This window comes from Semicossyphus pulcher, unplaced genomic scaffold, assembly GCF_022749685.1.
Source record: "Semicossyphus pulcher isolate SPU_LCO1_2020_fin unplaced genomic scaffold, fSemPul1.0.p SCAF_11, whole genome shotgun sequence".
In the NCBI taxonomy this organism is placed as follows: Eukaryota; Metazoa; Chordata; class Actinopteri; order Labriformes; family Labridae; genus Semicossyphus; species Semicossyphus pulcher.
Genome location: NW_027211615.1, coordinates 1,625,271 through 1,697,359, shown reverse-complemented (window position 1 = coordinate 1,697,359; position 72,089 = coordinate 1,625,271). Strand labels below are relative to the sequence as shown.

The 72,089-nt window shown below is 43.4% G+C and overlaps 3 protein-coding genes across 5 annotated transcripts in view; 2 read left to right on the top strand and 1 right to left on the bottom strand.

Annotated features, from left to right (window-relative positions):
* The first annotated feature begins 21,472 nt into the window (after positions 1 to 21,472).
* LOC138611295 (B2 bradykinin receptor) lies at positions 21,473 to 22,567 on the top strand. The gene has a single exon (XM_069684317.1). The coding sequence runs from the start codon at positions 21,473 to 21,475 to the stop codon at positions 22,565 to 22,567; it is 1,095 nt and encodes a 364-aa protein (XP_069540418.1).
* A 12,190-nt stretch (positions 22,568 to 34,757) lies between these two features.
* Positions 34,758 to 51,960, top strand: gopc (golgi-associated PDZ and coiled-coil motif containing). Of its 2 annotated transcripts, XM_069684177.1 has the most exons (9): positions 34,758 to 35,180; positions 39,448 to 39,612; positions 42,660 to 42,683; positions 47,016 to 47,191; positions 47,342 to 47,507; positions 47,593 to 47,688; positions 49,789 to 49,953; positions 50,040 to 50,205; positions 51,715 to 51,960. In XM_069684177.1, the coding sequence occupies exons 1-9, from the start codon at positions 34,920 to 34,922 to the stop codon at positions 51,834 to 51,836; spliced, it is 1,341 nt and encodes a 446-aa protein (XP_069540278.1). In that variant the 5' UTR covers positions 34,758 to 34,919; the 3' UTR covers positions 51,837 to 51,960. The 2 variants fall into 2 exon arrangements, with proteins under 2 accessions (XP_069540278.1, XP_069540286.1); XM_069684185.1 differs by lacking the exon at positions 42,660 to 42,683.
* Positions 51,961 to 61,236: 9,276 nt separating this feature from the next.
* cep85l (centrosomal protein 85, like) overlaps positions 61,237 to 72,089 on the bottom strand; it is a 14,451-nt gene continuing 3,598 nt past the window's right edge. The window contains exons 5-13 of one of the 2 annotated variants that reach the window (XM_069683964.1): positions 71,133 to 71,250; positions 70,863 to 71,021; positions 70,589 to 70,741; positions 69,956 to 70,110; positions 67,104 to 67,221; positions 66,912 to 66,962; positions 65,425 to 65,532; positions 64,702 to 64,882; positions 61,237 to 62,913 (exon numbers count right to left, since the gene is read on the bottom strand). In XM_069683964.1, the coding sequence (XP_069540065.1) occupies positions 62,747 to 62,913; positions 64,702 to 64,882; positions 65,425 to 65,532; positions 66,912 to 66,962; positions 67,104 to 67,221; positions 69,956 to 70,110; positions 70,589 to 70,741; positions 70,863 to 71,021; positions 71,133 to 71,250 (1,210 nt within the window). In that variant the 3' untranslated portion in view covers positions 61,237 to 62,746. The remainder of the gene's footprint in view (positions 62,914 to 64,701; positions 64,883 to 65,424; positions 65,533 to 66,911; positions 66,963 to 67,103; positions 67,222 to 69,955; positions 70,111 to 70,588; positions 70,742 to 70,862; positions 71,022 to 71,132; positions 71,251 to 72,089) is intronic. The other variant, XM_069683973.1, reaches the window with a different exon arrangement.

The window sequence follows — 72,089 nt, the reverse complement described above, 5'->3', positions numbered from 1 at the left end:
GTGAAGTGATGATTTAGTAATGATGAACTCAATTAGCAAACATTCCCTTTTAGTGACGTTCATTAAGTATTCATTTACAAATGAGTATTTGATGTGAGCAATGAAACAGCATCCATTATGTACATTTATCTGATGTTTCTGTAGAGGTCGGCATGGTTTGAACTGCCTTGTCCTTTGTTTTTTGTGCCCACAGATTCCAATGATGACTGGTGCCTTCATGGACTGATCTCACAATGATGACTACAGCACCGACCACTCTCTGTTCAACTCGTCTGCCAGCATCCATGCTGCGTCTATGGCGGCCCACGGCCAACCCGAGGAACCCCAGCCCATGTCCAGGGATGCCATCTGGCTATGGATTGCCATCACGGCCACCATCGGGAACATAGTAGTTGTAGGTGTAGTGTACGCCTTCACTTTCTGAACCTACCTGCTCTGTTTGAAGAAACATGGGAGGTGGTGTGTCTGATGACTCATCAAATGGATCAGTAAAGTCAGCCCGCAGTCATCAGAACACTTGAGTCATAATGAACTTCTGCCAGGGAAGCGTGCAAGAGTGGATGGAGTTCATACTGGATCTATCTCAGAGGAACAGAGGCGCTAACCGCAGACATGACGTGCTCTTTCTTCAGTGTGTTTATGTGCATCACAGTATGTGTCACACATATATACATGTACTATGGGGGACATGTTGCAGTGTATTGCTTCTTGCAGGGACAGGAGTGTGTGTGTGTTTAACTACTAATCAAACAGTGGACCTCTACGTTGCTACACACTCACCAGCACGGGTCCACGAAGCCATCAGGGGACATTTAGGTGGATTGTATAAAAATCTTTGTTAATTCTTTTTTTACTTGAACCAGCTGGGAACTCGTCCCGTTACATCAGTGTACAGTGAGAGTCCACTGTTGGTACTGTGTGTGTGTGTGTGTGTGTGTGTGTGTGTGTGTGTGTGTGTGTGTGTGTGTTTGTGAGTGTGTTTAGCTGGGCCAGTTGAGCATGTTAGAAACGTTTTATTCAGAAACAAATTCAAAGAAAATTGAGCTGTCAAACCTTTGAAATGTTAAAATTTTAATATATATATATATGTATATATATATACATATACATATATATGTGTATATATATATATATATATATGTATATATATTAGTCATGAAGCCCTGTCAATCAGTCTCAGCTGTGCTCTTTTCTTTCTGTGCTACAATAAGACCCAGTATGACGACATCATCCCTCCATGCTGATGTTATCGCGCCCTTTCTCAAAAATACACTTCAGAAAATAGTGCTGACGATTTCCCAGACCGTGTAAACAATTGCTTAATAATGAAATTAAAAAGCAAGACACGAGTTGTCTCAAAGGTTTTTTTTAACATTAACACTAACATTTAACATTAAGCCCTGGGCCCGGTCATTCAAACTGATCAGATTAAAGCTGATTGGATTACATCTTGAGAACAGGTCAAAAGACCTCACAGCTAGAAGGTTCCTGGTTTGGGTTCCCCTCCGGGTACTCCGGCTTCCTCCAACATTCCAAAGACATGCTCATTAGGTTCACTGGTAACTCTACATTACCTGTAGTTGTGAGTGTGAGCGTGAAAGGTCGTCTGTCTCTGTGTGTCAGTCCTGTGATTGACAGGTGACCTGTCCAGGTGTAACCCCGCCACAGGATAAGCGGTTTATATGCCTGAATATCAGGAATATAAAATGATCTCAGCAGAGATGAGGATTCAGGCTGGATGTCAGGAACAAAAAGAAATGCGACTTTTAAAGTGTTCATTTTTACAATCATGGTGATATTAGGACTGTTTTTTGCTGAATTGCTGCAGTGACATAGTAGTTAAAGTAGACATTAGGGATATTACATATTTAATTTAAAGCAGTATAACATAATTTTGAGTTTGTGTGGATTTTTGCGCCCCCTGTGGACAAAGTATGTAGTATGAAGTCCCATTTAGAACTATGGTAATCTGGATTGGGTAATCCTTAAAGGTCAGGGCCGGTTTTTCCAAAGGTTTAATCCAGATCAGAATTTTGGAAATCCACTTTTTTTCTATCCAGGATCAGGTGATCCATCGTACTTTGATCCTGGCTTTCCAAAGACAATTGGATGAGATGAACCTGATCCAGATAATGACTTAGATGACCAAATCTGGATTACCAGTGGGACTTCATACTTTGAACACAGGAGGCACCAAAATCCACACAAAACAAAAGGTCCTTGGCAAAATATTTTATGTGGATGAAATCTTTCTGAAACCTTAAAGTCTGCCTCATCAACTATGTTACGTAGCTAATCAGAAATTCAAGAGCAAAACATTTAAAAGATGTGTAAAGAATCAACATTGTTGTAAAAATGTTGTTTTGTTCCTTGTAATCCAGCCTGAATCCACCGCTCTGCTGGGATCAGGCTCATCCGGAGTTTGAACACAAACTGGAGGTTTATCCAGATGAAGCCAAGATTGGATCACCTGATCTTATCCGATTAAGTAACCCTGTTTGTCTTTTGAGCAACCCGTTTTTAAGATTTCATCCTGCGAGAGCTTTAATGTGATCAGATTACCTTTGAACAACCCGGCCCGATCAGGCAGATCCAATCTGGATGATTCTTATCTGGAATAAACCTTTCACTCATGGTGTTGCATCAGGACTGAAAATTCTAAAATTTAAAGAGAACAATCAGCACCAGCTCTGACAGGTCGTATCTATGCTGTTATGTCCATTAATGCTTCAACAGTCCACCGTTCTGTGGTTCCTCTGACCTCGTGTTTCCTGTCAGTTATCTTTACCCATCATACTAACAAAGGAAACATGGCCTTGGTAAACTTCAGAGAACATTCCTATCTGCAGTATTTGTTTACATTTTGATCATATATAACCAACAAATGCATTATGTCCACATTCTGACACCTATGTTGCAGCTGTTCACTGATTGGTTGAAGCATTAAAATGGCATCAGTCTTGATTGCCCCCTCGTCCTGTCTCTCCTCCATAATCGGTGTCCTTGCGCTGCTCTCTGGCAGCAGCTGAACATCTTTCCGAGCTGAAGAAGCCGTAATGAGCAGTGGGTTTAAATTTGCCTGTTGCCATAGCAATGCATCTCCCAGCTCTCATACTGGTGTTCCCACAGCGGCACACCTGCTTGTGTCTCCTTGCTCATCTGCAACCCACAACACACAAGCACTCGGATAGTGACACCACAATGACATAAACACAGCAGCATTCAGGGGGAAATCCTTGTGGAGGAGCTGACTAAGACATTAAAGGAAGAGTTATAAAGAAAGATCAACATTTAAAGATATGTTCGAAGAATGGTTAGTAGTGTAAAGTCTGCTACCAAGAAAAACAAAGAATGAAGCTAAAGCTAAGTCTAATGCTGCAGATCAGAAGCTGACAGGAAACAATGACAGAGAGCAAAGAGGAGCGACGTGCTCTGTTAGCCTGCTGCAGCCCTCAGGAGCTTCACTGCTGACAGGTTTTAGATAATTTCCTGGAGGCCTTTCCTTCGTCATCACAACATGATAACGAGCTCAAACCTCCGCTCGTTTGGGAGGAAAGTGGCAAAAAAAATATGCTGTCTATTTTATAATATCAACAACATCACAAAAAGGAAAAGATATCAACATCTGCTTGAATGCAAATCAAAAACTCTTTCTCTACTCATATAGTGACACTGCCTCGCTGTGTGTGCCAAACTTTCAAAGTTCAGAAGCTTTGATTTGAACAACATGACTTGAAACTACTTTGACCTTCACTGAGATCAACAACCTTTAGACGGGAGTGAGCAAGTTTCTTGTATCTAACATTATGTTACTATGCTATAGGGCTGCAGGATATATCGTTTAACAATCGCAATTGTCATGTGCGATATTCACAATACAGGACGTGCAATAGTGAAGCATATTAAGTGAAACCCGTCAAGCTGCTACTGTAGTGCTGCTCTGTGGAAGATTAAAACTCACCACTTTCGGATTTTCCATCACGAGTCTACAGGAGAAGTCCGTCTGAAGTCACACTAGTGCAGCTCTTCACCAGAGCACAGAGTGACTGACCGCTGAGCTGCAGAGTCTGTCAGTCACCTGTTCCAGTTCCTGTAAACTGGAGACAAGCACGCAGCGCTGCAGCTGTCACAGATCCTGTCTGCAGGATGATCGAGGCAGACGCTCCGTTTCACGAGGTCGCTTATAAGTGAGTATTCCTGTTATCAGCGGCAGCTCGTCCCGGTGCTCGTTAATGCTGTGGCCACATGAAAGCAGTTGGGTCTTGCCCAAGGACACCGGGTCATGTAGAGTGAAGGAGTTGGGGATCGAATGGCCAACCTTCCAATTTAAAGTCATATAAAGGTGAACAATGAATGATTTTAGATTATTTTTTAATTATTTTTATTCTATGTTTTATCAACTTGTTTATCAGATAGGACAGTGAAGACGGACATGGAATGTGGGGAGGAGAGAGCGGGGTTAGACATGCAGTGAGTCAGAGTCCAACCTGCAGCCGAAGCGTTGCAGACTTTTCCTCTGTACTTTGGGCTCCTGCTCTACTGACTGAGCTAAACCAGCGCCTGGAAAACAGATGTTTTTAAAAGTCTTTGTAGCTCTGTGACTGACTGCTGTCCAGGGTGTATCAGCCCTCACTGAATATCGCCTAATAAATTGTAGGATTGTACTCCACCCATCAGCCTCTCCTTGCTGCGGCCCGACCTGTTACGTTCCCCACGCCCTCATGGCCGTGTCTCTGACAGGCTCCAACTGTCGGCCTGAGCAGATCACGCCTATGTTGCCAACACTTGGCTGTTCTCCACTGATACTCCCACCACCGGCCCTACCTTCTGGTCAACCTCCACATCTCTCTTATCGTCTTTTGCCCCGTCTCCAGAACAGACCCTTCTTCACTTCCACCCTCTTGGCCATCTCCCTGTGCAGCTACCAACATGTTCGGCCTTTTGAGCAGCTCCACGTGTCTGGTGGCTCCTTCTGTCTGACCAGATCATCCAACAGAGGTCTTCTTTATTGCTGTTGATCTCATCTCACTTTCAGAAGGGAAGTGATTAAGCGGAGCTGGCAGACCGAAAGAGCCTTTGTCTACATCATCCAATGCAGAGTTATACAGTGAGTAGTGTTTTATACAGTCAAAGGAAGCAGGCTATGATTTTATTATAGAGAACACTCCACACGTGTACGGGGCAGAGATAGGACATACTGCTTTCTACACAGGCTGCAGAAATCAACACAAAGTTCCCCGTGGCGGTTTCCATGTTTCTCTATCCATCAGTGAAAGTAGCTGTCCCTTTCCCGTGATGGCTATCACACTTTGGGCTCTCATGACTCATCTGAACACAGACGATCCTCCAGACAGTCTGATAGGTTTGATAAATATTCTCCCTGTAGAGGCTGACAGCTCTCAGCACACAGAGCAGACAGCAGCAGACAGGCCATTAGGTGGGATGCTGGAGCAGAGAGGCTAATGAAATGTCTCCCGACGCACTGAGCCACACGGCCAGCAGCAGCCTGCAGGTCACAGACAGAGCTGTAGTACCATCACTGTTTTTGATGAAGTCCTACAGTACAGAGCTCTTTCACAGGAACATTAAGCTGCTCCTCGCTGCACTGTATCTTCAGTCCATGAGTCTGAGCTCATTGTGTATAAACTTACACAGACATGCAGGAAGCTTAGTTTATTTTACAGTCAGGGCGGATGATACATGTAGCATCGACTGGCTAACAGGAAACATGTGCTTGCTGGTGGAGCAGCAGGCAGGGGACGTGGTCTGTTTGACATCTACATGCAGACGACACACAGATCTACATCACAATGTCACCAGGGGACCATAGCCCCTTACAAGCACTAGTTAAATGTATTGAACAAATCAATGAGTGGATGTGCCATAATTTTCTTCAGTTGAACAAAGACAAAACTGAGGTAGTTGTTTTTGGAGCTAAGGAGGAGCGATTAAAAGTCAGCGCACAGCTTCAGTCATTAGTGTTGAACACCACTGACCAAGCCAGAAATCTGGGTGTAGTCATGGACTCAGACCTGAACTTTCAAAGCCACATTAAAACAATTACAAAGTCGGCCTACTACCACCTCAATAATATATCCAGGATTAAAGGACGTATGTCTCGGCAAGGAAACTGTTCCATGCATTTATCTTCAGTCAACTCGATTACTGTAACAGTGTCTTTGCAGGTCTCCCTAAAAAATCAATCAGACAACTGCAGCTGATTCAGTATGCTGCTGCTAGAGTCCTCACTAAGACCAAGAAAGTAGATCACATCACTCCAGTTCTGAGGTCTTTACACTGGCTTCCCTGTCTGTCAGAGAATAGACTTCAAAATACTACTGCTGGTTTACAAAGCACTAAATGGTCAAGGGCCAAAATACATTTGTGATCTCCTGACACAGTACGAACCATCCAGACCACTCAGGTCATCAGGGACAGGTCTGCTTTCTGTCCCCAGAGTCAGAAACAAACATGGAGAAGCAGCGTTCAGTTTTTATGCTCCGTATATCTGGAACAAACTCCCAGAATCATGCATGAAGACTCGCCTGTTCACAGCTGACTTTTATTACATTATTTTGATACTTAATAACAATTTGAATTATTTATATCTGCACTGTAACTTTTATTCTTATATTTTATAACTCTTTTAAAATTTAAGCTTCTGTTTTAACTATATTTCATCTTCACTTTGCTCTTTAATGTCTTGTTTTATGTGTTTCTTGCACTTTGAATTGTCTTGCTGCTGAAATGTGCTGTTTAAATAAACTTGCCTTGCCACTACAGTTAGTCTGTCAGCATGGAGGACATTCATTCAACCTTTATTTAAATCTCGAGGAATCATTGAGGGCATGCCCTCATTTTCACTGATGTCGAGAGTACAACAAAATCAATATGCAAAAACAGAATAAAATCAAAGAATGGCAACAACACGATTAAAACAGTTACACACAAAGGCAGAGCAGTCTGATATCATAGTTTTAAATTGACCCACAGGTACAAATGTGAAGTTTTAAAGGATGTTCTATGTGAATGCAGCAGAGAAGCTATAAGGAGTTTTTCCAAATACAGTGTTTGCCTGTGGGACTTCAAGCTTCAGCCAGTTACTGGAACGTGTCCAATACTGACAGTGAGAGCGGCTTAGTAAGGAGGTGAGATATGGTGGCATTCATTTTGTGCTGTGTTTGATCGTGCTTTACTGCACTGATAACAGTTCACAGCAACGATAACGGTGAGCTTGCAGCTGCAGTCTTATAAACATGGCGGGTGAAATAAAACGCTGCAGGCACTCGACCAATCATAAACGATCAGGACTGCAGGCCCCACCCTGAAGGTTTCTGGACCTTAAGAAAGTACTACCCCCCCCGAGCAGGGACTTTTCAAAGGGTAAATCCCCGGAGCTAAATTTAGACCCTGGTTCCTGCTGTCGAAACGCACAGTTCCTCAAAAGGTTCCTAGTTCGGAAGGTTCCTGGTTCTAATGGTTCCTAGTTCTAATGGTCCTATTTCTAAAGGTTCCTAGTTCCTGGGGAAAGTTCCTGCTGTCGTAAAGCACCTATAGAGACAGAGAGACATCCTCTGATACGTCTCTCCTGTTTAATACAGAGACTACTGATGTCTACTGACTGGAAACCTTCAGGCACCAAAAGTCCTGAGTTCAGTTTTAAATATGCTTCATGGTTTAGGTAAATATACCTGTGAGGGTTCTGATACTTTAATCACACACATGGGTTCCTTTCATACAAGTGTGATGAGACGTACTAATTCATTGTTTACATGTGAGCAGACTTTAGTCTCCTGGGTCAAAGAGAGGTGTTTGTTTGAGCTTACATGTCACTCAACTATTCTTTTTCCTCTAAAACCTCTAAGGCCACTCAAGGACCCTGCCTTCCTATAAACGTGTAGGTGTGTAATTAGCTGTTGAACACACAACCTGTCAGTTGTATATGTTTGCCGTCGGTGCAGACAGTCTCTCAGGCTTGAAAAGGTTCACAGGCTGTAGAACCGACAAAATAAGAGAAACATTCATTTTCTTGCCAGCTTGTGGATGAATATATTTACTTATCGTGAGATAAAAATCTTTTTCTGATTTTCCAGTGTCAGTGAGGTGAACAGTTAGGTTAATGTCTGAAAAAGTTCAGCAGTGAACGGCTGCACGAGTGAAAAGCTGTGTCAGGGTTTGTTTACAGACCGTGAGGACGAGTTTCTCTCATATTCAAGATAGTCACAACACAGATACTTGAGCGAGCATGCAGGTCTCACTTTCACACAGCTGCTGTTTTAAAGTGAAATACAGAATCATGTCTACACTTCTTTGTTGTAGTTATTCAATGACGCCACAAGAGGGAGCTGTAGTAGCAGTGTTAGCAGTCTTCATGAGCTCCTCTTTGTGCCCATCATGACTCAGCCTGTACATGTACACTCTGCTGATGTTTAGTGAAGCTCTGTAGAAACACAGGCAGATACAGTGTCAGTTATGTGGTGAATGTTTGTAGCCTCTGAGAGCTGTGAAATGGGTCAACATTGTGTGCTGTTTAATGGAAAGATGTATGTATTTATGTTTGTATTGGGGGCTGCACGGTGGTGCAGTGGTTAGCGCTGTCACCTCACAACTAGAAGGTTCCTGGTTCAAATCCCAGTTAAGACATAACAGGCCTTTCTGTGTGGAGTCTGCATGTTCTCCCCGTGCATGTGTGGGTTCCCTCCTGGTACTCCAGCTTCCTCCCACAGTCCAAAGACATGCTCGTTGGGTTCATTGGTGACTCTAAATTGCCTGTAGGTGTGAATGTGTGCGTGAAAGGTTGTCTGTCTCTGTGTGTCAGCCCTGTGATTGACAGGAGTCCAGGTGTAACCCCGCCTCTCGCCCACTGACAGCTGGCTCCAGCCCCCCTGCGACCCTGAACAGGATAAGTGGTGTAGATGGATGTTTGTGTTGCAAATGTTAATAGGCATGAATTATACTCTAAATGAAGTGATGAGTTTTGATGACAGTATTAAAGTTATAATCTCAAAGATAACAGGTTCGTTCTCTTTGGCGCCATGGATAAACGATGATTGCGGGAGCACACTTCCCAGATATCCAGACAGTGCTGCATGTGTGGCGTCCACGGTCGGCTCCGGTTGTAACTCTTGATTTTCCTGGCTGACGGTCACTTTTCTTTTCAGACTGTTTGCCTTCATCTGAGCGTCGAGTTTGTTTCTTTTTCTTTGGATTCTCACTTCTTGTTGAAGTTGTATCTGTAGTCATCCATCTTTTCTTAGTTCAGCCATAGTAGATTACTGTTTACTCGCAACACTTGCAGAGACCGGAAAGCAGCCGCTTAGCTCCGCCTACCCTCTCTGGCAGACCAACCACTGCTGGCTGATGGAAAATACTAGATAGTGACTGAACAGACATTTATTTACATCTTCAAGATGATCTAAACAGGGTTAGCTGGATGTTAGTTATAGTTCAATTCATGACATCACATCAGTTTTCTGTGAAGATAAACAACAGATATTATATATTTATATATTCAGTCCCAGACACTGTGAGGTTTTGAGAAAGATGTTTGTTCTTAAAGACAAAGACGACTCATGTCTCTGCTTCGGCTGCTCCGCCTCACTACAGCACAAACAGCTGAAGACATTATAGCAACAGTTTGACACTTTCTAATATAAATTAATATAAATATAATGAAAATATCCAGTCAGGGCATTCCTGTCATTCCTGTCAGGGGTGTGTGTACGGAGGGTCTGTGGTTTCCCGAAACAGTGAATGTGTGGTTATATAAACTGTGATGTATCGGCCTGGCTCTGTGCAGCTGTGGTGAAAGGAGGAGGAGGAGCTGACAGCAGGAAGTCTTCATACGGTCTGAGAGAATGTGTCTGGGTAAACAGAGCTCGTTGCATCATGACGCAAAGGCAAGGAGGAGGAGGAGGAGGAGCAGTGTGTAAGGATGAAGCCCTCACACTGCGTCTGCTGTCAACAGGCCTTCATCATATGATGCGGGACAGTTCAAGAGGAGCGCTTTAAAACCCTGCTGAGCTGCTGACATCTGCACAGCTGCTATTATCTTTCACATCATATATTACGAGCCTGTTGATACTCTGTGTTACATGATCACATGGGGGGGGGGGGTTGATGATGCAGAGACTTGAAGGAAAATCCTACTATATTTACCTATTTTTAGTCTGCTGCTTTATTTTGGGGTCTAAATGACTTATAGGGCTTTATGTAATGCTCGGGGATAAATGTGATCAAAGTGCGTCCACTAAAAGTTCTCGTTGTTTCCACTGACAAGCTCAGATTGTTATTCTAAGTGTGTGACAACATTACAGAAAGGATCCCTACAGAGAGAGACCTTTTTGTTACAGAGGAAGATGATTGTTTGAACCACAAACAGACGTTACATCGCTCTCTGCACACACACCAGACTCCACTGATAAAAACTGGGATTTCACCTCACAGAACACAGGAGCTGCTGATGGTCTAGCACTGCCTTGACTTGTTAGTTAGTTTGTGTGCATCATTGTGTGACTTTGGTGCCGTAACTGGTTCCAATACAATATTCCAGTAATACAATAAAACAAATTAACTGACCAATCGAGGGAGAGGTAGACCTGTCACTCTGTTCTGTGAGGTGAAATGTTTTTGTTAGTGGAGTCCGGTGTCTTTGAAGAGAGCTAACCCAGCTAACGGTTAAGGTTTTATCTGCTCCATTATTTAACTCTTGTAAATTACCACCAGAGGCATGATGGGAAATAAATCCAACAGGAATCGTGTTGTAGTCTGTAAAAGTGACCCTGCAGGACACTCAGTAGTAGTAGAATTCTGTGAGAGGCTGTCTTCTTTCAGTCTTTTTAAAGTCCTCCAGTGTACAGTGGCTCTTTGGGGTTTAAACCAATGACTGTATATATAGATGGACAACGCGTCTCCATCTGCTCCCATTGTACGGAACTGATGCCAAAACAGCCCCCAACAGAGCTGTCAATCATCCTTTTGACAGCATCAACAAATTTAAAGTAAACTTGTCAGAAAAATGAACACTTGGACGTAAATCAGCATGATAAGAACTAACTATAATGACAGAAACCATGTTTGACAAAAATGTATTTGAGGTGTGTTTTGATTTTATAGTTTAACTCATGTCCCATCTGTTAACATGGAGGAGGCGGGCTTTATGACCTATACTGCAGCCAGTCAGCAGGGGGCGATGGAGAGGGTTTGGCTCCATCTTCTTATACATTCAATGGTTTAAACCTTAGGAAACATTCCACACTTGTTCATTGTGTGTGGGATTTCCTCTCAGTGGTGAGAGTGTGTTCCTGTCAAGCTTTATCATACAGCAGGAATGATGCTGATGTCGGCTCAGACCGTCTAATGAGATTCGGTTTCTGTCCGGAGAGCAGCGAGGAACATTCCTCCGGTAATGATCAGAGGAGACGTTAACCAGAGATGTTGTAAGTCTGCTTCTGCTCATCAGCTCCATAAATTCAGTTTTGTAACGAGGTTTGGGAACAAAGATCACGACTCACACACATCCCTTATCCATGCTGTAAGTATTAAACCATCGACAGACTCGAGTGAACAAACGTACCTTCACAAGGGACCAGAGAGTCCTACTCAGTGCCTCAGAGACCAGCTATCCACTTTCATCGTCAGAGGGCACCAACATCGTCAGACCTTCACCATCCAGCAGCCTGAGGGGAAGATCCCATACTGAGGACATGTGTCGCAACCAAAATTCACCGTGCCAAAATGTCCCTGAACATTTCTGAATTGGAACGATCATCAACTCCTTCTCGCTCTACTTTTCTCTTCCCACTCAGAAAATCCACCAGAATCCCTGAGTCATCACAAATCTCCTCCGAGCACACGGATGCAACAACCTCCAACGGCTCTCACTGCCAGGCCATCTGAGTGACATCAGAAACACCCACACACATCTCTCGCTCTGAATTTTCACTTGTGGTTCCCTAACAAAGAGCAATAAAGATACGGCTCCCCCGCTCTGAGGTCTAGCCCCTCTGGTTCCATCACAACCAATCGACACCGGTCCTTCACTTCTCTCCTCCATGCATCCGACATGGACCCCAATTTCCTCCCTCGCCTTTAACCCCCTTATCCCTTCATCCCTCACTCTCTCTACCCATCCCTCATTAAAAGTACATGAAAAACAAGTGAAGTGGAGACAGGTGAGCAGGTGGGCGGAGAAGCTCAGGTTAACTCCATCACTAATTATGACTGAGAGCAGGTGTGTTCAGACTTATTGAACCTTCACACCTGACAGTGAAATGTTTGTCTCAAGTTGGCAGATTTATTGACACGACTCAGCAAGAAGAGGCTAAGGGTCACATGTGGGCCAAATGTCGGTTGATGGCTTTACACTACTGGGGTTATGACGCAGAACCTGGGGATGTGAACGCTGCAAATGGGCCGTATCTCCAGATAAACATGACGGTCCAGGGCAGAGGGACTCATCAAGACCGCTAAATGTAATATCTACTGCAAGTACTCAGAACCAGAGGAAGGGGGAAATGCCCCGCACATCCACCAGAGGCAAGAACAAACACTGAAGCTGATATGACAAGGGGAAGTCGAAGGCTGTCCCATTTTTCCTTCAGACAAGGCCGCCAAATGCATCCTCCTTTCCCTGGGCCACGAAGGATCCATCAGGTGCATCCTTACTGGCCCAATATATCCCAAGATGCTTTGCACGCCAATTCAAACAAGATGGTGGACCCTCGAGTGGCAGAGGAGTACACTTTATCTAAAAGCTTTTAGTTTCAACTCAACCAAATAGCTGTGATGCAAATGTTCAAAAACGAAAGGGGCCTTACAACAAATTATCTTTAAAATAATACTAGGGCTGTCAATCGATTAAAATATTTAATCGTGATTAATTGCATGGTTGTCTAAAGTTAACCCGTGATTAATCGCAAATTAATCGCACACTTTTTACCTGTAGTAAATGTAAGTTTTTAGTCCTCTTATCAACATGGGAATGGACAAATATGCTTCCTTTATGCAAATGTATGTTTATTATTGCAACATTAAAAAAATGGCAAATACTGTCCAGACTGCATGCTCAAAAAAGATGATGAAAGCATAACAGCACATCACATGTAGACTTACTGAGTCTGGATTAACCTCTTTCTAGATGCTTATTTCTTACTTCCACAGTTTAATTGTTCTCTCTGCTTCACCTTAATTCACGTTTTAAGTCACAAACTATTTTCATCTGATCACAACACACCTGCACCTCTGCTCTCTGCACAGCTTCTGGCCCCGCCCCCTCTTTCTGTCTGTCTCTCTGTCTGCTGTGTTGACTGTCTTCATCAGCAGTCTGTTTCATTCAGTCACTAAAGTTAAATATTTTCTCTCACAATTTAGTTCTCACAGCACGTGAGCCGGGGGAGCCGCGTGTGCACGAGGGACGTTATTAATGACGTAGCGATCAAAACGATCGATCGTTACCGAATGACATCTGCACCTTTTATAAGCTTATAAACAGCGACAATCAATGCATTTATAATAGGGACATACGGAGATACACAGTAGGAATGTTCACATTGCGTTACAGAACTGCATATGATTGTGTGCGGACAGAGAGCGTCCTGATGTCCTGTGACTCCTTTCACTGTGTCAGTGCTCTTCCTCAACAAGGAGAGCGGGCGAACGACTGTTCATTTGGAGCGTAGTCGTTTAATTGCACAGAAATCAAAAGCAGCGGCGGTGCTGCGGCAAAATGTATGTAGCGGAAACACTGCCGGTGGTAACTCAGTTCACGACAGTAAATACAAATAACTTTTGTCTTGTCCAGAGAGCCATCTAGCAGGGCTTTGAGGCTGAATTTGCCATTTAAAAGTTTGTGTCTGCATGCTATCCACAACACTGCGGCTGCATCGCTTCCTGATTTCTCAAACTACGGGGCGGGCAGAAGGTCATAATAATAGAAGGCCATTAAATAATTAGTGGCGTTAAAGGGAATGTGTGTTAATGTGTTATTAGTGTTAACGTCGACAGCCCTTAAATAATACATTAAGTTATATGACGTGAGTTAGCCAGCTAGCTACCTGTTGCTAGGTCACACAAGCAGCGTTTGGTGACGCAAGGGTAAGCGTGGGAACAGCTGGTGAATCCTCTGTAGTCGGAGTGTCTACACAGACTACGTTGACTTTCAAAAGTGCTAATCTCGAAGTTCTCAGTTTCGTTCTATTTGGCGCCACCTTCTGGCGATAAAAGGCAATTGCGGGCGCATAGGTTCCACATAACCAGACATCCACTGTTGGCTCCGGTTGTAACTCTTGATTTTCCTGGCTGACGGTCGCTTTCCTTTTCAGACTGTTTGCTTCATCTGAGCGTCGGGTTTGTTTCTTTTTCTTTGGATTTTCACTTCTTTTTGAAGTTGTATCTGTAGTCATCCATCTTTTCTTTGTTTGTTCAGCCATAGTAGATTACTGTTTACTCGCAACACTTGCAGAGACGGGAAAAGCAGCAGCTTAGCTCCGCCTACCCTCTCTGGCAGACCAACCACTGCTGGCTGATGGAAAACGCATCACTAACTGGGCGCCGTCACAGACACCCAGTCCATAATTATTTTATTTTTATTTTATTTTTTATTTATTTATTTATTCGAACAGGTTAAAAGAAAACAAAATGAAATATACAATGTGCTTTGGCAGAAAAACAATTAAAAAGACAGCTCTATAACAACATAGAAAATCATACCTCGTTTCGAAAGGGTGTAGGATGAAGTTAATAAAACTTATCTAGTCCTACCCCTTTATTGTTGTGTTTGTATAATTTAATCAGTCAGAGCATGTGTCGGAAAACAGAACAGAAGAAAAGAAAAAAAAATGACAATGTATTAGAAAAAAGGCACATTGCACATTGTTATAAATTCATGTTTCCGTTTCTCTCTTGTATCCATTCAGAATGTGGTTTATAAAAATTTGATTGAGTTTATTTAGTGATTTGCAGGTTTTCATTTCTTCGCTGCAGCTGTTCCACAGATTAAGTCCTTTGACTGATATACAGTGTGTTTTTGTGTATTATACTATATACTGCAAATGCAAAGGCATTCATAAGTGGGCCACAGGCTCAGTCACCACTGGCGATAGATAGTGACTTAACAGACATTTATTTACATGAACATCTTTTAGATTATGTCCCTGACACATCCACATTTTATTAAGATCATGCAGGTTTTTCTCGGCGAGGATGTCACATCTGAAAATGAACAGGTCCGTCTGTGCACATCACCGACACACGAGGAGGGGCCTGATTAGCAACAGTTAATGATCAGTATCTCCACAGTCATTTCCTGCTGCTGTATTACACAACTAATCCCAGAGGAGTCACTCATGAATGCACTCTGCAGCCCTGCAATCCTGAGAGTCATGAGACCAAACCAGAGGCAAACTGAGCTGTTGACTTTCCTTCACACTAACCTGAAACCATGTTTCACACATCTGCAGTTTAAAGACATTCCAACGTGCACGGAAATGTCTATATCCTCCCAGACACACACCGCTGTTACATCGCTACAGTTACCCTACCTCACAGAGCACAGGGTCTGCTGCTTCTGTGTGACTTTGATGTTGTGTAACACACGTGGGCTGAAATATGTCTTACTACAGCGCTATGCAGCCAAAATAAACATCACTGAGATTTAATAACAACAAGCCATAGACTGTATAAAAAGATGGCCGACATGACAGCTCCCTAAAAGTGAGTCCGAACCCTCTCTATCGCCCCCTGCTGACTGGCTGCAGTATAGGTTATAAAGCCTGCCTCCTCCATGTTAACAGATGGGACATGAGTCAAACTATAAAATCAAAACACACCTCAAATACATTTTTGTCAAACATGGTTTCTGTCATTATAGTTAGTTATTATCATGCTGATTTACGTCCAAGTGTTGTGTTGTTCATTTTTCTCATAAGTTTACTTTTAATTGGTTTTGTACATATACAGTATAGGTAGGTACGTAGGTAGATATGTAGGTGGGTAGGTGGGTAGAGTCTCATTAAAGACACTAGTCTGAGGTGGGATTAGAGACAGGTCTGCTTCACAGCAAAGAAAGCATGCAGCGTTCAGGAGACATTAAAGAGTAACTGCACACTTAAACATGTTTTTTGACCTGCCCCTTGCCCTCTTTGACCATTTTTCAATATTGTGCAGTGGGTGGAGTTACGGTCAGATCTGTGTGTGCAGTTACATATTAAAACAGTAAAAGACGTCCTCTAATATTCAGACCTTATTTTTCATACCAAAGCAGTGAGCTTGGTGATGTAAATGACTTCATGCAAGCAGGGAAACAGGATGGTCAGGCCTGTGGTCATCCACAACCAAGTCATTGCTCAGGTCAACTCATACAAACATCTTGGTGTCTTCATTGACAATTGACAATTCACCTGGAGCACACATGTTGATTACTCTGTTGCAGGTTACAACAACGGTTGCATTTTTTACGTTTTCTTAGAGTCCGTTGTGTCGTTGAAAATGTATGTAAAAATGGGTAAAAGCATTCCTACTAGCAAGTGGACTGAATGACTCCCTTAGTCACACTGACAGGTCTGGGATAAGAGTGTTGTGATCACCTGTGGTATAAGGATAGAGCAGCTCAAGTCCAGCCATAGTAACTGGATACAGGTGGTAAACTGCTACCAGACCCAGAATAAACTCTGCTGGGTTGTAACAGGAAATGGTCTCTGCAATTATTTTATGATATGCTAAGCACTGGTTCCATGAGCTGTCCTCCACTGAGTGAATAAACGTCTGCATGTGGACTGCCTGGCTCTGACACTGACTCTCTCTGCTGTGTGTTGGATCTCAGGCTCGCTGTCATCCTGTGAGCATATTTTGTGAGAGAGTTTATTTCAGAGCGTTCATCTGCAGACACGTTAAGATCAGAAGTGTTTGTTTCAACCCAGCAGGCCTTCTATGGTCTGTTACTGTCATCCTGAGTCCACTGCAGGCTGAGGTCAGAGAGCGAGCCAGCAGCTTGTTGTGCATAAACTCTTTATCTTCACTCTGTGTTCTTTGTTTTAATATTTGCTTTACCAAATAATGAGACTCAGAACAAGTCAGCAAAGACGTTCAGTGAACATAAAAACACTTAAGAGTTGAGACATTTTACAAGTAAATCAAAGTGACCAAAGATGTGCGGGCGGTGATAGTCCTGACAGACAGAGCAGAGAGTTCTAAGCAGGAAGCAGGGAGCAGCTGGAGTCTGTGAGTTAGCTGCTACGGCTCGTACACTAACAGGTTTGAATTATTCATTTTAAAACATCATCAACACCACTGAGAGAGAAAAACAGAGGAGGAGAGCTGTCAGACATGAGAGAGGGAATACACATGCAAATGTATTGAAGCAGATTATAAAAGCAGCAGCTGACTGAGGCGCTTTTCAAGGCACATAAGAAACAATACATGGGACCTGAAACAAACAGGAAGAGAGAAACAAACAACACAGGAAACACTAACATAATACAAGCAGTCTGTTCAGGACAAGACGACCATAGAGTTCATTCAGGGAAACTTTAGGGACCTAGGAGAGGTAAGGCTGTTCCACATTATAGAGGCTTTATCTGCGAAAGTTCAGACACCTCAAAGTTTGAGATAAGAGTGAAGGACGGTCCATGTTAAAGATCTGAAGGGATTGGAGGCTGTCATTCAGGACATGCATGGCTTCAGATACAAACAGCAGCACTGTTACTTTACAATTTGAACTTTGAATATTAATGGTTCTGGAAAAGTCAGACATCAATAACATGTTCTTTCTATTCCTTCCTTTCCGTCTCTGCGTCTTTGTCTCTCGTCCTGTTTGTTGGGGTGACAGAGAGAACGCCTGATGTCTTCAGTGACCATCTGTCATGCTCAGTGTGTATGTTATGATGTTTTATTTTTCTGTTGAGAAAAATGGTTTCCATTGTTTGTTCTGTTTTTGTACTTTAATAAAGATTCTATTTCAATTTCTCAAGAATCTTATATTTACATTTATACAAAACCCCCAAGATGGTGCAGCAGATGGCTGCCTCGGTGTGTTGGTGCGCATTTGACATGGCCTCTCATCCAGCCCCTCAGTCCCTCAACATTACACAAATGTTTAAGACTCTAATTCAGACTCTAAGCGTTACATTAACGCACACTGGACTTTAGATTGTCTGTACACTGCACTATTTTTATTTTTTAACTTTAACTTCTGCACTCACTAATATCCTGCACATCAGGTACATGTACAGTTTTTAATCACACCTGTTGTACATATTTTGTAATATACGTATTGCTTTTTATATTTTTATTCTCACTGCCTATAATTTACCTTATTCTACTTAAGTCTTTTACTGATTTTTATTCTAGTTCTGTGTAAAATGTTCTGCACCAAAACCACCAAAACAAATTCCTTGTATGTGTAAACCTACCTTCTGATTCTGATTCTGAAAAATATATACTTGAGTGTAATTAACCTTTAAAACTATAAGTTGTTCGACAAAAAAGTGGTATTTGGGCGGAAAACAGCATTAGTTACTTTTTTACAGTTGTCCAACAGGTGGCACTGTCGCAAAAACACAAGGGTCCCAGAATTGCAGTCCTGAATCTGCAGCCTCCGGCTCTGCAGACACTTCGAAATGGCATACTATATACTATATACTATATACAACATACTACATACTATATACTATATACTACATACTATATACTATATACTATATACTACATGATAATACTATATACTACATGCTATATACTATATACTACATACTATGTACTATATACTACATGCTATATACTATATACTACATACTACATACTATATACTATATACAACATACTACATACTATATACTATATACTACATACTATATACTATATACTATATACTACATGCTAATACTATATACTACATGCTATATACTATATACCATATACTACATGCTATATACTATATACTGTATACTACATACTACATATTGCATACTACATACTACATACTACATACAATATACTACATACTATATACTATATACTACATGCTAATACTATATACTACATGCTATATACCATATACTACATACTACATACTACATACAATATACTGCATACTGCGTTAGGCGGTAGTATGGAGGAGCTTTTCTAATTAATTTTGCAGTATGCTACGCCAGGTGGAAGTAAACAATAACTGCTGCTTCTTTATCTATAGCGTCCCCTTCTGCTGGAATGCTGCTGCTGGCCGTCATTTTAACTGCCGCTGTGACGTTCCAGCGCTTTGCACTGTGGGATACAGTAGGCGAAGTAGACTGGTCTGATGCATACTGGAGATTTTCTCCGAATCAGTACGACATCCGTGTATTTTGGCATACTGCACATTTTGCTTTTGTTTACATACTGCATACTACCTTTGGGCCAAACCAGTACATACTGCTAGTATAGTATGGCATTTCGAACACAGCAATAGTATTGTCTCACTCCACTAAACCTCACATGAGAGATCACGGACGTGTATGATGCAGTGAGAGCATAACAAGCCAAGTTGTGCCTGTGGGAGACCTACATTCAGCAAGGAAACTTTGATTACTTTTCATGTTGCCAAACAAACCAGGTCTCCACCGCTGTGTTTTGCTGATGAACTGAGCGGACTTGGCAGAGTTCACACGGTCATTTTCCGACTTTGGAACTCAGAAATTTAAATTACAACTGCTCAGTAATCCGTTTGTAGTTGACGTGGAAGGTGAACAGTAAACATCCAAATGGAGCTGATACAACTCAGCACATACCTGTGTCAGCTACTGATGCACACCTTCACTTGGAGCAGCTTGTGCATAGAAGACAGAAAACACAGCGATGTACAGACAACAAGAGATTATACATAAGAGCTAAAATAGGTACAGGTACTGAGTAGACTGATTAATAAATACACAAAAACAGTAAAAAGGATCAGTCTTGAGAAAAGGATAAAAGACTCTATAAGAAATATAAGATTCTGCTGATTGCAGAATTAAGATCTCTTTGTTTCACAACATATGGCTCCACTTTATCCGCCTGCAGGGTGAATTTGGAGGTTTGGTTTAAAGTGGGCACATGAGCCAAAGGCTTCCTATTAGCAGCGGATCCTGAGCACATCATGTCAAACTGATTCCCAGCAGCAAAATGTGTGTGACTCAGGAACCAGGAATGTGCTAGATCAGGTGTTGATCAGGTTTATCAAATAACATCTCATTTTTTCTGCAGGATTTTAGAGTTCAAAATGTTCTTGACCAAACGTTAAAGACGGGATGACAGGGTTCATCTGCGGCGCTGGTTTGTGACCTGGTTCTTCAGCCGTCAGTGAACTTGAGAGGTGATTCAAAGGTCTCCTCTCAGGCTGGAGATGTGTGATTCAGAGGAGAAAAATAAAATAAACTCTTTTTTCCCCTCAGCACACGCCTGTTATTGGATTTCTTTGAGCCTGTCTCTCTGCCAGGAAATGCTTTCGTTCAGTGCACATAATCTGTTTAAGCGCTGCTCTGTGTCAAACATCTGGACACATCTGGTCGCTAACCAACAAAAACCAGCGTTCTGTAGTTTAGTTTACTTTTTAACAATTTGTTGCTGAAGCCAAAAACAGAGTTTAGTCATATAGTCAGAGATGAATCGTTCTGCTGCTGGACAGTGAATACCACTTTAGTGAGCGTGCTCGGTATCTGTGGGAGGAAACAGATGGAAGGTATGAGTGACGACACAGTGATGATGTCTGGCTCTGCACGTATAAAAGAGATCGCTCTCCCAGTGCTCGCTCCAGTGGAGGATAGATCACCGTGATGGTTATCTGCTAAGTGGACACGAGGAACATCTGGAGGGAAAGATAAGGTCCAGCACAGATAAGGTGAGTGCTTCATGGATTCAACAAACTAAGTGTATGTCTGTAGGTCTTTGCCAACGTTATGTAGACATGTTTGTATTTCATGCATGAATAATAGCGAATGTGCAGAAACTGTAGCATGTTTAGAGCAGTCCTGGTGTTGCAGACGTGGACAATCTCAAATACACATGAAAGGAGTCAGAAAACAGGCAGAATTTTACATCACTTATTGCTCAACACGTGAACCTTTCTCAGTGAGTAAAGAGGGAGTGTAGACCGCTGAGTCACTTTGTGATGGGGTCTGTATGTCCTGACTGGTGAGTCATGAGAGAGCAAATCACACCAGGAATGTTAGGAGTACTGGGAATGAAGCAATAATCAAAAATCCAGAAGGGTTATTCCAACTTTTTAACCTACGTCTTTATAGTTTAGGTCTGAATAACTATTCGCTCTCTCTTCAAAGACACCAGACTCCATTGATAAAAACATTCATTTTACCTCACAGAACAGTAGTCTGCCGCTACCTGGAACACTTCCTCTTCCTGCAACTTGTGTTTTGAAGAGTGCCACAGAATTATACATAAGGTTTGCTTGCTCTCTTATGATGACACTGCTTTGACATCAAATCCCTGTCATTCACAGTTTCCAATGATGGTGAATACATCAGACTGGTTGGTCCCAACGGCGGACCCAGAGCTGGACCCCTGCAGTAACTACACCGAGGCCTGGCTGTGGCTGTCCTCCCTGCAGCCCTCCTACCTGGGCCTGATCAGTGTGGTGGGGTTGGTGGGAAACGGCCTGGTTCTATGCGTGTTCTGCCTCCAGAGGAAGCCCTGCACTGTGGCTGATGTGTACCTGGGGAACCTGGCAGCTGCTGACCTGGTCATGATGTCCTGCCTTCCCTTCTGGGCCGTCACCATTGCTCAAGGCTATGAGTGGGAGTTTGGAGAGATCCTCTGCAAGCTGGTCAATGTGGCCATCTCGATGAACTACATCTGCAGTGTTTTGTTCCTTGTGCTGGTCAGCGTGGACCGTTACCTGGCTCTGGTGAAGCCCATGAGCTCAAGCCGTCTGAGGAGAGTCTCCTGGGCCAAGTGTATCTGCGTGGGGATCTGGAGCCTGGGCTTCCTCTTCACTCTGCCCACCCTGCTCTTTCGCACAGTGGCGTACGTAGACGATCCCAGCGTGCATGCCTGCATTCTGGCCTACCCCCACCCAGCATGGAGACTACATCACAACATCACCAGGAACCTGCTGGGCTTTCTAATTCCTGTCCTGGTGGTGACGTACTGCACTCGTCACATTGTGGCGGCACTGAACGGCCGCAGAGCCGGAGGACTTCCCGGGGTGCGGGGGGAGAGGAAGGCCACAGATCTGGTCCTGGCCGTGTGGGCAGTCTTCCTCTTCTGCTGGACACCGCACCAGGTGATGCGCTTTCTTGACACTATGGATTACTTCCAGCTCACTCCTGGATGCCTCTGGGGTCACGTCCTGGACATCGGCATACAGCTGTCCACATATCTGGCATACAGCAACAGTGCTGTTAACCCCTTCCTGTTTGTCATTGTGGGAAAGCATTTCAGGAGGAGGGCAAGAGAGGTGTTTGGAAAAACTTTGAACCCCTGGTCAAAAGACACGACCTATCTGACAGTGAGCTTCACCTCAACAAATAGACTTCATGAAAAACAGCGAATCAGCATTGGAACAGTTGAAAAATGTGTGCTAAGACAAACTACATCCTGACCGGCGGCTGCAGGGACTCCTTCAGTACTGACAGAGTGAACTGTGATTAAAACATGATGCATTGAAACACTGTACTGTGACCACTGGATGACTGGTGTGCAGTTCTAAACTTTAAAAGCCTTTTAACATATTTATATCCATAATAGTGAGAACCTAAGAATCATTAGAAATTAGATTTAATGGTGTTTAATTTGTAAAATTGGCAGTGAAGTTTCTGTAAACTTTCCTGATATGGGGTTTGAAGCAGGAGTTGTTGTGCTCTGATATTTATTATGGAACACTTCTGTTATCCAATCAAAGGGAAAGTCACAAGGCAGCTATTCTTCAGCAGCGTTATCCAGCCGCCCAGTGTGGAAGGCCAGAGGTGTGGAGTTTACTCATCATCTAGTTTTGGTGCAAACACATTGCCTGGCTGGTGGAAGCTTAGCTTCATAATGATGCAGCACTAACTAAAATTAAACAGCCATCATTTGCCATTTATAGATCCAATAGGAGCATCTCAGCTAATGTAGCATGCTAACTGCTAACTAGATAGAGCATTCAGTGAGCAGATGAAATGAATAACTTTGCTTCCTCCTCTGACTCTGAAGACTCACACATGTAAAGCTGCTCCACACTGATTGGCACATGTGCACATCTTGTAGGTGGAGCCACGAGTGTCAGTCAAAGCGGGATTGGCCCCTACGGTTAATAAACATTTTCATTCAGATTTTTCTTGATTCTTAATGAGACCCTAAACTTTGATATCATTTATGCATTTTTATTATTTAACACGTTCCTGAGGCTTTAAAGCTGTATATGAAACTATGATATCATGACAATAATGATATTTTCACCTCATAAAGTTGATGAGGCAAACAACAGGCACTGAGTGAAACTACCGTGCTTCAGAGATCTTTAACTGTTGACTCTATGGGGGAAACTTCTCTATAGATTTATTCAGATTCAGACGCCACATTGGGAGGAAGTGTTTGTCAGGTGATTGTGGAGAATGACGCATGTCGAGTGTGAAATCAGTGCAGCTCCAGTTGCCTGCCTGAACTGGCTCACTGGCGTCTGGATAGTCTGGATAATGCTCACTGGTTTCAAACCTACCTCTCTCACCACTACAATCGGGCTTTCTTAAGGTTCAGTCCTTTTTTTTTTTTACCATCAACATAAATGATTTATACATGTATGACTCTACAGTTTCCAACGTTCTGCTGACGACTTTATTCTCTCAAAATCTCGAGCGGTCCTAAACTGTTCAAAGACAGCAGGGGTGTTTTGACTATGACTGTGCTGTGATTCGATAATAAAAAATGTTCTTTTCTATTACAAATAAATCCTGTGATACTTTTTAAGAAGAGAAATCATTGTTGATGCAGGTTTTCGCTCGGCATCTGATTACAGTGTTATTATTGAGGTTTTTTTCCAATTGCTAACACACTAAAATGACATGCATAGCACATTTATTTAAACTGACACACAGAGAGCAAAACCTCTTCTCAAGTCTCCAAAACTCTAAACACATTTTCTGCTTTACACACATTTTGCAATTCAAAATGGCACTTATTAAATGCACTGAACACGCTTCTCTGCATAAGACACAACAATCTGACATCAATCAATCAATCAAATTTTATTTGTATAGCGCCAAATCATAACCAGAGTTATCTCGAGACACTTTACAGAAAGAGCAGGTCTAGACCGACTCTTTGTTAAGTTATTTAAAGAGAGGCCCAACATGAATCACCATGAGTAGCACTTAGCAACATTCGGCACATTGGCAGAAAAACTTCCTTTTAACAGGCAGAAACCTCGAGCAGAACCAGACTCATGTTGAACAGCCATCTGCCTCGACTGGATGGGCCGAAAATGGGATAGAAGGAGTTGCAGGATAGAGACAGGGAAAGAGAGCAACAACAACATATGTTCTTGTTATATCAACAACAACAGACACATACTTATGGTTACAATGCCAATAATAGTGGTAGACTAGGGTGAAGATTAGCAAAATAAATAAATTAGCGAGAGAAGCAGAGTAATGATAAAGGCTAAGGTAATCTTAATTGTAACAGTTGAAGTCAACAGGTCTACTATGAGCATTAGCGGCAACAATAATGATACTATGGGGAAGGCTGATGTTAGTAGTTGTTGCAGTCGAGCAGGTCCACAGCAGCAGGTGGTCTGCAGCAACGATCCTCAGGAACCTTCAAGACAAGGGAGCACAAGAACTCCCGGGAAGATATGTGGTTAGTAATGTTAATGGGACCAGAAGATACAGAGTGAATGAGCTGCATTAATATGACATAGAGAGAGAGAGAGAGAGAGAGAGAGAGAGAGACAGAGACAGAGAGAGAGAGAGAGAGAGAGAGAGAGAGAGAGAGACAGCGAGAAGCTTGGTGTGTCAGATCCCCTCGGCAGTCTAAACCTATAGCAGCATAACTATGGGCTAGTCCAAGCCTGAGCCAGCCCTAACTATAAGCTTTATCAAAGAGGAAAGTTTTAAGTCTACTCTTAAAAGAAGAGAGGGTGTCTGCCTCCCGGACCTTGACTGGTAGATTGTTCCAGAGGAGGGGGGCCTGGTAATTGAAGGCTCTACCTCCAACACTACTCTTAGAGACTTTAGGTACCACAAGCAGGCCTGCATCCTGGGAGCGCAATGTTCTAGAGGGGTAATATGGCACTATGAGCTCTTTAAGATATGATGGTGCCTGACCATTAAGAGCTTTGTAAGTAAGAAGAAGGATTTTAAATTCAATTCTAGATTTTACAGGAAGCCAGTGCAGAGAGGCTAATACAGGAGAGATGTGCTCTCTCTTCCTAGTTCTTGTCAGCACACGTGCTGCAGCATTTTGTACCAGCTGCAGAGTTTATAGTGACTTATTAGGGCAGCCTGATAGTAACCAGTTACAATAATCCAACCTGGAAATAACGAATGCATGGACTAGTTTTTCTGCATCGTTTTGAGACAAGATGTGTCTGATTTTTGCTATGTTGCGAAGATGAAAGAAGGCTGTCCTTGATATTTGTTTTATGTGGGAGATGAAGGACATATCCTGATCAAATAGAACTCCCAGATTCCTAACAGTAGTGCTGGATGCCAGGCTGATGCCATCTAGGGCAGCTATATCATTAGAGAAAGAATCTCTGAGGTGTTTTGGGCCGAGCACAATAACTTCAGTTTTGTCTGAATTAAGTAGCAGAAAGTTTCTAGTCATCCAGATCTTTATGTCCTTAAGGCATGCTTCTAGTTTAGATAGCTGATTGGTTTCGTCTGGCTTCATAGATGAGTATAATTGAGTATCATCTGCATAACAATGAACATTAATGGAGTGTTTCCTCATGATATTACCAAGAGGAAGCATAAGGTAAAAAGAATCGGTCCAAGCACAGAACCTTGTGGAACTCCATGACTAACTTTGGTGTGCATAGAGGACACATCATGAACATTAACAAACTGAGATCGATCTGATAAATAAGATTTAAACCAACTTAATGCAGATCCTGTAATGCCAATTAAATGTTCTAATCTCTGTAACAGGATGTGATGGTCTATCGTGTCGAAAGCGGCACTAAGATCTAACAGGACGAGTACAGAGAGAAGTCCTCTGTCTGAAGCAGTAAGTAGATCATTTGAAACGCGCACAAGTGCTGTCTCAGTGCTATGGTGGACTCTAAATCCTGACTGAAAGTCCTCAAATAAACTGTTGTTATGAAGAAAGTCACATAATTGATTAGCGACTGCTTTCTCAAGGATCTTTGAGATAAAAGGAAGGTTAGATATAGGTCTATAGTTAGCTAAGGTGCCTGAATCTAGGGTAGGCTTTTTAAGAAGTGGCTTAATTACAGCTAGTTTAAAAGACTGGGGTACATAGCCCGTCGATAAAGACATATTGATCATATCTAGTAAAGAAGTGCTAATTGAGGGAAAGACTTCCTTAAGCAGCTTGGTTGGAATCGGGTCTAAAAGACAGGTTGATGGTTTAGACGAAGATATCAGAGAATTTAGCTCAGGAAGGTCAATTGGAGAAAAACAGTCAAGGTAAACATCAGGTTTTTGAGCAGTTTCCAAAGATACAGCTGCACCAGTTAACGGCAGGAGGTTACAAATTTCGTCTCTTATCTTTAGGATTTTGTCATTAAAGAAGCTCATGAAATCATCACTGCTGAGGCCTATAGGAATACTTGGCTCAGTGGAGCTGTGACTCTCTGTCAGCCTGGCTACAGTGCTGAAAAGGTACCTGGGATTGTTTTTATGTTCTTCTATGAGGGAGGAGTAGTAGACACCTCGAGCATGCCGTAGGGCCTTCCTGTATTTATTAAGACTATTTTGCCAGAGTAAACGAGACTCTTCTGTTTTGGTGGATCGCCACATTCTTTCAAATTTACGCGACATTTGCTTCAAGTTACGAGTTTCTGAGTCATACCATGGAGCTAGCCTCTGTCGTTTAATAATCTTCTTTTTTAAGGGGGCAATCGAGTCTAGAGTACTTCTCAGCAAACCTGCAGTACTATCAACAAACTGATCAAGCTGAGAGGGACTAACATTAGCATAAGAGCTTTCTGTAGTAAACAGATGTGGTAAAGAATTAAAAGCAGCTGGAATTGTTTCCTTAAATTTAGCTACAGTCCTATCAGACAAACATCTTGTGAGTACATTTTTGTTAACTGGAGAGTAGTCGGTTAATAGGACATCAAATGTTACTAAATAGTGATCTGATAAAAGAGGATTTTGTGGGAGGACAATTAAGTTTTCGGTTTCAAGGCCATAAGCTAGAACAAGGTCGAGGGTGTGGTTAAAGCGGTGAGTAGGCTGGTTTACACTTTGAGTGAAACCAATAGAGTCCAAAAGGGACATAAATGCCATGCTAAGACCATCATTATCAACATCTACATGAATATTGAAGTCCCCTACAATAATTATTTTATCTGAACTCAGGACTAAATCTGATAAAAACTCTGAGAATTCAGTTAGAAAATCAGAGTATGCGCCAGGACATGCAACATAAAGTCACATGTTTGCCATCTCAAAACACTGCCATTCAAAATGACACTACATGTGCTAATTGGCCAATATATGAGCCACCCGGCCAAACACCTCATTGGTTAATTGTTACCACTTCAATCAGGAAGTAAGCACTATAAAAAAGACCACAGGTGAGCACCTTTTTTTTTTACAACAACAATGGAAGACGTTGCCGAGAAAGGAAGAGGAAGAGGGAGGCTGAGAATGAGAGGGGGAGGAAGAGTGAGAGGGAGGGGTAGAGCTGGTAGAGGAGTTCATGGCCAAAGAAGACAACAACTTTCAAATGAAATCAGAGCAACCTTAGCTGATCATGTCATCAACCATGGGCTGACAATGCGAGAGGCTGGACAGAGAGTGCAGCCCAACTTGAGCCGTTTTACTGTCGCCTGTGTCATCCGCACATTTAGACTGGAGTACAGGCATGTAACCAAAATTTCTTTCACACTATGTAGTACACCCCATGTCATAGAGTACACCTGTTTACTTCATGAATGGCTGATGTCATATACTAACTGTACAAGTTTCCTTTACAATTTACTCTACTGTGGGGGAAATATCTTTAGGCTGCGTTGTCCAAGCCCCATATTTTTGTTTTTTTGTCTTTCTAAAGGACTGAGAGACGCACCCATGGTGGAGGAAGGGGCCACATGTTCACCGGGGTACAGGAAGCTGCCGTTGTAAACTTGGTTTTGGAAATAATGAAATCAGATTACGATAAATTCAAAGCCACATCATCAAAGACAACACCATATTCAACAACATTCAGCGAGTCAGTCTGTCCACATTGGCTCGCATTCTCAAGCGAAACCAAATCAGAATGAAACAACTTTATAAAGAAACTCTCAAAGAAACAAAGAGCTCAGACGAGCATATGTGGATGTAAGTACAATATTGACTGTAGTACACTACACGCAACATTGTTTCCCAGTGCACTGGATAACACCATATTGACTGATTTTTGTTCTTTGTTTTCAGGGAGTACCGGAAATGGATGCTCATGCAATCCCACATGAGTTCATCTTTATAGATGAGGCTGGGATGAGAAGAAGGAGAAGAAACGTCATTGGCCACAGAGCCATTATAGATGTTCCTGGCCAACGTGGTGGGAACATCACAATGTGCTCTGCCATCTCCAATACGCATGGTGTCCTCCACCATCATGCCAACCTTGGACCATACAACCCAGCCCATATTCTCACATTTCTGGACAGACTCCACAACATTCTCATACCACCAGAGCGTATGAATGATGCAGACCATCAAAGAAACCGGTACGTTGTAGTATGGGACAACGTGAGCTTTCATCGTGCAGCCCCAGTCCAAAACTGGTTTGCTGACCACCCACCATTTCTTGTGCAGTACCTCCCGCCATACTCACCATTTCTGAACTCCATAGAAGAGTTCTTTTTGGCATGGCGGTGGAAGGTATATGACCGGCAGCCCTTTTTGCGCATGCCTCTTGTGCAGGCTATGGAAGAGGCATGTGATGAAATTGATATGGGTGCGATTCAGGGATGGATAATGCGCTAAAGGCGCTTCTTCCCTCGATGTCTGACAAGGGAAGATATTGCCTGTGATGTGGACGAGCGATGTGGCCGGACCCAGCTGTGCAGCAAGATGCTGCCTAATTATTTTTCTTGCCTCTTTTCTTTCTATATATTTTTTCTGTTTACCGTTTTTTGTGAGCATATTTTTGTTCACTCCAATGTAAATATATCTGCTGTGCATACGTTGCACTGACTTGTTTGGTGAAAAATAAAACAATAAATGTTTCAACAGCATGTGTGTGTATCTGCAAATATTTCTGTGCATGTGAACAATCTGAAGAATTTTCTACAATTTGAACTATTTTAGTATTTTGGCAAAGCATACTAAAGATGAGAGTGCTTTTCATTATGCCCAACAGTGTGTAGTTGGTTAGACAAAAATCTGGTAATATGAATGAAGTGTGTGCCATTTGGTGCAAAAGTTTGATTGTGATAATGCTATATGTAGTTTTGGTTGCAGTGCTTCATTTTGCAGGATATATGAGGTATTTTGCAGTTTGGGTTTGTGGTTTTGTGAATTATGTTAAGTATTTTGATAAAAACCAGCCTAGTTTGTAAAATTGTGTTTTAGAAATTGGAAAAAACTGTAAATCTTTAATATGACAGCCATGAGCTTACCTTACATATTGCTCATTATGAGCAGCACTCAGTATAACTTTGAGAAGGACTGATAGCCTCTAGAAGAAGTGCTCTAAAGGCCATGTTTTACTCTTCAAATGTTATTTAAATTTTTAGATTCTTCAACAAAAATTCTCAATGAATAACTTAATATACACTGAACAAATATATAAACGCAACACTTTTGTTTTTGCTCCCATTTTTCTATGACATTTTCTACGTACACAAAAGGCCTATTTCTCTCAAATATTGTTCACAAATGTGTCTAAATCTGTGTTAGTGAGCACTTCTCCTTTGCAGAGATAATCCATCCACCTCACAGGTGTGGCATATCAAGATGCTGATTAGACAGCATGATTATTGCACAGGTGTGCCTTAGGCTGGCCACAATAAAAGGCCAATCTAACATGTGCAGTTTTACTGTATTGGGGAGGTCCGGGGGGGTCCCGAAAACCAGTCAGTATCTGGTGTGACCACCATTTGCCTCACGCAGTGCAACACTTCTCCTTCGCATAGAGTTGATCAGGTTGTTGATTGTGGCCTGTGGGATGTTGGTCCACTCCTCTTCAATGGCTGCCAAGCTGCTGGATATTGGCAGGAACTGGAACACGCTGTCGTATACGCCGATCCAGAGCATCCCAAACATGCTCAGTGGGTGACATGTCCGGTGAGTATGCTGGCCATGCAAGAACTGGGATGTTTTCAGCTTCCAGGAATTGTGTACAGATCCTTGCAACATGGGGCCGTGCATTATCATGCTGCAACATGAGGTGATGGTCGTGGATGAATGGCACAACAATGGGCCTCAGGATCTCGTCACGGTATCTCTGTGCATTCAAAATGCCATCAATAAAATGCACCTGTGTTCATTGTCCATAACATACGCCTGCCCATACCATTACCCCACCGCCACCATGGGCCACTCGATTCACAAAACGCTCACCCACACGACGCCATACACGCTGTCTGCTGTCTGCCATCTGCCCTGTACAGTGAAAACCGGGATTCATCCGTGAAGAGAACACCTCTCCAAAGTGCCAGACGCCATCGAATGTGAGCATTTGTCCACTCAAGTCGGTTACAACGACGAACTGCAGTCAGGTCGAGACCCCGATGAGGACGACGAGCATGCAGATGAGCTTCCCTGAGACGGTTTCTGACAGTTTGTGCAGAAATTCTTTGGTTATGCAAACCGATTGTTGCAGCAGCTGTCTGGGTGGCTGGTCTCAGATGATCTTGGAGGTGAAGATGCTGGATGTGGAGGTCCTGGGCTGGTGTGGTCACACGTGGTCTGCGGCTGTGAGGCCGGTTGGATGTACTGCCAAATTCTCTGAAATGCCTTTGGAGACGGCTTATGGTAGAGAAATGAACATTCAATTCACGGGCAACAGCTCTGGTGCACATTACTGCAGTCAGCATGCCAATTGCACGCTCCCTCAAAACTTGCGACGTCTGTGGCATTGTGCCGTGTGATAAAACTGCACATTTTAGAGTGGCCTTTTATTGTGGCCAGCCTAAGGCACACCTGTGCAATAATCATGCTGTCTAATCAGCATCTTGATATGACACACCTGTGAGATGGATGGATTATCTCGGCAAAGGAGAAGTGCTCACTAACACAGATTTTGACAAATATTTGAGAGAAATAGGCCTTTTGTGTACGTAGAAAAAGTCTTAGATCTTTGAGTTCAGCTCATGAAAAATGGGAGCAAAAACAAAAGTGTTGCGTTTATATTTTTGTTCAGTGTATATACTCTAAGGCCTAACCAATATAAATACATGAACATTCCAGTATCACTGTAGACATAATGTTATTCCAATAATATAAATGATACACAATAACATTGATCTGACAGAGCCTCTAGTTTTGGTGGCTGGCCTCAGTAAGTGTTTCAAACAAAAAATGCTTTGGTCATTTCTACCACTCACTCTCAGGGTCGGCTTCCTAACCGACTGGTATCTACCGGACACAGTCACAAACAAGGATTCCAGTGTCTCATTTCAGTGCCACTTAAATCTAAACCTGAATCTGTCTATCCAAATATTTATATTACAGTGTGACCTTTGATGGCCCCCTCAGGATTCGCTCTTGAGAAAATATAATGTCCCCCCTAAAGTTAATGTCAGATTTTCGTCCCCGGTTATAGATGATATAAAACTATAAAAATTTCACCCAAAGTAACAATCAAAGGCAGCTTTCTGTAAATCCTGAATCCAATACAAGTTTGACCAAAAACGCTCTGTAGCTGCAACTGATTCATGACCTTTGGCAGCACAAGAGGGTGACAGAGTTAGCAGTAATTTGGCACTTATGTTGTGCTCAGGTGCAGCATTTCATTTTCAAATTCAGCTGTGAGATCCTCGTGGTGGTTTCTTGTCAGAGCACGTCAGTTACAGAGAGGGCTGAAAAGTTTCACAGATGACTCCTCTGGTCTGGATCATTGCACTCCTGTAAAATGTATCAACTGCAGCAAAAAATCTGTTGTTTCTGAATGATTTTTCTGCGCTCTCTTCACCTGCTTGTGTCTCAGATCCTTCTTAACCTTTGAAAAGGTCCATACTGGATATTATCTTTGACATGTTGAGGATAAGATGAACCATAGAGCAACAGAGGATTACGTTCTGTGGGTTTTATAAAGTTTATGTTCATCCTCGTGAGGATCCTCTCTTTCAACAGATGGTTTGATATTCTTATTGGTTTTATTAAGATAGTAAAGAAATGCTTATGACTGCCTTAAATATAAATATAATATCAATAAATGTGCATCACATTTTAATGTTGTGATTCATGCAGGGTTAAAGACATGTTCCTGAGCATATTCAGGGTACAGCTAGCTCCCATGCTGCTCCCTTTTGTCTACAAACAGGAAGTCATCATTAATACACATTCAGTAAGTTCCTCTCCAGAACCAGCAGGGGGTGTCAGTCCCTCTCTATGTGAGAGCCAGTGACTGACTGCCCTCAGGCTGTCTGAGGGATCAATATGAATGCTGCCTGAATTATTTCTAAATGTTCCTCTTCCCTCTTTCTGTGAAGGGTCGCCATGGTTACCTCCAAACACCATCCTGATGAACACTTCTGACCAATAACACGTTCTGTTCAGCATGAGATGAGTGAAACAGATAGTATGGTGTCTCTCTGCGAGGATAGAGTTCAGCACTGTGTATCATAATAGAACAAACAGAACAGGCTTGTGTTATTGTCTTTATTTGATCTCTGCACTCTCTAAGCTTCACTCATTTGTCCCTGTTTGGTCATTTGCTCCACTGAAAGCAGAAAATATAAAACAGAGCGTGTCCAGATTTCTGTTCATAAACTTAACATGCAAAGACATCAAGCCCTGGCTCCTCTTTCCTTTCTTCTGAACACATTTTCATCTTTCCTCCATCTTTGTCTTCTCCTGCTTTCCCAACAAGTTGTGACATCATTTCCTGTTCTCAGCCTTCAGGGCAGGAAACATGGGTCATCAAGCATTTTGATCACAGTGGCTGTGTCAGGGACTGTCGCTCTCTCCATCCTTTTCCTTCTGAAACTTCCTCTGGTTTCAGCAGAGTCCTGTAATGGGCAGGAAGGCTTTTTACGGCGTCTTCATTAAGAAAGCTATCTGTGGATGGGTTGGGGGCTAGAATACCTGCCTAAGCTCTTCTCCCATGCTTGAAAACCTACGGGGTAGCTCCTCCAGCATGCTGTTCAGGCAAGGATACAAATACTGATGACTGAAGTCATCTGAGGTGCTAAGATCAGAGGTTGACCCACAGGCTGACTCCACCATGAAACCTTTTTGTTTGTGACCAGCAGGGAGCTGGATGATTGTCCTCACATAAGGCCATGGCCCTCTTAAACAAATGGCAAGGTTTGAAGGACTGCTGTCTTGTACTGTAACTCTCCTTGCAGGTATCTGTAGCCCGTCAGTTACACCAAGGAGTTTAGAAAACATCATGTGGAGCGTCTGAGGTTTGCAGGGCTTTTACTGTTTTGCATTCCCTCGTGCCATGGTGTTCATGCTTCTGAGTCATGTTCAGATGGAAGATGGCTTCTGAGTCATGTACAGATGGCAGGTGGGTTTCTAAGGACAGCATTGACGGACTTCACCTGGCACATCCATCTAGTAGTGGAGAGCTGCATGAGCTCAGCTTGGCCTGTGCATGTAGCACAGCAGGAGGTTGAGCTCCATAGCAGTGCATAGCAGTGCACATACACTGCTTCAGCGTGTTGCTCTCTGAAGCGGGCTTGATCACCCCCCACAGCTTCACTCAGGACAGATGCACAGTCAACACAAAATAGATCTCCCAGTGGGACAGTAGCATTTCCTCTATTGTACATGAAACAGACTGAGTCTCTGTCTTCCAACTGTATCTATCTATCCATCTATCTATCTATCTATCTCTCTCTCTCTCTCTCTCTCTATATATATATATATATATATAAGGTTCAAAGATAAATAACAAAATTAAATAATCCAAAACAAAACTTCAGAAAGAAAAACAGAGATATATGTTAAAAAGAGGAGACAAATAAAGAGTTGAGGTACGAGTCAGGGAGGGGAATTGTTGTGTGTGTGTGTGTGTGTGTGTGTGTGCGTGTGTGTGTGTGTGTGTGTGTGTGTATAAGTTGGGAGGACAAACATACAGGTATAATTAATGCTTATGATTCCAAATCAACATTAGAATTACTGCAAACATTACGGTGTGACCCATGGTTGGCTTCCTGGTTCAGGAGCCAATGGGAGAGTAGTGTCTACATTTTAGTAAACATGAAAGAGGGGTACTATAGAGTAGATAAATACATTGTAAAAGGGCCGCAGAACGAATAATAATAATATAATAATATATATTATATCCAGGAGGTGGCGGCAAAGCACTGATATAAAATATACTTTTAAGAGGGAGAAGAAAGAGCTGCCGTTTCTCTGCGATCTACTGCTTCTGCCTGCAGCTGGCAGACTGTAGTAGCTGCTGTCAGATCCATCGGAAGTGTGATGTGGGACTTCCTGATTCTTCTACAATAAGCTGACAGCAACATTGACCAGATTTCTCTCCGCGAACACAGTACGGACTATAGTCCTCTGGTTTAACGTTATTTACACTTTATAACTGCGCGTTGCTCAGCGGAGAGACGGTTCGTCCCAGATAGCTTCAAGCTAACGTTAGCAGCAGGACTCTGTTGTGCTCCGGCTATGTCCGCCTCGGCCGGATGCTCCCCGGCGGGCCCTGGCTCGGGCCTGGGTCCCGGCATGTCCATGTTCCGCTGGCTGGAGGTGCTGGAGAAAGAGTTTGATAAGGCCTTCGTGGACGTGGACCTGCTGCTCGGAGAGATAGACCCGGATCAGGTCGACATTACGTACGAGGGTCGTCAGAAGATGACCAGCCTGAGTTCCTGCTTCGCCCAGCTGTGTCACAAAACACAGACGGTGTTCCAGCTCAACCACAAACTGGAGGTCAGTGACTGACTGGTCGGGTCTGATATTAATGTTCCACCTGTGTTTCATGTCTGCCACGTACAAAGCTTTATAAACAGAGTCAGCAGAACAACCACATATACGTGTAACATTAAACAAACATTATATTAAAAAGAGGCTTTTGTTTGTTATAAGAGGTGTGACGGATAACTGATCGAAAATATCTTTAAATTTCAATTATCGAATCAGAAACAGGATCGTTTTTCTCTCAGTATTTTTTCTGACAGCAAAAACCAGAACTGGAAAATCCTCCTGTTTCCCTGAAGACACCAGTGAAACAGCATTCCTCCTTCCCAGAGAGAGACACAGTCTAACATAATAATGTAACAGTAACATTATAATGTTTACATTAACATTTAATACTCTGATAAAGACCGTGTTCTTTCCTTAGCTACGCCCATGGCTAATGGAAATGAACATTCCTCATATTTACATGCAGCGGTGCACACTGTGATGAACCCAGCCTGCTCACTGTTGGCTGTGCTGTGTTCATGCCCAAAGAGTGCTCCTTACACCTGAATAATAACAGCACCCACCACATGTCTGTAGGTGGAAAGCTTTACATCATGGTAAAATAATTTTTATACAGAACTGTGCAAAAGTTTTAGGCAGGTTGGAAAAAATGCTGTAAAGTCAGAATGCTTTCAAAAACATAAATTTATTTATATAAATTGTTTATTTTTATCAATTTACAAAATGATAAGTGAGCATCAGCTTCAAAAATCATTCTTATAGGAACACTTGCACACAGTCAGGGATTTTGTAGGACTATAGTCAGGCGTATGATCAACCAGTTATACCAAACAGGTGCTAATGATCATCAGTGTCACATGTAAGTTGAAACACAGTCATTAAGTGAAACAGAAACAGCTTAAAACTGGGTGAGGAACAGCCAAACTCTGCTACCAAGGTGAGGTTGTGGAAGACAGTTTCATGTCACAGGTCAGACACCATGGCAAGACTGAGCACAGCAACAAGACACAAGGTAGTTATACTGCATCAGCAAGGTCTCTCCCAGACAAAGATTTCAAAGCACACTGGGGTTTCAAGATGTGCTGTTCAAGCTCTTTTGAAGAAGCACAAAGAAACGGGCGACGTTGAGGATCGTAGACGCAGTGGTCGGCCAAGGTAACTTAGTGCAGCAGATGAAAAACACATTGAGCTTATTTCCCTTTGAAATCAGAAGATGTCCAGCAGTGCCATCAGCTCAGAACTGGCAGAACCAGTGGGACCCAGGTACACCCATCTACTGTCTGGAGAAGTCTGGCCAGAGGTGGTCTTTATGGAAGAGTTGCCGCCAAAAAGCCTCCGACATGGAAACAAAGCCAAGCGACTCAACTATGCACGAAAAAATAGGAACTGGGGTGCGGAAAAATGGCAGCAGGCGCTCTGGACTGATGAGTCAAAATGTGAAATATTTGGCTGTAGCAGAAGGCAGTTTGTTTGCCGAAGGGCTGGAGAGCGGTATAGTAATGAGTGTCTGCAGGCAACAGTGAAGCATGGTGGAGGTTCCTTGCATGTTTGGGGCTGCATTTCTGCAAATGGAGTTGGAGATTTGGTCAGGATTAATGTCGCCTCAATGCTGAGAAATACAGGCAGATACTTATCCATCATGCAATACCATCAGGGAGGCGTATGATTGGCCCCAAATGTATTCTGCAGCAGGACAACGACCCTGAACATTCAGCCAATGTCATTAAGAACTATATTCAGCGTGAAGAAGAACAAGCAGTCCTGGAAGTGATGGTATGGCCCCCACAGAGCCCTGATCTCAACATCATGGAGTCTGTCTGGGATTACATGAAGAGACAGAAGGATCTGAGGAAGCCTACATCCACAGAAGATCTGTGGTTAGTTCTCCAAGATGTTTGGAACAACCTACCAGCCGAGTTCCTTCAGAAACTGTGTGCAAGTGTACCGAGAAGAATTGATGCTGTTTAGAAGGCAAAGGGTGGTCACACCAAATATTGATTAGATTTAGATTTCTCTTCTGTTCATTCACTGCATTTTGTTAACTGATGAAAATAAACTATTAACACTTTGATTTTTGAAAGCATTCTTAGTTTACAGCATGTTTTCACACCTGCCTAAAACTTTTGCACAGTACTGTATGTATATATATTTTATATTTCAATCTAAAATGAGATCATGGATTCGAAGAATTGTGTCTCTCTGTTAGCCGTTTTTTTTTTTTAAATTGAAAAACTGCTCAACTGCAATACAAAGATGCTTCTCTCAGGCCTACACAGTTTCTCAGCCCATAGGGAGCATCTATGGATGAATATACATGCCTGTAACATGAAAAATATGGAATAATAAACAGTACATTAAAACGTTAGCCCCTTTTACACTGCGGTTCTGCCTCAGCGCTGGAACAAAGCTCCGCCGTCATGCAGCCTTTCCCATTTTACATTGGCCAGAGCAACGCCGGCCCAAAGCCGCCCCAGTGTGTGTTTTTACACAGCGCTCTGGTGTTACGGAAGCTAAACGTGCATGTGTAAGTGTAAACAAACTCGAATACACACACACACAAACACTGCGCTGTTCCATCCTGCCGGCTCCGCTGTTTACACAGATGCTGTTTCGCTCTGTTACTACCTCTGATGCCGGCCATTTCGCCTCTGTGCTACATAGAAGACAGATCGTAACAGAGGTGTAGCGGCTGTGGCACAGTGGTAGAGTCGGTCGTCTTTCAATCGGAAGGTGGGAGGTCTGATCCCCAGCTCCCTCAGGCTACATGTCGAAGTGTCCTTGGTCAAGACACTGAACCCCCGGTGGAATGTGATATCTGATTGACAGTTGGGCACGTAGCACGTTACGTAGCAGCCTCTGCCATCTGTGTGTGAATGTGACATGTAATGTAAAAGCAGCTTTGAGTGGTCGCAAAGACTAGAAAAGCGCTATATAAATCCATTTACCATTTACCATAATAATCCCGCCTTGAACTGGCAGTGTAAAGGGGGCTACTGACTGTGGGTGATGACGATGGTGTGTTAAGAAGAAATATTGTTTTGTTGTAAGATTTTTAGTTTTGATCCAGAAGTTTTTCTCAAACTGCTGGGGCCTGTACTACGGAGAGAGTTCAACATACTCAGAGTACCTTCAGTTATCTTCAGTAACTCTGACGAAGGAGATCAGCTGGTTATCAACTTGATAAGTCAACCCAGGGTTTCTATGAGCGCGTTCACATAAAAGTGGCGGAGTCTGCAGTGTATGACCAATCACACTCGGGGACAAGTCTGATCGCACATTTTACAAACTCAGAGAAACTGTGATTTTGGAAAGATATGAAGAAGTGAATCCGGACTGAAATCCTCTGAGCTGCTGGATGCAGGAAGGACAACAGACTGAGTGAATGTGTAAATGAAGTCTGTAGTATCACTGCTCCATCATTAGAGCACCATAAACTGACTATAAAGACACCCCTGCATTACATCAAATGTATTTATGAGGTGTTTATGACAGACTCAGCCTCAGTCCTATCAAACAGGCTTATGAAGCAAATACAAATAAATATAAAAGCACAGTTTAAAGCAGTTTAAAGCTCACTGTCATCTTATAAGTAGAACAAGAACAGGGCTTCAGAGCTGTGATCAGTCTCTGCTGTAGATGTATGTCAGTAAATCATGATGAATATCTTTAATACAAATCAGACGGTAAAGCTCAAGTGTATTACCGCTCTCTCTCTCTCCTCCCTCTCACCATCTGCTCACAGAGCTCCTGAATCAAGAGACCTGATTGGTCAGTTGCTGGTGTTTAGTTCAGGTTGATCTCTTTGATCTCTCCTGCTCCAGAGCAGGTTAGGTGTTCAGCATAAGTTACCATGGTGATCTACCCCGCTAAAATGACCAAAACAAACTGACCGAGCAGTTCAAACCTGTGCTACACTGAATAAAGCAGCGTCAGGTTAACGTCCAGTGTTTATCCAACACTGTTTGTGGAGCTTCTGCTGCTGCGGGCCGGGCTGCTGCTGACGTCTGATGAATACAATCCTTCATCCAGTTAAAATGTAAAAACAGGCAGAATTTAAAAAGCGATGTGACATGACACAGCATCATGAAAGGATTCACTGACTCACATCTATCCATACTGAGCCAACAATGTGTAAAGGTTATCAGGACTCCATCAGGGAGGCTTGTTACCTGAGACAGCTGTAGTTCTGTGTTCTCTGAGGCCATCACAGCGTTGTTGACTCTGACCTGACCTACCTGGCTCTCCACTCTGTTCCTCCACACCTCCCCTGCAGGCTCAGCTGGTGGACCTGCGCTCGGAGCTGACTGATGCCAAGGCCGAGCGGGCCGTGGTGGAGAGGGAGGTGCACGACCAGCTCCTGCAGCTCCACGCTCTGCAGCTGCAGCTTCACGCCAAGCAGGGCCAGGCCGAGGACTCGGACTCCATCAAAGACAGACTGGTAGGAGGAGGACGAGCGCTGTCCGTAACTTATACCTGATTCCATTTTGTACACAGGGAAACATCTTTTTAAAAGTGCCCTGACTTGATGAGAATATAAAGCGTGTGGCTCGATGGTATAAGAGGCAAAGTTCACCGTCTGTGTGACTGTGTCTGACATTATGCCAATCGTGTGGAAGGTTTGCTGCTGTGCAGGACAAAGGGAAATGATGTGGGTTGAATCTGGATCAGAATGTTCTCGATTTCCAAACAGAATTTATTGTTATTTTCAACATGATCAAACCAGTATCAGCCGTGCTCTAAATAAGACAGTGAAGGGTCACTTTAAATGATTTTACAATATACAATAAAGTATTTAGAATAAAAACATATATTAGTAATGGTGGACCTGTTTGTCCTCTAAGCTGCATATCAAAGCAATCCTTCAAATCAAGCTTTGACCGTTTCAGTGTTATTAGTATATAACCATAAATTAAAGTTGAATTGACCTTAAATATATGTACTTGTTGTGTAGCGTACAGTGTGACTCAGCAAACAGAAGGTGAAGGTTCTGATTAAACATTTTGGTCCAATAAACACCAGGGCCCATGTTCACAAACAAGTACTCTCAGAGAGATCCCAACTTAGCTGAAAAACTTCTTGGAAGGAGTCCGAGCTCAGGAGGGATTCAGGAACACTCTTAGTAAGCAGGAAGGGACAGATATTTTGATCTTACTGAGGAGGCGTGGTTGACCCCGTTGCTAGGTATGACACATTCTTTCAGAAGCTGTGATTGGTTGATCCAATAAACAGTGAAACCGATCGGCCTAATCATAGAATCTGGTCAGACATTGTGTCAACAATGAACACTATTTTATGTAATGAACATCTCAAGTCATATTTTAAAGTATTCAGCCTACAACATGTTGAAAACACTTTGTAGGCAGTAGCCTCTTCACATGCTGATAGTTAGATTTATTTGATCACGTTTATTTGCCATGCTGGCAGCTTAAGTGCTTAATCTAAGATATTAACTAGGGAAGATCCCTGCACGATATACTCTATAGCATTTAAAGTCGAGCTGAAACGGCATTTCGAGAGTATCTAGCTTCCGTATCGTGACGTATTTCCGAGTGAAACAGGACGTGCAGGCGGGACATATCATTAGAGGGATTTGATTTGATCGTTGAGAAGTGGGCGTAGACAGACGTTCTCCACAGCGCAGTAGCTAGCTAACTGACCGAGCTCTGCGGTCAGTTAGCTCTGCGGCTAAATGTTGCAGATTAATTGACAGGTGGATGTCATGATATTATTGGTTGAAATTGGTTTGTACTAGCTTACGTAAGCACACGTGATATTTTGTTTTACAGGAAGAAAAAAAGATCAGATTTTGATATAAGAATACGAAGAAATGGATTTTCTATATTTTTTGGTCTATATTGTTAAATAGATGCACAATATTACCGGGGATGTGATCTAAAAGGATTAAAATGACATTTTTCATTTCACCTCAACTTTAATTAGCTCACTGTAAGGCGCTGTTATAGCTCAGTTGGTTGAGCAGGCGTCCCGTGTACAGAGGCTACAGTCCTTGACGCACTGATCGCAGGTTCGACTCCCAGTCTGCCGATCATTTGATGAATGTTTCCCCACTGTCTCCTCTCCCTGTTTCATGTCTCTCTTCAGCTGTTCTACATAAAAAGGCAAAAAGACCCCAAAATAATCTTTTTTTTCACTGTCATTCAGTGTTTGGAGAACATTTCTCCTATCTCTCCGTCTTTCTGCCGTTTTCTCCTCTGCCTGAAAAACTCTGAAAAGTCCTCCTCACTACTCCTAACTGTTTCTCATCTGAAGGGCTGAGATCCTTTGTGAATAACTTTTATATTTACTCTAGTCTTAACTTTAAGGGGAAATTCTTAGAAAACGTCATGATTCTGAGACTTTTCTTAGTATTTCGTCACTAGGAGCAACTCTTTGTATGAGAAAGCTTTATGAATACGTGCCCTGATAGCTATGGAGTCCCAGAAGTGCCAATAAAATAAGTAAATAAATGTGGAAATATTACGAGGAATGCATAGATTAATAAATAAGTACATACAAACTTGGAAATGATTAAATATAGATTAAATAGAAATATATAAATAAATGTGCAAACATTAATAAGAACAAACATTTATTTATTTAAACATCTGTTTATTTATTTTGTATTATTTAAACTACATAATTTAAAATGTCTGTTTTGTTATATTTATTCTTCCCCTCTATATTTCTTTCTTCTTGTGCTAATTCTTAAAGGGCCAAGCTGTCAATCAACTGGGTTTGGGCGGGTCTTTCTGCCCAGGCGCCTCTTATCTGTAAAGCGAGTGTACCCCTCATGACTGAGGCCAGCCGTCACTCACAGCTACAGAGCCAGGGGGATGAAAGCTGGATACACACGGTGATCGTTGGGAACAAAGTGGCTTAGTTAACAACAGCTGAGGCGGAGTTATGATGTAAATGTTACAGAGCAGCTCCAGTCATGTTATAAGACGTATGAAACGCTCTGCTTGTAAAAATCCTCCCAAGGCGTCTCCTCCTTCTCTCTCATTAAAATTCTCCAATCTGCAGTTAGCAAACATTACGATGACAGTTACAGCTGGCTCACACATGGTGAAAGTGGTTGCCATAGGTTACACATAATGATATGCATGTAGTGTCGCCCCGTCCATTAACGGGATTGGCTCCTTAGGTTTGTGACGTCTCAAACCTGCCAATCTGAATCTTTTATTTAGAGTCGTCTTATAATCATACCAATACAGTTTTTATCAGTATTATTTACATAGTATGGTTTTATGGCCCTCCTTTGCCTCCCTACATCCAGTGTTGGTCAGGAGAAAATGTACTGGGGCAGTGTACTCCGCTGCTGCTTTAAAGCCCCTCCTCCTCTGCTTTATGTTAATATTGCTTTAAGTTATTTCTGCCACTTATATCGACTGCCTAACTCACTCATCATCTCTGCTGCCTCCTGAAATAATCTTCTCTCTAATCTATGACGTCTTTCTGTTCTTCCTCTGCTCTCCTCCCTTTAAGCCTGCACCAACAATGGATCACATGGTAAGTGTGTGTGTAGGGGGGTGTTTTGATTGAATGTGTGGCTGCACCTAACACAGCTCATCGACTTACTGTCTTCATACTTACTAACAACAGACACTCAGTTTTTCAAGGTTCACACTCGTGGCGCACAAATGTGTACTTATGTTATTCAGAGCATACAGGGAGACACACGTCTAATGAGGCCAACCCAACCCAACACACACACACACTCACACACACACACACACACACACACACACACACACACACACACACACACACACACACACACACACACATATGTCAGAGTATGTTTTGTTGGTTTAACAACATTACAGAAAGGATCCCTACAGAGAGAGACCTTTTTGTTACAGAGGAAGATGATTGTTTTAACCACAAACAGACGTTACATCGCTCACTGCACACACACCAGACTCCATTGGTAAAAACAGTGATTTAACCTCACAGAACAGGAGTTTCTGGTTATCTTGTTTGTGTTATTGTGTGACTGATAACACCAACAAACCAATCAAAGCAGCGCCAAACAAACCATTTTAAAAACCAAAGTACTTTATTGATAGAAACAGAAAGACAGATCATAGCAGCAGTAGACCAGCAGCTCCTTGTGCTCTGTGACGCACTTTGATCCATCAAGGATGATGTTGCAGCCATTACAGCCTGTTTCACTGCTGCAGGATGCACACATCTACTGGACACATTCAAACACTTTTTCTTCTGTTGCTCATTTAGACCCTAAAACATGTGAAAATAGTGCCCATTCTGGGGCGCTGGTTTAGCTCAGTCGGTAGAGCAGGCGCCCCATATACAGAGGCTACAGTCCTCGTCGCACTGATCGCAGGTTCGACTCCCGGTCTGCCGATCATTTGTGCATGTCAGCCCCCACGCTCTACTCCCCACATTTCCTGTCTCTCTTCAGCTTTCCTATCGAATAAAGGCAAAAAAGCCAAAAAAATAATCTCAAAAAAAAAATAGTGCCCATTCTCTGTCAGACACCCGTGACTGGGCAGCCATTGATTCTCTTACTTTACAAGCTGCTGTTTTGGTCTCAAATCTTGTTCACGAGCAGCACAACATAGACAGACTGATGGGAAAATAACTAACTGGAGAACCAAACCCAACATTTAGATCAATGTTTTGGAACCAAAATGAACAAATTAGAATAATCACTTTGCCAAAAGCCCTTTAGCTTAACATCCAGAAGAGCTGCAGAGGTTCCAAGGTGGTGATCGAGCCGCTCCACCTCCTGAGCTCATCATAGATCATAGAGCAACAGGACAGCCCTACACTTCAGGTCTGTTTGGACAGTCATTAATAGTTAAGAAACAGGACGAGTGGGCATCATGTAAGTCTGAGGAATGATCCGGTCATGTTTAACGACTCCAGACTTTCAGATTTGAACAGCCTGAGGCCATGTCCACACGTACACAGGTATTTTTCAAAACGGCGTTTTAGGGCACTGAGAATGAATCTTTTGTGAAACTCCGGCCAGGGGGAAGACTTTTACAAACTCCACGGAGACGTGTAGACGGGGTAAACGCCACTTTGGGCTCGTGACGTCAGGCTGTGCACCGTTATCTCCTGTGTGAGGCGTCACTAATGAGGCGACATTCGTTGCAGAATGACGGGCGTGACATAAACAGTGATGCTTAACAGGACTTGTTTACATGTTAACACATGTATGTACAGTTACTCGTCTACTATATTGAGGAACAAAGGCGTCGGGATAGATTTTCAGACTTTTGACTCCAGCGATTCTTCTTCTTCCTCGCATGGGTTATTGTTGGTGTGACGTTCTCATGACAGCGATTCTGTTGTATTTTTGCGTTTTCGTTTGGACGGGGATTTTTTATTACCGTGTTGGTGTGGATGGGATTTTTTTGGAAACGAAGGGGGCAAAAACTCAGTTTTCAATAGTACCAGTGTATGTGTAGACATGGCCTTAGTTCCAGGGAAAAAACCTCCAATAACACCCGTCAGTTTAACTGAACACTTGGAGTCAGGGCAGCAGTGTGCTGGACCTGCACACACAGGACCAAAGAACAGAACAGCTGTCGTGTTTTCCTCGTCCGCTTGAGAGTCCATCTTGTTTGAATTGGCGCACCTGGTGGATCCTTCGTGGCCCGGGAAATGGAGGATGCATCTGAAGGGGCCTTTGAAATGGGACAGCCTTCGACGTGCCGCTGTGACCCAATCAGCCTTCAGATACATCCTTCAAAGGCTGCAGCCCCTGAACTGGGACACAGCTATAGGGTCATCTCAGGTAATGTAGCTAACTTCCATGCTAACTGCTAACTATGATATGGTTTAGCATTTAGTAACATTCATTGAGCAGTGACATGAATATTTTCAGCGACACAAACATGTAAAGCTGCAACACGCTAACTGTGACATGTTGTGGACGGAGCCAGGAAGATGTCTATCAAAGCATGCTCAGCCACGCCCACACAGTCCTGAGAAATGGTATAATCAGCACAATGAGAATTTTATCTTTAACATCATTTTAGTATATTAGCATCGAGCTCCCTCCGCTCTAAAGAGAAGGGGATCAGCGTGGAGCCTGAATCGGCTGAAGCTCCACCAGGAGACGGAGCTCTGATGAAGACAGTCAGTCACCGTCTGCTGTGTTTAGGGGGCTTCATTTCCTAACTGAAACTGTGTGTGTGTGTGTGTGTGTGTATGTGTGTGTGTGTGTGTGTGTGTGTGTGTGTGTGTGTGTGTGTGTGTGTGTGTGTGTGTGTGTGTGTGTGTGCGTGTGCATGTGCGTACATCAGTGCATGTAGATGTATATGTATATGTAAATGTATATTTTTTCTTTTGCGTCTTTTGTTTTGAAATTCAGATAACTCACTGAGCCGTCTGCAGCATGTTAATGTACACCTGTTAGTACACAACACGTCCGTCCATTCACATGTATGTAGTCTATAGAGTTTAAAAAAGGGGTTCTGCTCATGTGCTCGAGACCCCTTAAATATTTCTGGAGCAGCTTGACTTAGGGATGTGCACTTTAACTGGTTAACACTTGCAGTTTAACAGTTAAATGAAATGTTGTTTTTAACATACACATATTTGGGAAACATCTTTTGCTGTCGTTAGCTGAGCTGAGCCAGAGAGCAGAGCAAAAAGAAGCAGCATGTGGGACCATTTCACTCCAGACGATGATGTTACTTGTACATTGTGCGATGCACTACTTCAATACAGCAGTGGTACAAGCACAGAGCAGACATCCACAAGCATCCCAAGTTTCTCAGCCAGCTCTGCCCTCCATGCTGTCAGGGAGAAAGTGTGATGCTCGGCGGTCTGAGAGGATAATGCAGAGAATCAGTTTGAAGGTGGAGAAAGATATTTTACCTGTCAGCGTGGTCAGTGGCGGCGGGTTTCAGGAGTTTTACTGAGCCTAATTACCAAATCCCATCAAGATGTACTGTCAGGCTCCGTGTCCACACAGAGACGTTTTCTGTCAGGAAAGCGCTGGCAGAGAGCTGGGCTGAAGCGCTTGTGGGGTGAGAGAAAAAAGGCTGCACGCAGGCTTTGTTTCTGTGACAACAATAAGTTGAACTTACAGCACTGCCTTTCTGTTGAAGCCTACAGTTAAAAAAAGAGCAGCTCGCTGCGCCTGTTTAAAAAAAAAAATGTTTTACTGTTGTTAAGGCAATGACCGCATCATTAGCTGTCACTAACCTACCGTTATATTGTAAACTGACAGATTTTGGCTTGTTAAAATACTTAACTTTGTGTTCAATAGATGAGTTATATCTGCATAAAAAAATGGACAGGCGGAGGGCGCTTGCTCTGGCTTTGATGGAGGGGGAGAGGCTCTTCCCAAATACATTAAACACAGGGAAACAGAGATCCGTGTGGGTACCTGAGACCCTCAGAAAGAGGAAAGATCATGGCGTCACCCCTGCAGAAGGCACGCGAGTCTGCCGTTCTCCTAACACAGAGTATGGCAGCCGGACACACAGCTGACAGCCTCGCAGCTACACTAATTGCTGCGGTGGAGACCTGGGGGCTCGCTGGGTCAGTGTCTGCATGGGTCCCAATCCAAAAAATACATTATAATCTTGTTGGTTACCCGCTTATTAACGCTTAAGAGTGACGGTTACATTTGTAAATGCACATCCCTAGCTCGGCTATTTCTGTGTGATAAGTTGGAGTTCCCAGCGATCCTGTGAATAAAGATCTGCAGGAAAAGAACCAAAATAAAGAGGATGGAGAGAAACACAAACTGGGGTACTTCCTGCAGATCTCACTTGGTTACAGCCCTGGCTGAGTGTGTTGTGTTGTCTTGTGGTGTATGTGTGTGTGTGTTCACGTGTGTTGTGCTTTCTCCAGGAGCAGGAGCTGGAGGCCGGCAAGAAGGAGAAGCTGGCAGAGGCTCGGCTGGAGACAGAAGTGAGACTGTACAGGAAAGAAAACGAGGCCCTCCGCAGGCACATGGCGGTACTGCAGGCCGAGGTGTACGGCGCCAGACTGGCTGCCAAATACCTGGACAAGGAACTGGCCGGCAGGTGAGCAGCCCACACCTGGAGTCTTATAAACTGATTGTTGACTTACGAATAACTACATGCAATCTAAGCAGACTGACCCACACTCACACGTCTCTTTGGAGCACAGTCCCATGATGAGGGCTGACAGCAGATTGTGTGGCTGTGTTTCAGGGTGCAGCAGATCCAGCTGCTCGGTCGGGACATGAAGGGACCGGCTCACGACAAGCTGTGGAACCAGCTGGAGGCGGAGATCCACCTGCATCGCCACAAGACCGTCATCAGGGCATGTCGAGGACGCAATGACCCCAAGAAACCTCTGCCCTCCCCCGTGGGACACGTGAGTGTGAAACCTCTCCGCTGTTTGAACTATTTAAAGCTTTAATTTCTTCCTCTTGTGTTAAAACGTGTTGATGTGTTTACAGGACCCAGATATGCTGAAGAAGACGCAGGGAGTCGGCCCCATCAGGAAGGTGGTGCTGGTCAAAGATGACACTGAGGGGCTGGGAATCTCCATCACAGTAAGAAGTGCTTTTTCATTTTACACTCATTACCTTTTTTGTGTGTGAATGTGTCCAGTAGATGTGTTCATCCTGCAGCAGTGAAACAGGTTGTAATGGCTGCAACATCATCCTTGATGGATCAAAGTGCGTCCACTAAAAGTTCTTGTTGTTTCCACTGACAGTCTCAGATTGTTATTCTAAGAGAGTGTCACAAAAAGCTCTGTCTCTGTAGGGATCCTTTCTGTAATGTAGTTTTTTAACCACAAACAGACGCTACATCGCTCTCTGCAAACACACCAGACTCCATTGAGAAAAACAGTGATTTTGCTTTGCTGAACACAGGAGCTGCTTTTCTGTCGCTTCAGTTACCGTAAAATCCAGAATATAAGACACAGTCTGTTTTTGTGTTTATCTCAGGGGGTAAAAGGTTTTCTACAGCTATTTATCAATAAAATCTTTAATTGTCCAGTTTGCAGCCCTGCTAGCTACCGGTGCTGTAGCTAGTAGAGATGGGCATGTCCACTAATCTCAGTATCCGAGTAATCCACTGACCTTCTCAACAAATGGGAGCATATCTCCAGTCACCATGTTCGTTATTATCAGGTTTATCTTCTCCACTCTGCTATCATCAACGACGTGCGCTAGCAGGGCTAGCAAATGATGTGATGCGAGACTGCCTGTTGTCTGTCTCCGCTGGACAGAGCGCGTGTGGTGAAGCATCCAACTCGTATTTTTATTAGGGATGCACGATATTGGATTTTTTGCCGATATGTGATTATTTTCCAACCCTTTTTACCCATTTCGATACCGATATATTAGGCACGTGTGTTTTCCACCTAATTGCAGAGAACATCAGAACAACAAGTCTCCCCTGTGGAGGAATTGATATCATGCCTGCTCTTATCGTAGTGGCCCGCTGGCCGATGCAGAAATAACATAATGCAGTGCTTTTTCAGATACACATTCACTGGGCAATATAAGAAAATTACTTAAGCTTAGGTTATGTTCAAAATGCCAAATGTATGTAACATGTTCTTTCAAATGAACTAATATTCATCTCAGACTCAACTTAGACCGGCTTGCATGATGAGATTCGGCCCTCGTCACATGACCGATGCTGAGCAACCATTGCAAGCTGCTGCCTTGCTGTCCCTTTCTTTGAAAAAGTGCCACACCGCAGACATCTTGCACCCTTCTTCACGCTCGACTGACGAGGCGTGATGCAGGCAGTGCGCGCGCACACTCGTGCCCAGTTAATGTTGTAGCATTTCATCAAGCTTTTTCAGGGAATCGTTGAGCATTTAGGCAGAATTAAAGCGTTGGTTTATCAGCAGAAGATATTGGCAGAAAATGACATATCTGCATTCCTAATTTCTATGATCTACAAGTTTAACACCACATACCTTGCACAGCTCGTTATCGTCGTCTTTTTTGTCAAAGTACATCACATCACTTTTCCTGGTCACGGCTGACATGGTGCATATGAGTAGTGTTACATTACTCGAGTAAGTCCCCATCCCTAGTAACTAACGGTAGCTGGAAGCCAACAGTAACGTTGCTTGTTGTGAGGCTAGCGGCTGCAATGGCGATCATGACGGTGCATGTCCATGACCAAGCGTTAGCAACAATCAAGTTAGGTAGTAAAACACAAACAGCACTGCGGCATGTTGTAAATAGGAGACGTTGTAGCGGCTTGGACCCCAAAACAATTTAATGCAGACTCGACTTCACCCCTTAACAACCCGAGAGCGCCATGGTGACACAATAACATACCTCTCTCTGCATTTTATGCTGGTACTTTGGCCGCTCCGGTGTGTAGGATGCAGCCCACTTTTTAGATGACAATAATGTTTAAAGTCTTAAACACCGAATTTTACACCGAGTTATTGTGTGTGAAACAAATGTTGTTGTGTTTGATCTGAGGTAAGCATGTAACACAAAAGTCCCACAGAAACACACACACACAAAGTGATGGAGGCAGCAGTAGACCAAAATCTCCTGTGCTCTCTGAGGTCACATCCCTGTTTTTGTAAATGGAGTCTGGTGGATTTGCAGAAAGTGATGGTCCGGCTGTTTCTGGCCGAGGTGTTCAGCTTGTTCCCTCTTGCTTCTCCTCAGGGGGGGAAGGAGCACGGCGTTCCCATCCTGATCTCAGAGATCCACCCCGGCCAGCCTGCAGACCGATGTGGAGGTCTGCACGTGGGAGACGCAATCTTGGCCGTCAACAGCATCAACCTGCGAGACGCCAAACACAAGGAGGCCGTGACCATCCTGTCGCAGCAGGTAACGCAGGTCAGAGCACCACACCTGCAAGTACACACTGTTACCTCTCAGTGCTCACTGTGTGTGTGTGTGTGCGCGTGTGTCAGCGGGGGCAGATAGAGTTCGAGGTGGTGTATGTGGCTCCGGAGGTGGACAGTGATGATGAGAACGTGGAGTATGAAGACGACAGCGGACATCACTACAGGCTGTACCTGGATGAACTGGACGACAGCAGCACAGCGCCCCCAAGCAACAGCTCCGCGTCACTGCAGGGTGAGTTGTTTAACCTGTTGGGAGAACGTCAGAGCGTCCACCACTCGACAGCTTCACACTGTTCTCATGTTTGCTCGCAGACCAAAGTGACAGAGAGGAACCTTCACACAAAGTCGATGATGTTTTCTACTCAGGTGTGGGCGGGGCTTAATTGCGTCTCTATGGGAACAAGAAAGAAAAGAAAAGAAAATAGGAAGAAGAAACATAAACCAGAGCACTTCAGGCGTAGTGTTCCACACAGTGCCGGTGTCTTTAGATGTGTGTTCCGCATGAGACGAGGTTTCTGCCTGTGAAAGGAAGTGCTTCTGTCTCATGGTGGATTCATGTTAGAGATGGCCACTTCAAGCAAAAGGACTCAGGCTGCTGAAAAAAATCGAATCATGTCTTAATTTCTACAGTTCTGAATTGATTTGAAACTTCCAACAATCGATTTCTATAAAGGTTTTTTCCGTCCTCAGTCAGCAGCCGGTTTGCATGCATTTTTTATGGTTGGGTTGTACATGTACTGCAAATTTCTTTTGAAAGGCAAATGGCTTATTGGTTTCAGGAGGAAGGAGAGGCTCGGATTAATAATGAAATACAAAATATGTATGTGTGTAAAAATATGTACAATTTTTAAAAGGAAACGTTAGAATAATAGAAGCTAGATAAATAAAACTTGTCCCCTTTAAAGTTCTATTTGTGAATGAAGAACTCGTGTTCATTGTTTTATTGTTCGTTAGCACATGCTCTAAAGAACCTACATTTAAGCTGAGAGCTGAATAAGAGACGTCATTGTGCCATGCATTACCTGATTAGTCGATTAATCATTTCAATAATCAATGAGTAATCGACGGTTGAGCCTCGCAAAGCCCTGGAATGATCTCCTTATTATAATAATAATGACAAAATATTATTATCAGATTGTTTTTACAGACAAATATATTTTTGGTCACACAAAAGGTGAGTTGTCGTCATGATCAGTGTAAACTCAGAGCGTGACAGCCCTTACGCTACTGCTCCACAGCTCCCACAGGCTCTCTGCAGACAGTAATATTTCTCTCTTACTGCCCGCTGCTCTTAGCACTGGCGTTTGTGAATTTGATGCTTTTTGTCACGATGCTCATTTGCATAGAAAGAGGCTGAATTTCCCCCGAATGTTTGCATAGTTACTGATTTAAATACAAACAGCAGCGGAGCACTGAGACGCTCTGCAGAGTACTTTGGATGCATTCAGGCCTCTGCGAGTGCTTCGGGAGGCTTTTAGTGTTGTTGGCACAGGTTTAGCCCCACAATCCTTCAGTGAAATCCCCCCTGAGCACTAACATTTACTGACCCAGTAGGAACCTTTGAGCTGCCGTCACACCAGGTAACTGTATGATGGTTCTTCCTGCTTTGCTCGATTGATATCTTTAATCTGAACACGAAGCAAACAGTACATGTTTCAAAAGTTCTAGGATGTACTCGATCCTGTCCCTTCTCCTCTTTTAACAACTATAACGTGTGCGTGTGTGCGTGTTGTCCCTTCAGCTCTGGAGAAGATGTCCCTGAGTAACGGAGCAGAGAACGGAGGAGGGGACACGGGGATTTCTAGCGAGACGCCGTCAGAGGAAACTCCTTTAAAGCCTCTGGAGGGCGACGGCTCCTCCTAGAGGCCCAGCCGAGTCACTGCAGAGAAAACAGGAAGATCATGGGAAAATCTCTCTCAGAGAACTGAATCGGAGGGACGAGGGAGAACGAACACAAGCCGTCTGTTTTCCCTTCTTCCTCCTGGTGTCGGGGGGTCGGGGGGTCGGGGCTCGGGGGTAAGTCTGGGCATGAGGCAATGAAAGAGGAGGTGTAAGATATGTCGAGGAGGAGATGCTGGTGAACAAACGGGGCTTTTTGGGGTATTTTATTCAGATACTAATCAGCTGTAACGGGACAGGACGAGGTCAGCGTCTGCGCTCACACACTATCACTACACTTTACCCTCCTACATGGGCCAGCTCCACACAGGAAATACACAAAATCTAATATTTATTGATTGTTTTACAAGAAGACAATCAATCTGTGTAACTGATCGTTACATCTGGTGAGAGCTGTTTGTGCTTTTTCACATCAGGTGTTAAAAATATCAGGAGGAAAATGTCTCTCCTTTTAACTGTAAAACATTTTAACTAACAACATTAAACGAATGAAAGGTGACCAGGAAGAGTTGGCTGATGAACAAACTGATGAACTCTGGAAGCTAAAGGTGCGACACACACGATTACATCAAGTCAACCTGAAGGAACGCATCGGGAAACGAGAGTCACTCGCATATTAACCGGGCAGCACAGCACGTCTTCACGGGGAAACTCAGACGATGTGGCATTCGGCTGCTCACGTGGCTTTCAGTTATGAATCAGTGTTAGACTGTCAGCGCTCAGAGAATGAGAGGTCCTGATGTTGTCGAGGAAACGGTTAATCTGGACAGACCTGACAAAGCACGAGCTCAGCCTTTATGATGTAGTTATTCCAGCATCCTCTCAGCTTGTTTGTTGTCATTAAATCTCAGTAACATCTGTTTATTTTGGTTCATAGCGCCCACAGCTGTGTCCCAATCCAGGGGCTGCATCCTTTGAAGGAGGCGTCTACAGAGGATGCGCCATTCTCAGCCTGTGTAGACGCTTAAAGTCTGTAGAGACGTCTGGTGACGCAAACAGAAAATGCTCTGCAGACCAAACGCCGCTCCGGTCGCCTTGCATCGGGTAGCTAGCGGGCTAACTAGCTAACGTAACTTAACCTAATATTTTAAAGGTTTTTTTAACATGTGTATCTCAGCTATTTGATTGAGTTGAAACCAAAAACGTTTACATTTAACGTGTATTCCTCAGCCTCTTAAGAATCCGCCATCTCGTTTGAATTGGCGCGCAATGCATCTCTGGATACGTTGTGCTGCAAAGGATGCACCCGGTGGATCCTTCGTGGTCGGGTAAAGGAGGACGCATTTGTTGGCCGCATTTGAAGGAGCCTTCGAATTGGGACAGCCCTCCACGCGCCGCTGTGATGGTCACTTGTGGCTCTGATGCATAAAACGTATTTTAGTCGTGTCCTCTTTTCTCTAGTTCAGCTTCTAAATCTGTGACAGAGGGCTTCAGAGGATGTTTCTAAGCCGTTGGTGACTGCTCCAGAATCCTGGACTCTGACCTCTCCTCCTTCTCTGTGTCTTTAGTTTGAACACTGTGGTAGTGTCACGTTTATCAGCTGTATGTTCAGAGTCCATGTTCACTCACTCGTCTCTTCGAAGCAGCTTTTAGCAAAACAGAAGAAGAAGGAAACGCTGTGTGAGAGAAGCCATGTAGTTTCCCTCCTGCTGATCATTTTACACACTTCAATAAGCATGTTGCAACATCTAACACCTGACATCAAACCCTAAAGGACAATGTGATGACTCTAGTGTCTGTACCTGACCTCTGACCCCTGTCCTGGTGCTCCTGCTCCATCACTCACACGTTCACTGTCGGTGTGTAGGACGGGGCGGGCACAGTAACTCTTGTATGATATAATGTAATGAACACAATCATTCTTAATCCTTCTCCGCCGTGTATCGCTGTATTTGAGTTGTTTTCTTACGGTGTGACTTCCTGTTGTGACTGACGCGTTGCAGTAAGATGTTCACACGGGGCGGACAGGTGAATCCTCGGAGGCTCTGTGTGTGGATCAGCGCTGCTTCCTGTCGGTGCTCTGGCACAAAGGAACCCAAGTTACTGAACCTTCAGCGTCACACCACCCTCTCTTCTTTTGCTTTGTTTTGTTCTGTTCTCTCGACACTCACTTTGTGTCTTTAAACTCTTCACATATGATGTGTGTCTGAACGGTCATGTATTCAAGTAAAGCTATTATTTTAGCCTCTAAATAAAGTTTGGTTCCTGTTTGGTTAACTGTGAAATGTTTGGAGAACTTTCTTTACAGATGTTTTCAGTGTCTTAAAGTTTACCTCAAAGTTCAACCAGCTCGCCTGCAGTTTCCACCTGTATGCTGGTGAGCTAAAAGATTTTAACGGCTCAGTGTGTCAGATTCAAAACAAATAGAAATGTTTTCACCTCAAGAAAGAAAAACAACAACCTTTAACAAGTTCCCTTTCGAGGCATGGACTCCACCAGACCTCTGAAGGTGTGCTGAGGTCTCTGGCACCAAGACGTGAGCAGCAGATCCTTTAAGTCCTGTAAATTGTGAGGAGGGGCCTCCATGGATCGGACTTCTTTGTCCAGCACATCCCACATACGCTCCATTGGATTGAGATCTGGGGAATTTGGAGGCCGAGTCAACACCTTGAACTCGTCGTTCCTCAAACCATTCCCGAACCATGTCTGCAGTGTGGTAGCCTTCGCTCCCCACACACATCATGTCCTGTCGCCGGTTCACTGGTTTTCCTTCCTTGGACCACCCTTGGTAGGTCCTGACCTCTGCAGAGCGGGAACACCCCACAAGAGCTACAGGTTTGGAGATGCTCCGACCCAGTCATCTCACCATCATGTGGCCCTCGTCAAAGTCGCTCACATCCTGACACTTGCCTGTTTTTCCTTCTACCAACACGTGTTGTTCTCTTGCTGCCTAACATATCCTAGCCACTGACAGGAGCCACTGTAACGAGATAATCAATGTTATTGACTCGGCCGGTCAGTGGTCATAATGTTATGGCTGATGGGTGTGTTATGCTCCATGTACTGTATGTAGCCATAAGTGTAAATGGCTCCATGCCTCTAAAGAATATGTGCAACGTTCGAGTACAAACATTCACCATATTTACAAATGGCATGCTAATGCTTCAGGGCTTACCTTCTGTCAGGGGCCAAGCTGATTAGCCAGAGAGAAAACCCTGGAAACCCTTTAACACTATGTGTGCATGAATGGCAATTTAAAAAATGTTTAGGAACCAAACTAGCATCAGATACAGACGAGGAGAGTTCATCATGTTCTACGCTCTGCTGATCAGCTCAACAAATCAAATGACAGCACCAAATAAACCATGTTGTAGTGACCTCACACTTTTTCTACGCACTGGGAAGGAAGACGGAGAGTGTTAAAAACAAAGGTTACTGGTTCATTCATAAGATAATGTTTTCAGTTTGATGTAATCTTATGGTCGTGATCATGTGATGACAGAATACCAAATCAAGCAGGAGGAAGAGCCACGAAGGAAGACCAGCAAGCTGCATCAGAGACGTCCTCCAGACGTAGACCTGATAGGCTTGATGACACTTTGACAGGGCTGATAGTGCGGGTTCCATAATAAGAAGGAGAGAAGGACCTGCCTGCTCTCATTTCCAAACTTTGTCAGGGTTCATTCCCTTTTTTTTTTTCTAACTGAGACGTTACACAGTTGGTTTACTTTCATTCTTCTCTGCAGGCAAACATTCCTCACATCTGATGAAATATTAGATCTCCTTTATTTCTTGACCTCTGACCCTGGTTTTTGTTCAAGGGCCAGTTCGCTGATTTTCAACCTCAGTCCTATCATGCTATTATGGGGAGCTAACGCCATTATGGTAGGAAAAAATGCAATTAGGCTGTGTGCCTTTGGAGGGCGCTATCCGCTTCTCCGACGGGCCCTGGGAAACCACCAGTAAAACTTAGGTAACACGCCTCATCTGGCAGAGGCCAGGGAGCTCTCTAAACTGCACTTCCTCCATTTCAAATATTATTGCTTCTATTGATAACAAAGAACACCAGCTTTGGCTGACAGGGGCTTTTTCCAGGGGCAAACTGCTCCTTTCATTTGAATAACGTCAACATGTCTTTGATTCTGCGCTTTGTGTCCTGGTGCACTGCAGGTAAACTTTGTCTGCATGCAGCACAGCCGCTGACTTCACTGAAGCTCTTTGATGGCTGTGCACAAATATGAAACATAAACTGCAAGTATGCAGACACTGGTTTGTTTTTTTGTTTTGGAATAATTCATTTTCAAATGTTCAAAAACTCACACACGGCTCAGAGCCCCAACCCTGTCCCCCCACATACAAACCGAACTAAGTGAAAGAGGACTCTTCTCAAAGGGAGCAGCTGTAACAAAAGAGAAAAGGAAAGAGAGACACAAGTGAAACAATCTTTATTCCGGTGATTCAAGGTGTATCAATTCTGATAACATGTTTATGTTGCACCTGATATTTAAAAAGGTGCTGTTGTGGTTTCTGAGCGTGCAAGCGAGTGGAATACAGCCATTAACTTGCTATGCGAAGATGAGAATCATACTTAATTGCTCCACGCTTCCTGTCACAATCTACTTCTAAAAACCTTTTTTCATTTTATGAAATGTGCATCGATGGTTGTGATGTTCCCTAATAAGCACATTTGCAGATCCAGCGGGAAAGTGAAGTTTTATCATCATGTGACAGCAGTTGTCCCAAAAAACCCAGCAAGGATCCCGCACGCCGGCATGTTTAACAGCTTCTTGTGTTGGTCTGAGGTTAACATTCAAAGGTATGGAAACTTCAATGACTGTAGTGATTGTTTTTGTTATATCTCCTCTCACCATTCATCCTCCACTCTGCTAATCCGCAGGAGCCGTATTTGTCAACAGAGCTGTCAATCATCATTTAGACAGCATCAAATAAATAACTAAAAGTAAACTTGTCCGAAAAATGAACACTTGGACATAAATCAGCATGATAAGAACAAACTATAATGACAGAAACCATGTTTGAGAAAAATGTATTTGACGTGTATTTAGATTTTATAGTTTGACTCATGTCCCATCTGTTAACATGGAGGAGGCGGGCTTTATGACCTATACTGCAGCCAGTCAGCAGATGGCGATAGAGAGGGTTTGGCTTCACTTTTAGGGAGCTGTCATGTTGGCCATCTTTTTATACAGGCTGCTTGCGAAGTCTCTTAAATTGCATCCATGTTCCCTTCACTTGCGTCGTTCACTTGCGTCTTAGTCCCTCCCACCAGAGATGCATGGAGAGACACGAGGAAACCAAGAGAGGAGAGAGGAAACGAGGGAATGTTTTTTAAGAGACATGAGACGTCCTTTCCGATGAAGCGTCACGTGCTGCGACGTCCGTTTGTGATGATCGCGTCATCTGATCACAGCTGGATCAGCTGTCAGTCTGCTTTAACAGCTGTTTGTGTCTGCACACATGTGAACTGTATTAATTCTAATAAAACACACAGTAACAGTGTTTTCTCTCTGTAACCTGTTACCTGTGTAACAAACACCTGCACATGAAGAACAGGCTGCAGTCTGTGTTCCTGCTGCAGAGCCAGACGGACATTTCCTACCAGCACTGTGTGTTTATATTATTTGTTCATTATTTACATTTTTGATCACTGATCATCTGATCTGAATTGATTATTTAATAAGTCCAAATACTGTCTGTTCATGAACTATGAAAATGATTTATTAGGCTCAAAGTTTCAGGATAAATAGAAATCACGTCACGCTGATCAAACCCGACCTCACTGATGATCACTCTCACACGTAAAAAGTGTTACCTGCTGACAGAGAGACTCTCCTGCTCCCTCTGAATTCATTCATTCATCTGTAAGGGAAATAACTGATCATGACAAGAGGTATTTTTTTAGATTAAATTTAATAGAAATTAATCTGTTTTTGCTGCTTTTGATTTTTACTCAGATGTTGACTCAGAAAACAAATCAAATCTGCAGTTATTCACTGCATTTTATATATTTTACGACAAGTTATGATCAATATTTCGTTCTAAACGATCTCAGCTTGTCAAATACCAACTCATTATACCGACGTTGTTTATAGTCGGTTTCAATGCGCCCTGTAAAGTCTGTTTTAAGGTCCGCTTCTTCCTCTGCGATATGAAACTCCGGTGAAGTTTCACATCAGTCCGATCTGCTGCAGCGTCCAATCACTACCTGATATCTAATAAGGGGGCGTGTCGGCCAGTAAAAGACTTCCGTGGAGGCTGCTCTCGTGTATCCTCGCTTATCGCTCCTCGGAACTCCCTCCTCCCTCCTCGCTCCTCCGAGCAGCGATAAGAGCTCTGAGACGGTCCTCAATATGGCAGCTCCTGAACTACTTCCGGTTCGGGCGAGGAGCGAGGAGCTATCAAATAAGAGACTTGGGAAGCAGCCACAGTCTGTGGTCAGAACCAGGATTCAAACTAGGAACCTTCTAGCTGTGAGGTGACAGTGCTAAGCACTGCACCGCCGGGCAGCCCGCCCTCCTCCGTGTCACATCTAAAACACATCTGATATCTCATTGAATCCATGTGTGTATCTATTCTCTGTGGTGTGAAACAGAGTTATAATGGCTCAGTCTGTAGCAGTAACAGTGACTGACACACTTTCTTGGCACAAGATGTTTACACACATACATTCTGTATTTGTCACTATTAAAATGTTTGTAACGTTTTTTATACTTTATAATCATGTTTGAGAATGCAAGTTAAGTATGAGCTCTATTTAATAATGACTTGTACTGACCTTTTAGCAGAAAAGCCTAACCAGGGACAGGGGTTGCAAATTAGCCTTATCTAGAAACCCTATATGCAATACATATGTCTCATGTTACTGTAACCTGTCACAATGTCTTTCGCATTGTCCCTGGCAAATAAACAAATAAATACATAAAATAAAACTTGGACCATCAACATTTAACACAGAGGTACTGTCCCCTCATGCAGCTTTCATCACTGAACATAGGCAGAGTCATTGCAGGGCCCAGAGTGGTTTGAGGAGGGAGCTCAGCTGCACAGACACCAGTTTGTAAGAAATCAAACTAAACTTTAGTAAAATATTTTTATTTGCCATCTGAACAAATCAAAAAACAAACATACAGATAATTGAGATAAAGAACGAAACATAAGATAATATCTTACTCATGTTAAAAACATTTTAACAGCAAAGGAAATGAAGAAAATACATGAGTGATGATTAAAAGTGCGATAAATTCATAAATATATGATTGAATGAAAGAAGAACATCGAACACATGGAACAACACAGAGAGAAAGCGTTTCCATTTAATACTGACCATACAAAGTCGGAGCTCACTCTGTCCACGCTTTTCAGCTTCTCTGACCATAAACCATCCTCCACTTCCTGCAACCAAATCACACATTTTACTTTTCTACATTATGAGCTGCAGCTTCCCTGCACAATTTCTACTTTGGATGAAGTATGTTTCCAGCTGGGACGGACAACATCATCATATCATCACACTTTGTATTTTGAGCCTCTTGAACATCCCTCCCAGTCTGCAGCTCCTCTTTCCGTGCTCTCTCTGCATAGTTGACATGCAGTGTGCCACAAATACCAGGATTTACCAGGACATTCAGGCCCACAATCCCCTGCAGCAGAGGAGGCATTACATCATAATGTTTGAGTAAGAGGGTCAAAGTTCAAGGCACAATGTAAAGACAAAGTGTCCCAACAATATGCATACTGCATGTAAAGGGCAGCTGCAGTGAATACTGTAGTGCAAAGAAAAGCACCATTATGAGATACGTGAGGACTTTAAAGCAACAGTATGTCATATATTTACTGTATTTATCATTAAATGACTGTGATATGTCATCAGAGATTAAGGGAAAATGCTAAGTTGAAATACTGGCTTCTCCGACAACAATGCTGCAGCCAGTTTGTTCTCTTCCTGAAATTTCCATTCTGGTGCTGAACGTCTGTGTGTTTTGGCCCGCGCAATCCCGCCCACAGCCCATTTCGTTACCTCGGGTTGCCAGATATGAAACTAACTGGCGCACAGGACTTGTTTCTTGTCATTGTCAAAGCAGACGCCTTGCGCTCGAGTAGGTTCAGTGTCCTCAATCTGGCAACCCGCGTGAGCTTCGTGTTGTACTAGAAGCAAAGCTCTGTTTGTGTGGGTGGTGGAGCAAGTGGATCAGCGGAGAGTGTTATTGGTAACTGAAACTAATGGAACAATTGTACAGTAAGGCTGTGTGTGTAATAAAGCCAGATACTCCTTCAGACACAGCGCTTCTGTGTCTTGCTTCCTGCTCGCTGCTGTGTGTGTAAAGTGACGGGAGTTAGCTCCGAAGCTAGCGGCAGCTTCTGCCCTGGGGCAGACCGATAAATGTCCTGTGCTTTCCGACCATGGTCAGAACGCTGAGGCAGGAAAGGAGGGGGCGGGGGGAGACAACGCTCTCCAATATTATGAATTTGGACTGCAGTACTCCTTTTAGACGCTAGCTGTCAAAGTCACATAATGTTCCTTTAAACTATAAATACTTAAAAAAAATTCAAAGAGTTGTAATGTGTAATGTTCAAGAGTAGCTCTCCTTTTGTCTGCAAATAATCCATTAGTAATAAATATTAGGATTCAAATGTTTTGTCTCTTATCTTCAGAATCAGTCAACACATCTTTGGCATTTACAAAAAAAAAAATACACAAACAAAAACATTTCTTATGAAGAGAAAAAAGCTGTCAGTGGTTTGTTAAATCATTCACACACACACACACACACACTTATGCACACACAAATGTAACAAAGACAGTCCCTTTGTTCTGGTTGTCATAGTAATATAAATGCAGACAGAATAATATTATTGTAATCGGTCCTCTAAGCTGCTGCACAGAACAGTTTTATAAAAAGTGCATGTGCCGTTTCCTCTTTCAGCTTCTTTGGCTGCAGGATTGACTGTAACCATGGAAACATGGACAATTATAGAGGGACAGATAAAGCACAACATGGCGACTGTCTGTCACCTGATGAGTGATTAGTAAAATATTTATCTTCATATTAATCATAAATTAAAAACGGGTCCTGTGGTTGACTTCAGTCAGGTCTTTACCCTCAAATAGTATACATATATAAAGTTATACTGTATTTTGTGTTTATAAAACACTCATTTCATAACCCCCAGGCTATCGTCTGAGGGCGATGTAGCTTCTGGAAACGGCGACCAACTTCTCTGCTTTCACATGTTTGTTGAAGGTAGGGCGGAGTCAGGAAATCTAAACGATGAACGGCTCTCACAACAAAGTGTCAAGCAGATTTGTTTTTGAAGTTGAAATTTGTGATCTAGAACTGATGTTAGCTGAACTTGAATGCAGACTGTTAATAGAGATTAATAAAATCATTACGTCCCGCCTGCTTTCTTGCATACACTGAAGCCTGCTGATACATGATTGGTCTGTACTGGGTGTCCCAAGGTGTGAGGAGGTGTCTTTGGGTGTCTGTGGGTGTCAGGAGGTGTCTCTGGGTGTCACTGGGTGTCAGGTAGTGTCACTGGGTTTCACTGGATGTCTCTGGGTGTCACAGGGAGTCAGGAAGTGTCTGTGGGTGTCACAGGGAGTCAGGAAGTGTCTCTGGGTGTCACAGGGAGTCAGGAAGTGTCTGTGGGTGTCACAGGGAGTCAGGAAGTGTCTCTGGGTGTCACAGGGTGTCAGGAAGTGTCTCTGGGTGTCAGGAGGTGTCTCTGGGTGTGAGGAGGTGTTACAGGGTGTCAGGAAGTGTCACTGGGTGTCAGTGGATGTCTCTGGGTGTCACAGGGAGTCAAGAAGTGTCTCTGGGTGTCACAGGCTGTTAGGAGGTGTCTCTGGGTGTCACTGTATGACTCTGGGTGTCACAAGGTGAGAGGAGGTGTCTTTGGATGTCCCTGGGTGTCAGGAGGTGTCTCTGGGTGTCACAGGGTGTCAGGAAGTGTCACTGGGTGTCACATGGTGTCAAGAAGTGTCACAGGATGTCAGGGGGTGTCTCTGGGTGTCACAGGGTGTCAGGAAGTGTCACTTGGTGTCAGTAGATGTCTCTGGGTGTCACAGGGTGTCAGGAAGTGTCTTGGGGTGTCAGGGGGTGTCTCTGGGTGTTACTGGGTGTCAGGAAGTGTCACTGGATGTCAGTGGATGTCTCTGGGTGTCACAGGCTGTCAGGAGGTGTTTCTTGGTGTCACTGGATGTCTCTGGGTGTCACAAGGTGTGAGGAGGTGTCTTTGGGTGTCACTGGGTGTCAGGAGGTGTCTCTGGGTGTCAGGAAGTGTCACTGGGTGTCACAAGGTGTCAGGAAGTGTCTCTGGGTGTCACTGGATGTCTCGGTGTGAGGAGGTGTCTTTAGGTGTCTTTGGCCACAGTGGGTGTCAGGAGGTGTCTTTGGGTGTCAGGAAGTGTCTCTGGATGTCTCTGGGTGTCAGAAGGTGTCTCTGGGTTTCACGGGGTGTCAGGAAGTGTCTCTGGATGTGTCAGGGTGTCAGGAAGTGTCTCTGGGTGTCAGGAAGTGTCTCTGGATGTCTCAGGGTGTTAGGAAGTGTCTCTGGGTGTCACTGGGTGTCTTTTGGTGTCAAGAGGTGTCTCTGGCGGTCTCTGGGTGTCAGGAGGTATCTCTGGGCATGATTGGATGACTCTAGGTGTCCCTGGGTGTTAGGAGGTGTCTCTGGATGTCTCAGGGTGTCAGGAAGTGTCTCTGGGTGTCACTGGGTGTCAGGAAGTGTCTCAGGGTGTCAGGAGGTGTCTCTGGGTTACTGACCCTGAAGTTAATATTTCCCTTATGTGGTTATCTATAGAGATAAAAGAGTTAAAAAGACAGGGGGTCAGATCAGGTTTCATTGGGTGTGTCTTGGTGTCTCTGGGTGTCACAGGGTTTCCAGGAAGTGTCTCTGGATGTCTCTGGTTGTCACTGGGAGACACAGCTGTCACCCATGTACTGGGCGTAGCGATCTGAGATGCTCTTCCTCAGCTCATCAATGTCTCTCCTTAGCTGGTTGACCTCCAGCAGCTTAAACCGGAGCTCCTCCTCCTCCAACTGCCTGCAGTCGCTCTCCTCTGCAGACACACTCAGAGCTGCACACAGACACAAAAAACACAGAGTAAAGTCACCATGTCAACAATACAAATAATAACAATCAGACTATCAGTGAATACATTCAGAAACAAGCTGAGGTAAGTGAAGCAAAGATTTGAACCAAACTGGTCAGACTGGTTACAGAAGAAAGAATACATAAACATATAGCTCACAAAAAATGACCAGACTGGTGAAATATTTCCATGTCTGCACACACAGGCAGACTGTGAAGTGTTTGCTCATTTAATAAATCCTCTTACACTTTATGAAATATTTTCTCTGAGTGTTTGAGTGAGATGAAAGCATACTGTGACTGGTAGCAGGGGGAACTGTTAGCCTAGCGGGTTGGTCAACTTCCCAAACAACAACTAACCCTCAAACATCTAAAGCTTAATGACTTCACACACACACACACACACACACACACACACACACAGAGTCTGGACTGGTCAGATAAACTGCTGCTCTAAACTGCACACACAGATTGATCTTAAACTCTGACATAACCTGGAACCAAACATCAGCCAGCAGCTTGAGGCTAATAGCACACTACTAAGTGTTTTTTGTTTTTCTATTTAAAGTGGCAGTAAACAACATGAAAATTTCAATGTAAAAAACATTCGGCCGCTCTGTATCACTGAGAGATTCTGTTTATTCCAAAAAGTTCACTTTATCTCTGGCAAAATGTTCAAATACTAGTAAAGTTATCATTATAGTTATGATTGTTGCTGTGGACCACCTTTTTACCTCCAGGTGTTGGAGCTTAGTGCTACTGTTAGCTCTTACCGTAAGAGCTACCGCTACCTGTCAAGAGGGAACAGGGCAACCTCTTTATCACTTAGCTCTTCAGCCCCTTACTCCCCCCAGTCTGATGCCTCTTTTTATTTAGGGCTCTCTTCGAAGCAGATCAACATTTAACATCATTTCAATTTAACATTGTTAGGAAAATGCAATGATCATTTGTTATTTTAAACAAATTCATATGAATTTAGGGTGCCTACTGTAGCTTTAAAGGGGAATTCTGTTATTTTTAAATGTGGGCCCAATATTCACACATATTTGGGTCTTAATGACGAACAGGTACAAAAGCTTTTAAATCATCTTCAGTAGATGTGTTTATCCTGCAGCAGTGAAACAGGCTGTAATGGCTGCAAAATAATCCTTGATGGATCAAAGTGCGTCCACTAAAAGTTCTTGTTGTTTCCACTGACAGGCTCAGATTGTTATTCTAAGTGTGTGACAACGTTACAGAAAGGATCCCTACAGAGATAGACCTTTTTGTTACAGAGGAAGATGATTGTTTTAACCACAAACAGACGTTACATCGCTCTCTGCAAACACACCAGACTCCATTGAGAAAAACAGTGATTTAAGCTCATAGGACAGGAGCTGCTGGTCTGCTGCTGCCTCAGTGGGATTGTTTGTGTGATTGTGTGCCACATAAATATTGTGTTGGATGTGAACTGACAACAGGCAGCAATAGACCAGTTACTCTGCAGGTAAAATGACTCAATGGAGTTTGGGCTGGATTAAGATCATTAAAAGGCCCATGGGCCACCAGCTGATTAGGTCAGCACTACAGACTCTGATTTCTAATGTCGCTCCCTTTATGCGTTTTGTTCTGTATGTGAACATCTTCAGATGCAAGACGGATTGAAGTGAAATCCCATCAAATCAAAAAATACCTTAGTCTTTGTGCTGATTAGAACGACAACACCTACTGTTTGTTACCTGTGTTAAAATGCTTTGGTTTGTGTGTGTGTGTGTGTGTGTGTTGGTGTGTGTACATTTCATGCCCAGCAGCAGACTCAGGTTGGGCTCCTTCCCCTGCGCTCTCTGAGCCAGGATGCTGCAGAGCGCTTGCAGGTCCAGCAGACACAGGGACATCTCCTTCAGCAGTCTGCCCACTTCTGGCACCTCCACCTGGGACACAGGACGCACAGGCGGCCCCTCCTCCACCTGCTGCTGCTGCTCAGGGGGAACAAGGGCACACATTTTAGTTTCCACTAAGGGCCGCAGATATAAAATACACCTAATAGAAACAGGGCTTACTTTCTGTTCAGGTCCAAATATCTTGTGTTAGCAGGCTAAGCTAACTAGCTTCTACCTTTCCATAAAATACAGAGGGCTCAGCATGATGGCTCCTGCCATATTATGCTTCAGGAATATTCTGTGTTGTCCATCTCATGACTGTATGTAAGAAGTCTCTCTAACATCCAGCAGGGTGCGACTCCACTGGTAGTAAAAAGAAGTCTGATCCTATAGAAGTCTATGAGAAATGGTCCTCCTTCTCTCTTGATGTATTCCCTCAGTAAACATATTCCTGATGACTTTATGGTCTCAATCTCTAGTTTTAAGTCTTCTTCAACACAGCATGATGTTCATTTAGTCACTGACAATCACATTGTGTTTACGATAAGTTGGTGCTGATTAACAACAGTCACTGGAACTGATCAGTAACCACATCGAGCCCCAGCACATACTGTGTTCTGACAGACAGACAGTGATACCTGCGGGGGGGCTCTGGATAGGGGGTCCAGGTTGTCCTCCTGATTGAGTGGAAGAGTCTGCTGCAGAAGAGATGCGCCTCTTTGCTTCTGCAGTCGTGAACTGACAGCCTGAAGCACAGAAAACAGACAGAGTTATCACACAGACGACATGTTTCTTCAATAAAAGGAGATTCACTGTGAAGTCGTTCATCCAGTGATTTCAGAATATTTAACCACCTCTGTTTGTGTCTCTGCTGTTAGCCGAAGAATTAAAGACAAGAAGAACAATTGCATTTTACTGCACAGAGAGTGGTCATTGTCATTACGTGCTGCTTCAGTAGCAGCGGCGTGACGCCTGCACAGTCAGCGTTAAAAAGTTTTCCCAATACTCACGCAGACGTTTATGAGCTTAATGAATGAAAACATGAATACCTTTAATAAAGCCTGCATTTAGCTTTTCTTCTTTATTGCTCTTCAGATCTCATTGACATTTGTAGCATAGCCATATAGAGAGTAATAAAGCGAGCAGCTTTGCTATTTACTGATTCAAAGATAAACATACAGGGACTGTTGTTACAGTGGCAGATCAAAAACCTCTTATTAATAAGTAAGAAGATCCACATGTAAACACTGACTGCGTTGCGGGCTAAAACGTATCTCCTTTGAAATGTGCCAGAAGCAATCACATTTGGGCTTTTACAGCCCAAATTTGCCCCCAGACCCCCGTAGTTCACTGGAAGCACTTTATTTTGTTTGCATGAATAAATGCTGCTCACTGAAATCACAAAGTCAAGAATATCGTTATCGCAAAATTTTGTGAAATATCCTGATATAATTTTTCGGCCATATCGCTCACCCCTAGTTTGAAGAAGTTTTAGTTTTGTCAACAGAAATTATGATGATTAATGTTCGTCAACGACCTTTTTTCCACGATGAAGACGAGACGTCGACGAGCAAAAAAAAGATCTCTGACAATAAAAACTCTGAGCTCCTCTTTCTGTGAGCGCGCTCAGAGCTTGAAGCAGAAAGCCTGAGTAATCAGAGGAAGTTCATAACCGTCTTCATGACACCTGATCTCTCCAACTGGTGCTCGAGGCTTTGTCGAGCCAGCTGAAGTAAAGGAAGCCTGGGTATGTTGAACTTCGTAGTGCAGCCCTCTGGTTGGTTGAATGATGCTGTGTTCAAATGGATTCAGGCAGACAGACACGCCTTCATGATGACACGGCGGCTGCTTTATATGAGGCTCCAGCTAGAGAATCTGGATGCAGCCTTTAATTAGTCCCACTATCACTGATAACTGCTCTGTGTTGACTTTAGTGGATGGGTTTCATCTGATATCATGCTTTACATGTTTCATATAGTCTTTATTTTGACCTCATTGGAACAATGATCATGTATCAGGTTATAATGTCACATTTTAACATAAAACATAAAAAGTGTTTGTTTCTGTTTACAAACATGAGAAGCTGCATGTGTGTGTGTTTGTGTGTGTAGGTGTGTTACCGTACTGTTAGTTTGGATGTCAGCCTCTCAATCTGTTCTTCCTGCTGTCTGATCAGCTGTTGGGAAGCACAGATCACATGTTAAAGGCTTCTTCTCTGTGTGTCTGTCTGTGTCTGTCTGTGTGTGTGTGTGTGTGTGTGTGTGTGTGTGTGTGTGTGTGTGTGTGTGTGTGTGTGTGTGTGTATTCAGGATGCTACCCTGCTGCTGTGGTCCTGCTGCTCCAAAAGTTCAGAGTTTTCGACCTCGAGCCACTTCAGGTCCTGAACCGGTAACCTCACCCCGTCATCCAAACACTGCTGCACCTTCTGCTGCAGACTGAGAGAGAGAGAGAGAGAGAGAGAGAGAGAGAGAGAGAGGTTAAACCACCGTTTACCTTCAACACACTGTCAATGTCACAATAAGGAGATTTAACCAAAAGGAAGCCAGAGGAGAAACCAAAAGCCTCAAAGGTGTTCCACAGGTACTGGTGCTCCACCCCATCAATGCCTTTTCTTGGTCCAGGGAAATCAGACCAAACTTCAAATCCAATGAGCTAGAGACTTCCAAACTGTCTCAAATCAGGGATATATTATCCCTTATAGATCTGCCAGGGATGCAGTACGATTGAGCATCTTGTATAACCTGCTCCACCACTTTTCTTAACCTGTTGGCCAACACTTTAGATAGCATTTTATAATCTCCCTCTGGACAGACTGTCACTTAAGAGCTCTAAAAAATCCTCTCCCAAAGTGGACCAGAAGGATTTATACAAATCTACAGGAAGACCATCTATTCCTGGCGCTTTGCCATTCTCCATACGGCCCACCTGTAGTTCTTGCAGTGTTAGTGGGCGTGATAGGTCTTGCATTATCTTCAGCTCATACCTGCGATATGATCATCGCCATCATCGTTAAGAGTCGATTCGGACCATTTTCTTTTCCAGGCTGAAGAAAAATGTAGACGCTCTCATCCTCAGCAGATCTGCCAAAGCAGCTGTTTTTACTTTGAGTGCCTGAATGTGGCCTCCATCTCCTGTGGATGCACTTAAAGTCTGTCTCTTGAGTGACATTGAAATTATATTGACAACAAAACTGTTGAATTTGTATTTTTCCGATATCCCACCATTGCTGTAAAGATGTAAATTGAGATTTTCTAACTTTCCATTGACTCCAAAAAAAGTTAAAACACCTTCTGAACAGACCATCATTTATCAACACAGTGTTAAAGTGATGTACTCTTAGGTTTTACCCCATTTATAAGAACATTTCCGACTAACAAACCGTGATCTGAAAATCCTTCTGGACACAAGAAAAAATATTTGTAAATGATGTTCAGAACAACAAAATCTGTCCAACCTCGCTAAAGAGATGTAGTTGTCTCTAGCATGGGCCCATGAATACTGTCAAGTGTTACCATGTTTAGAGCGCCACACGTAAGATGACTCATAGGTCTCAAATATACCTTTAAAATTTTCCTTGACTGATCATTAGGTTCCAAATCATCAACTGTACAATTCAAATTCCTTCCTATTATTAAATTATCTGTTGAAGCACAACCTGAAAGTGTGTTTGCTGGTTTTTATAGAAAAACACGTGTCACCTAGATTCATTGGAGTATATACATTTATCAAAATGACAGGTGTTTTTGAAGTTCCAGTAACCTCCCTGGTGCTGTCTCTTCTGACATCTCTTGCTCCATTAAGATTTAGAAATGAGATTCTGAAACTGCTCATGATCAAAAATAGATGAGAGGAAGGAAAAATATGCGTAACATGTTTCTGGCTGCATATTTCTTTGATGCATTGTTAATTTGTGCTTTCACCTTCTGCAACAGTTTTCTGAGGTGACACACCTCTGTGTCTTTCAGACTTTCAACACCTCTCTGTCTCATCAACCACCAGGACCAATCAACAAAACATGAGCGGTTTGGAAAGAAATCATTAACAACTACATCTCTTTTTCCTTTAGTGGCAGGGCATGCAGATCATGGAGACCTTCCATTGCTTTTGGGGATCAAAACAGACCCACAACTTATTGTTGTCATAGACACAAAACCCGCGTGCAGCACTACACGCGGGTGCAGCGTTTTTTCTCTCACAGCACAAGAGCTTCATCCCAGCTCTCTCCAGCCGCCCTGCCCTGCCTGGCTAATGTTCACTGATGCTTGTGATGATTTGCTGGTTCGCCGGCGTAATTTGCTGTTTGGTTACAAAGCACAATCCCAGAGTCATGCAGTGTATTTATGTTAGAGCTAGTTGGCTAACCTTAGCATGCTCGCTAACGTTATGAAAATACTATCCGAGTGTGTATGTCACTGTTGTCAGTCTAGCTTGACAAATAACTTAGCCACCTTACATGATATTAACTTAGGTATTATGACAGTGTTGATTTTGGACAACATGATGCTGGTCAATGAACACGTCTCGTCAGTGTAAAGTAAACAGAGCCGGTGAGTTCTGAGACTGAGCATGCTCAGTTTCATGCGAGTACAAGAAGGTTGACTGCAGTTCCCTCAACGTCTGACCATGTCACTAGGAATGAGGATTTTCTGAAAGTTATATATGGCACCTTTAAAATAATAAGTTAAGTTACGTGACGTTAGTTATGCTATCTAGTTAGCCAGCTAGCTACCTGTTGCTAGGCGATAGGAGCAGCATTTGGTGATGCAATGGTAAGGGCAGGAGCAGCTGGTGACGCAAACAGGAAATCCTGCATAGCCCAGACCATCTCCTTTCAGTTCAGCTATAACATCTACGCAGGCCACGAATGACTCATCCTCCGTAGACTGCCTCCTTCGAAGGCTGCAGCCCCTGGATTGGGACACAGCTTCTTAATTAGAGCAGCATTGACTAAATGAACATCATGCTGTGTTGAAGAAGACTAGAGGTTGAGACCATAAACCCATTAGAAACATGTTTACTGAGGGAATAAATCAGGAGAGGAGGAGGACCATTTTCTCATAGACTTCTATAGGATCAGACATCTTTTTACAACCAGTGGAGTCGCCCCCTGCTGGACAGAAAGAATGCACGTTTAAGACACTTGGCTGCATTGGCTTTTCTGTTCAGTACCTGTGCACGGAGGCGATGAGCTCCTTCTCTCTCCTCGTCTGCATCTCAATCTTCATGTTTTTCTCCTCCAGGAGAGCACAGCCCTCCTGCAGGCTGCTCTCCAACCGACACATGGTTCTCTCCAGGTGTTTGGATTTCTGCTGCACCTCCTCCTGCTGAGCACGCACACACGCACACGCATATACACAGACATATGCATGAATCATACATCAATAATAGCCTCATTTTAAGCATGATCAATTATGATAAAGATACAGAATAAATAGAAAATAAAATTAAAACCAAAGCATGGTGAACATAGCAAATGTTGTGAGTATTTCCCCCTAAAATTTCACAAATCATGTCTTCAGGGGAGCTCGTGTCTGTGAGCTAGGCTCCCCTTGGCTCCCCGGTAGGTCACACCCTGAAACTGGAACCAATCATTGACCTTTTTACTTCTGTCCAGTGAAACCATCACTATCTTGCAAATCAGCAGCATTGTATGGATAAGCCAGCTTTTCTAATCCTGTATCAAACTTCCCCAGGATATAACCTTTCCCTCCTGTGTGTGTGTATGTGTGTGTGTGTGTGTGTGTGTGTGTGTGTGTGTGTGTGTGTGTGTGTGTGTGTGTGTGTGCGTGTGCGTGTGTGTACCTGTTTGGCCTGTACCTGCACCTCGTCCAGCGTGGGCAGGTCCGACAGGTATTTCTCCAGAGTCTCGATGCGCTGCTGCTTCTCTTGGTTCTGCTCGCTCTCTCTCTGGCACTTCTTCTTCAGACTGCTGATGTAGCGATCCCTTGTCTTTACCTGCCCACAAAATAACCCCTCGTATGAGCACAAGCATGTGGTATAAGCATAAATGAACCTCTATCATGGTGGGAACAAAGGAAACAGCATGCTAATGATTGTGTCTGATTCTCTGCTGCACCTTCTCCTCCAGCTTCCTGATGTCCTCCGTGTATTTCTGTGTGACCTGCTTGAAGAAGTCATTCAAATGAAGGACTTCCAGTTCAGCCACAGCCAGCTTCCTGCCCAGCTCCTCATCACAGCACAGCCTATCAGACGGCTGCGTCCTCATGGCTGTTTCCTGTTGGACACACAGGACTTGTTTTGTCATGTTTATATGTATCAATAAAATGTGATGATAAAATGACACATCTGGATGTTTATTCTTGACCTAACATGTATAAAGTGTCACCTTGGTATTCAGGATGTGGGTGTTGTCGAACCAGTTCCTCTGGCTGTGCAGGACCTGCTGCACTCTGAGCTCGTTCTCTCTGATCCGAGCGTGGAGCTGCAGGATCTGCTGCTTCTGTCTGAAACACAACACCCATAGTCGTCTGGAAATGTTTTTTCAGAGAACACAACAACAACTGATGCCCTGATCTGATCTCTTTTCATGTCTGCTGTCACAGAGTGATCGTCCACTCTCTGTCTGTCCTCCCCTCCGCTGAGCTCCGTCTGTGTAGGACCAGCCACTAAGCCCTGCCCACAGAGGAACCTCTCACACCATGAATGATAACAAACCTAGCATTAAACCTGTCTATTAATGTTGTTTACTTGTCCGTGTAAGAGAGAAACAGGAATTTATTAATGTGATCACCACAAAATATGTGAAGAGGAGGTAAAAATAAAAGTCAGCAGAATTCATTTAAATCAGGTTATTTGTGACAAACACAGGAGGAGGCAGAAAGGTGACAGAGAGCTCTTCTGTTTTATAATCAGTTCTTTTGTAAAATATTAAAGAAGAACAAACATGAACGACCAGCTCTGATGCAGGCTTCTTGAGGCTTATAACGAACTGTGACGTATTCACAATGGACTGAATTTAATGACTTACATGTGCTTGTGTGTGCAGCTAAATTATTGAGGGAAATAACAATATCAGATCAGACTCAGAAATATGAGACGCTTGTACTTGTTGATGCAGAGCACCTAACATTTGCACCAATCTCTGACAACATTTTTTTAAGACAATCCACCGGCATATTCTCGTCGTATTTCAGATTCTGTACCGCTCTGAGCCATCACCTGCAGAGAAACTGTAGCATTTCACTCAGCGTCTCTCCACAGTTATGGCGCCAGTTTCAAATATTATTGCTCCTATTGATTACAGAGAACACCAGCTTTGACTGACAGTGGCTTCTTAGCTCCT

What these genes read in the sequence shown, in the direction of transcription:
- LOC138611295 (XM_069684317.1), top strand. Translation starts at nt 21,473, where the DNA reads ATGATGGTGAATACATCAGACTGGTTGGTCCCAACGGCGGACCCAGAG.
- gopc (XM_069684177.1), top strand. Translation starts at nt 34,920, where the DNA reads ATGTCCGCCTCGGCCGGATGCTCCCCGGCGGGCCCTGGCTCGGGCCTG. An exon ending in ACTCCATCAAAGACAGACTG is followed by an intron (nt 39,613 to 42,659) that starts GTAGGAGGAGGA and finishes CCTCCCTTTAAG; the next exon opens with CCTGCACCAACAATGGATCA. An exon ending in TGCCCTCCCCCGTGGGACAC is followed by an intron (nt 47,508 to 47,592) that starts GTGAGTGTGAAA and finishes ATGTGTTTACAG; the next exon opens with GACCCAGATATGCTGAAGAA.